We start from the raw sequence: 65,443 nt of genomic DNA on the forward strand, positions 1-65,443 counted from the left end.
GGTAGCCAAGCTCAGAGGTTGACATACTTCTGCCCACACACATCTGCACCAAGAAAGGCAGCAGTAGAGGACACTCAGCGGTTGTCCAGGGCACTGTTGGCCTACGGGCATGTTTTCATGGGCATTTAGAGCACAGCCACAGACTTAGAGAAAGATAAGTGGGCTGGATAATAGCTCTCATAAGAGCTGATGTGTCCCAGGCCTTCATCCCGGAGTCCTTGGTGAACTGATATTACTCTTCCTTAATCCTTATTCACATCAGTCTGAAAGGAAGTTATTCTCCACATTTTATGGATGAGCTGAGAAATGTTGAGAAACTTGCCAGTGTCACATACTGACTAGTTAATCTTGATGACAAGGGCACATAGGACAACTGCAAGTACTCATCTGCCCTGGAGAACATTGTCTGCCCTACTAATCTCATGACTCCAACTAGGTTACTTCTGAAGGGTGCTAATCTGTCTCTGCTTGGTAGGTCTCCAGAAGGCCAGAGTGCAGTCTTCAGACTCATCTTCTCCTCACCCAGGGCTAAGCTTCCAACCCTCCATGGAGCATGAAATGATATAAGTTGGGCTGAACCAAGGTGACCCCTGAAGTTTTGGGTCTGAGTGTAGACGAGGCTGGTGTCCACAACATCTCATCATAAATTGTGGCATGCGTGAACCCAACCCCATGCCTCTTTCTGGGGTCAGGTCATGATTTATGCTAAACAGCTGTTGGCTACTCACCAGCTCCTCAGTGGTTCTTGGCATTACTGAGAGAGGAGCTGGGAATGGCCCCCTCCAGCTCCCAGGGCTCTTGCTGTGACCGCTGGAGCCACCCTCATCACTCACAGAGATTCCTGGGTGGGGAGAAGTCTCTTGCCCCCAGGCCCTCAGGCCATGCTTCCTCATCCTATGTTTCTGTCCCTCTCCTGACTGTCCCTGAGGCACCCACTACCACAAGGCTCTGGCCCAACTCTACCCGTCCTCTCCAGAAGCTCATTCTCTACAATGGCTTGGGTTGTTTGGGCTGTGTAATAGCTAGACCCCTTCCAAACTGCCCCTGCCATCCTTTTGTAGTCCCACCTCGAGCACAGCGTTTGGTCTGGGATGACAGAGAACAAAGGACAGCCTAGCCCAGGCAAGGGGGAGTTCTTCCTCTAGGATTGATCTGAAAGCGACTATCCTGCTCGGACTCCATTTAGGTTTGTTTACTTCCCAGCACCCAGAGCCACCTCCATGGCAGATTTCCACTTATCCCTGCCAGATGCCCAGCTCTCCCATCAATTCTCTGAGTCTGCTTGCAGCCAGGCACAAGTCCCTTGTGACGGGACCTCTGCCATCATGACCACTCCCAAGTAGGTATCTCCAGCCCAGACCTCTGACTGGCTGTACATGTCTACCCCGACATCCCAAGGACACCTCAAACTCAAAACATCCCAAACCCATCTCACCATCTTCTCTCAAACCTACTTTGACTCCTATGCTTCCATTTTAGACAGAGACAACACCCCAGATCAGGCATGTTCCCTTCCTCCTCTCCCTCCTTATACCCACATCCAGCGGGCCGTCAAGACCTGTCCTGCCACCACCTTCAGAGTTCCAGAATCCATCTCTCCCTTGGCCACCACCCCCATCACCCTCTCCAACCCCTGAAACAGTCTCCCTGGGGTTTTCTGCTTACATCCTAGCTCCCTTCCCTGCATTCTCAATTTGGCCACCAGAGGGAACTTTCTAAAACACAAATCTCATTAGGTTTTCCTTGGACTCTCCTTGGCCTCAGAATTAAATCTAACACCAAGTAACAAGAATGTTTAAGGTCAAGCACAGTGTAGCCTTTGCCAACCTTTCCAAACTCATTCCCCTGCCTTCCTTCACTCCTGGTGAGTGCTCACAGGGGAAGGGTCTGAGCTGGATCGGATTGTTCCGGTGCCCAGAGGTAACCCATGAAGCCACATTTGTCCACTGCAGACCCTCTTGGCCAGAAGGAGCAGAAGCAGGAGTTCATCTTATCAGCGAGGCTGCCGGGGGCCTGCCTCCCTCACACTCCCAAGCAGCACCCAGTGAAGGGCAGCACAGGCTGTGTCCTCCCGGCTCATACACAACTTGGATGAAGGAATATGACACCTCCCCCTCGCTGCTTCAGTCTGTCCGGGCCTAACGGCAGCCGCAGATGTCCAGACTGGCCTAGTCTCAATGTGCTGCTCACTTCCCACTTGCTGCTCCTGGGCGTCTCGGAGGCTGAGTCATGGAATACATTCAGAAACCTGCTCAACACTCAAACGTGTGCCATCTGAAAGTGTGGGGAAGTTAACACCCAAAGCAGCACCCCTGAGCCCAGGAGGGATCGAAACCTATGGATAAATGTTGCCTACTTCTGAGGCTGAGATGGATATTTCTGAGACACTGTCCTTCAGTCTCCCACAACTGGGACAATGCTATGCTGCACCCTGTAGCTTTTCTTCTCTGTTTCACTCTCTTCAGTCCCTTACTCTTGTTCCCGTATGTCCATTCCCAGATGGAAGACTGATTTTGAAGGGAGGGATTCTACAGCTGGAACACTCTCCTTTCAAACAGGGTTAAGGAGCCCATTACCGTTAGTAAGTAGGCTGGTAGTGATCCCTGGTACTACTGGGTGGCAAAACTCCCATTCATGGAAGATAAGAATGAGAGATAAGTGGAAAGTGAATCATTGACTGGCATCAGTGTTTTTGAACCAGGGGTAATATAACCCTCCCCCCCTCCAGTGGACTTTTCTGATGCCTAGAGATAATTTTTTTTTTAAAGATTTTATTTATTTATTTGAGAGACAGAGAAAGAACACAAGCAGAGGGACAGAGGGAAAAGGAGAAGCAGACTCCTCGCTAAGCAGGGAACCCGACAAAGGGCTCCAACCACAGAGATCATGACCTGAGCAGAGGGCAGACATTTAGGGTGCCTGAGTGGCTCAGTTGATTAAGCAACTGCTTTCAGCTCAGGGTCATGATCCTGGAGTCCCAGGATCAAGTCCTACATCAGGCTCCCTGCTCAGCAGGGAGTCTGCTTCTCCCACTGACCTTTCTCCTCTCATGCTCTCTCTCTCTCTCAAATAAATAAATAAAATCTTAAAAAAAAAAAAAAGAAGGCAGACACTTAGCCAACTGAGCCACCCAGTTGCCCCCAAATATCTGCTTTTCAAAAGAAAAATAGCTCTCTGCTACAGAAGACATGACCTTGCTCTGGAACTCTAGAGATCTATACTAAAATTCTTTTATTACAGCTTATCAGAGACCACCCAGCATTCTTATCACCAGGCACGACTGATTTTGCTGGATCATGTGAACCAAATGGCAGGGAACCTTGTACTATAGTTGAACACAGTGTAAAGCTCTCTTTTGCTCCGGACTTCACCCACAACTGGGAGCCTTCCAAGGCACCCAATAAATGTGTCAGAGTAGTATTCTCATCAAGCCCTATGACTTTATTACTAGTGGAGAGGACAGAGTAAAACGACTTGACTTTCTCTTACGGGGAATCGCGTGGCATACTCCACACTACTGGTCCTCTGGTAACTTGCCATATTATTTAGAAACAAATTGCTAAAGCTATTAGCATGTGTATGTCTTACTAGGACATCTAGAGCACTTGTTTCTTCTTGCTTGTTAAGTCATATTAGCATTATGTCATCAATACAGTGGCTATCATGATGTTTTAGGGAATATCAAGGTAGCCAGTCACTAAGTACTATATTGTGACAGAGAATAGGAGAATTGACATAGCCCAGGGGCAAGAAAGTGAATATGGGAGTGCCTGGGTAGCTCAGTTGGTTAAGCCTCTGCCTTTGGCTCAGGTCATGATCCCAGGGTCCTAAGATTGAGCTCTACATCAGGCTCCCTGCTCAGTGGGGTATCGGCTTCTCCCTCTGCCTCTGCTGCTCCCCCTACTTGTACTCTCTCTCTTTCTCTCTCAAATAAATAAATAAATAGGAAAAGTGAATATGTACTGTTATCCATCCCACAGAAAAGCAAATCACTTTTGATTCTCCTTACTAAAGGATTTTGAAGAGAAAATCCATGATGTTGGTGCTACTCTCACAATTCCTCCCAGGATATGGTATTACTTCTCACTTAATAAAATGGTAAAAAATGTGGGCATGTTAGAGGCTTCTATTTGTCCCTACCTACCATAATGGCTCTTATTTAATAGGGCAGAGAGTAAATATTAAGTTCTTGATAGAACCTAGCTATCCCAGCTATTATGGACCAGGTATACACTTAGGGACTGCTACAATATGGATCTTTACATCCATTAGACCTGTTTGAATGAGAACTCCATTAACTACCTGGCTTTCATGAGCCTCCAGTCTAACTGGGGGACCATGATGGGGTTTCCCAAACCCTGGGAGCAAGGCTGGCTCATACTCTGAATCCAACAGCTCCAGAAAGGTCTAGGATTTTCCCTTTTCCCAGGCCAGAGTTGTTCTGGTAAAGGATCACCACTATTTGTGTCTCCCCCAAATTCATATGTGGAAGCCCTAACCCTCAATCATATTTGGAGATGAGGTTTTGGGGGACTAATTATGTTTAGATGAGATCATGAGAGTGGGGCCCTTATGATAAGATTAGTGCCTTTAGAAGAAGACACATGAGGGAGCCTATTAGAAGGTAGCTGTCTACAAACCAGGAAGAAGACTCATGAGAAACTGAATCTGTCAGCCCCTTGATCTCGGACTTTCCAGCCTCCAGACACGAGAAATGAATTTCTGTTGTTTAAGCCTACCAGTCTGTGGTATGTTGTTATGGCAGCTTGAGCAGACTATGATAGCCACAGATCCCTTGTGGGAAGAGATTAGAGAAATAATTGTCGTATATACTTTTGGCAGTATAGGAAACTTGGCCTCCTTTTCAATCAATAGGCTCTGAGCCTATGAACTGGCCTACATCTGGGAAATTAATGAGAAAATACTCTTTCCCATTGTGGTAGTATCCATCAGCCTTCTGCTTCTTAGTTTTCTGCTTTTGGAGGTGAGTTTGTTATACAAGTCAAGTAACACTTGGTCATCTGCCCATTCACTTAACTCCTAGGAACACTGTGGTCGATTAGCCCTCACCATCACATGGCTATAGGACCAAGCATGCTGGTTGCTACTTTGGTCTTGTAACAACCTCCACCCTGCCTCTGATGATTGTGTCACCATCTAGCCTCTGCTATTCTAGAATCTTATCCTCACTGACACTAGGAATCCTCACCTGTGTATTTTGTATTGCCTTAGAGAAGGGAGTATCTTCAGGACGTGCCTTAGGAATGCAATATGGTGATATGCTCTCTGGTCTGGCATAATAAATACAATCTAACACTCTCACTCCCCTGAGCCTTCCTACTCCTTTCATAATCGGTCAAGAAAGTTCTGGCATCTCCAGCTTCTTTCAGTAGGCTATAATTGTGTCGAAAGAGCCATCTCGGAAGCAAATGGATATGTTTTTCTGTATTCTTGCTTCAATGTTAAACCAGCATTATGACAGAGTGTTCCTATGTTAATAAAGTCTCATGTTCCTACCAAAACATAGGGCTTGTTTTTTTTTTTTCTTTTCTTTCCTTTCCTTTTTTCTTTCCTTTCCTTTTCTTTCTTTTCCTTTCTTTTTCTTTTCTTTTTCCCCAATAAGTATGCCACTTCCCTGTGGATCAGGGTCTATATTTCCCCACCTGAGCTGTGCTGAGACTTCACCATAGTTGTTGGTCTGGAGGCAGTGGTGGGAGGTGGGCAGGGGAGGATCTTAAAGAAGATAAGCATCATCTTTGGAGCCCCTTGCCTCTAGAGGAGTCTTAGCAGGGATTCCCATCAAGGAGAGGTTACTCTTATATAGGAAGGAGAAGAGAGCTGCTGCTGATGAACTTGAAGGTTTAAGAGAATCCAGGAATTCAAAATGCCCACATTAATTGACCAAGTGTTTCTGTTCCATGTTTCAGGATTCTATGCATTTCCTATTAGGGGTATGACTTCGTCAGAGAACACCTATCAGGCCTGTGCATGCAGAGGTGTATGGGTGGACTCAGTTGGTTAAGCAACCAACTCCCCCTTTTTTAAAGATTTTATTTACTTATTTGACACAGAGAGAGACAGCGAGAGAGGGAACACAGGCGGGGGTAGTGGGAGAGGGAGAAGCAGGTTTCCCACTGAGCAAGGAGTCCCACGCAGGGCTTGATCCCCATGACCCTGAGATCATGACCTGAGGCAAAGGCAGGTGTCCAATGACTGAGCCACCCAGGTGCCCCAGCAACCAACTGAGCAATTTCTGTTCAGATTATGATCTCAGGGTCATGAGATCCAGCAAACCCCCGTGTTGGGCTCCTTGCCAGGTGTGGAGCCTGCTTAAGATTCTCCCTCTCCCTTTCCCTCAGCCTCTCCCACCACCCCCCCAACTCATGCTATCATGCTCTCAAGCTCTCTCTCTTAAAAAAAAAAAAAAAAAAAAAAAGCTGTGCATGCAGTCTTTTTATGTAGCTGTCTTACTCTTACAGTTAAATCAGTTAAATCCTGGATTTGATTTCCAGTACAATCTTCCCTGAGGCCGCAGGGAATTAGGGCCTTGTTAAGAGCAGTCATGGAGGTTTCCAGGCTTAACACAGTGTGCCTTCAGTTTATAGATGGCTGACCTGGGCCCATCATTTTCTGTGTCTGTGTGTGTGCTATCATTTTCTGTGTGTGTGTTTTAAGCTTTTATTTATTTATTTGAGGGAGAGAGAGAACACATATCTGAGAGAGAAAGAGAGCAGGAGGAGGGGCAGAGAAAGAGAGAGAATCCTGAGATTACAACCTGAGTTGAAGCCAAGAGTGGGTCACTTAGCCAAATGAGCTCCCCAGGCACCCTGGGACTATCATTTTCTTTCTTCAAGGCTCTAAAACACTTAACAAAAGCCATTCAACTGCATGATCCTTATAATCACCATACATTCTATGTGCCATCATTGGGGTTTCTTAACTTTGGCACTTTTGAAGTTTTGGGCCAGATCATTTTTGTTTGTTGTGGGGGGCTGTCCTGTGCATTTTAGGATGTTTCATAAATTTCTGGCCTCTGCCTACTGAATGCAAGTAACACTTTTCCTTCATTGTTGTAAAAAAAAAAAAAGTATCTCTAGGGGCACCTGGGTGGCTCAGTCAGTTAAAGGTCTGCCTTTGGCTCAGGTCATGATTTCAGGGTCCTAAAAATATATGAGTCTATATAAAAATCCATGATCAATAATATCAAAATTTGAAGTAAAGATAGGATCAATATTATTAATTTTTTCCTTTGGCTTTAGGATCTAATATATTTCAGCATAATATAATTACTGACCCAGGTTCCAATAACCTGCTCAGTTACACAGTCTTTGCTGGCCTTATCTTCTTCCCTGTTCACTCTTCCTAGCCCCTCACTTCCTTTTCCTGGGATCACTACTCGAAATTAGCTATCTCCGCATAACTTTTTATCTCAGACTTAGCTTTTCTTTTGGGGGAAAAGGGAAGGATGAAATTCAAGGTAAGTAAGACAATTATGACATAGATTATTGTTTAAAGGAAAATTTTTTTAAAAGATTTTTAATTTATTTATTTGACAGAGATCACAAGTAGGCAGAGAGGCAGGAAGAGAGAGAGGAGGAAGCAGGCTCCCTGCAGAGCAGAGAGCCCGATGCGAGATGCGGGACTCGATCCCCAGGACCCTGGGACCATGACCCGAACCGAAGGCAGAGGCGTTAACCCACTGAGCCACCCAGGCGCCCCTTAAAGGAAATTTTTAAAAAGATTTCTTTATTTATTTCTGCAGGGGAGTGGGGAGGGCAGGAGGAGAGAGAATCCCAAAACAAACTCCCCACTGAGTGTGAAGCTCTTGGGGGGTGGGGGAGTGTCTCATGCAATCCCAACACCCTGAGATCATTACCTGAGCTAAAATCAAGGGTTGTGTACCCAACCAACTGTGGCACCCAGGTGCCCCAAAAATACTTTTTAAAGTAAAGAGATGTGCTATTAATAATTTCACACAACTAACAGGCATAAATCAGACCTGTCCTGGCGCAGAACAACATATGGTCTTTTTCCTTTTTTTAAAAGATTTTATTTATTTATTTGACAGAGAGAGACAGGGCAAGAGAGGGAGCACAGGCGGGGGAGTGGAAGAGGGAGAAGCAGGCATCCCCTTCCCTTCCCACCCTCCAGGAAGCCTGATGGGGTCTGGATCACAGGACCCAGGGATCATGACCCCAAACGCTTAAGGACTGAGCCACCCAGGCACCCCAGACATATGGTCTTATCACAGAAAAGAAAACAGGTTCCAAGGGAGTGAGAAGCCAGCTTAAGTGGAGGGGTCAGACTGCAAGCTATGAAAACCGAGGCAGAAATGTCCCTCAGTCTCCTAACCGGGGCCTGGAGAAGCAAACACCCTTGTACACAATCTCGAAACACCTGCCAATCTCATCTGATTGCCTCATGAACTCCAGGACCCACAGAGTACAGTCTCTGGCTAGCTCACGCAATAGCAGAGGGCCCTAAGCCTGGGCACCGAGCAATATGTGGTCCCTGCTTTGGTTTCCCTGCCAGATCTAGCCAAACTGGACCTTCTCCTCCCCGCCACCCCCCTTCCCAGAGAGGGGGTAGTGCCTTTTGCAACCCAGAGGCCTTCCAGTCCAAGAAAACTCTGGCAGTCAGCCCCAGTAAAGAACCCCGGGGCATGGGGACAATGAAGAGATCCAAATCAGACCCCAGACGTGGTGAGAGGAGAGCCACCTGACTGTGCTCTAACAGCCAGGCTCCGTGTGCAAGTCCTCTGTAGAGGCCCCGGCGGGAATCACGGGACGACCGGGTGGCCCCTGCACCCCCCCTCCCTCCGTCAGAGCCTGTCACCGACGCCGCGTGACCTTGCTCATCCCTTCCGGGCTCTGGGCTTGTTTCCCCCTTTTCTAAAGGTGAGGCTCCTGGCTACCCCGAAGACGTTTTCCCGAGAGGCGCCGCTTGGGTGACTGAGCCCAGCCCTCCTCCAACTGTGCGGAGTGAGCGCCCTGGCGCCTGGAGCCTGGCGCCGGCCACCTGAGCCGCGTGCGTGCCAGCGCAGAGGTCGTACTCGCGTCACCCCTGCGCCTGCAGAGGCTTCCCAGGAGCACCGACTCCACGGACCCGCCCGCCCGCGCTCCGCCGGAGGCCCCCTGAACTCAAACTTCAGATTGGAAGGGCCAGGGAGAGAACCCTGTCCCAGGCGAGGCCTGGGGCGACGCTCTCTCCTGTGGGACCCAAAAGCGCGGCTTGGGTCTGAAAGCTCAGCATTTGGGGTCGCGGGTGACGCGGGGTGCGCGGGAGCCGAGTTTCCATTGCCTCAGGCAGGCTACACCCCCGGCTGGGTCAGGCTCGGCAAAGGGGTCGCGGGGGCAGAGGGGCGGAGCACGAGGCGAAGCCCGCGGGGAGCCCCACCCCGGCCTCGTTGGCTCCCTCCCCTCCCCTCCCTTATCTTCCCCGCCCCTGCGGGGATGGGGGTGTGGTCCCGAGAGCCTGCTGTGGCTTCCAGCTTTGCGCCTCGCTCCCGGGAGCGTTCGAACGCCCGCAGCCTGTTTCCCCGGGACACTTACCTGGCTGTGCGCCCCAGTCTCCTGCAGGCAGTCTGGCCGCCGGGAACGCTCCGAGCAAGCCCTCGACTGCGCGACTCTGTCCGGGGGCCGCTCTCAGCACCCCTTGTTGCAGCCGCGGACCCGCGGTGGGCAGCATGCGGGACTACGACGAGGTGACCACCTTCCTGGGCGAGTGGGGGCCCTTCCAGCGCCTCATCTTCTTTCTGCTCAGCGCCAGCATCATCCCCAACGGCTTCAATGGAATGTCTGTCGTGTTCCTGGCCGCCGCCCCGGAGCACCGCTGCCGGGTGCCGGACACCGCGAACCTGAGCCGCGCGTGGCGCAACCACAGTATCCCGCTGCGGCTGCTGGACGGCCGCGAGGTGCCTCACAGCTGCCGGCGCTACCGGCTGGCGGTGATCGCCAACTTCTCGGCGCTCGGGCTGGAGCCGGGGCGCGATGTGGACCTGGAGCAGCTGGAGCAGGAGAGCTGCGTGGATGGCTGGGAGTTCAGCCAGGACATCTACCTGTCCACCATCGTGACCGAGGTGAGTATGTGAACGACTCTCCATCTGCTTCAGACCCCTGGAGACGCCCTGGCAGTCTCTGGGTGAGCGTTCCCCGCTTTCCCTCAAACCTGAGTGGCTGGGGAGCAACCTGGGTGACCCGTCTAACATGTGTGGGCCACCCACAAGAGCAGGACTTCTGTGAGGCTTATTCATGATCGGTTGAAGGGGATGGCGCAGGGACTGTTGTCACCAACTGTCTTTTCCTTTACGAGTTTCACAACGGAGGAAATTGTTTCCCAAGAGGCCTGTCCCAACTGCTCAGATGGACAGTCCCTGTCAAGTTCCTGCTCCCCACGTGAGGAGGGGTCTAGGGATCTCTGCTGAGCCCAAGTGCAGACACAAAGAGCCTTGCTGCCCGGTGTGCGATAGGCAGGTCTGACCTGTTCCCTGGCCACAGACTTCTCCAAGCAGCAGGGGGTCTACTGTTCTGTCATCTTTTGGTGAGGCTTGAGGTCCTGTCTTGGGGCTCCAATTTCTTTGAAAAGGAGCAGAGACCCTCCTGATGGTGACTGGGTTCAGGGGACCATAGGAGCCATAAACCCAGCCCCAATGTACTGATAAGCAGACCGACTCACTCAGACCCCTTTGAGCACAGGATCCAGTGGTGGACAGGGGTTTCAGGTTATGCCATTAGCCCCTTGGGATCCTAAGTGGTTTGGTGGGAAGTTTTCAGGAGTCAGGCTACACACACACTTCCTCCCCTGTACTTCTTGCTTTGCATCTATCTGGTAAGGGCCATGAGATGCTGGGTCCATTTGAGGAGGGTATACCTTATCTAGTTTCCTGCTTTTCCTTATCAGGAAGGTGGAATTTCCCAGTTTCTTTTCCCCCACTCTATGTTCCTCCCAAGAAAAACTTGAGTGTGGTCCTCTTAGCCCTTACTTCTTTTCCCAATGTGGCAATTGTCAGACACCACAACTGGCCTTGTGTGGGCACCAGGCTGTAGACATCTGGGGTTTGGTGCCTGCTCTCAAAGCTCAGATGCCCATGGGGCACACTGCCACGTTATAGAGGGGGGCTAACTTCCACCCTGCTTGCTAATCAAATTCTGGAGCCTGAATTCAAATTCTGGCTGACTTGCTGTGTGACCTGGGACAATACATACAATTAATCCTCTCCGTAGGGATAAAAGGGTGAGGAAATACTCCAAGAAGAAGAGATAAAATTTGATCTGAATCTGGAAATACGAGTAGACCTTGTCTAAGCAAAGAACATGGCAGATTCTGTGGATGGAATTCCATAGATCCAGGTAGCTGGTGTTCAGGGAATGGCAGATGTGGCTAGAAATGCCTACAGAAATCATTTCACAGTGGGCATTGCAGGAATGTTGAGGAATTGATTTTACTCTGAGGAGAGTGAGGAAATAAGGAAATAATAAGGGTTCTAAGCAAGGGGTAACATGGCCGGAGTTGGCAGAGGCTTACTCTAGTTGCTATGAAAAACAACAAGACCAGTGAGGAATCTGCAGGAGTTTCCTTGGCAAGAGCCTGGTGGCCAGCTAGGAGTGATGACTACAGAGTCTATAGGACCTGTGAAAAGTGGGCTCAGCCTGTGGACCACCTCTGGATCCCCCCAGCATTGGCACCACAGCTACCTTGGGCTGTGAATTGACCCTGATTCTCTGGTGTTGATCCCCTAGCAGGGGCTTCTAGTGTGTGCCCATCCTTTGCCCACAGCCTGTTCCTCAGGCATCTAAGATTGGGGGCAACTCCCTCCAACTCAATTCCTGGAAGTCTCACCAGAGCTTGAACTGGAGCTAGCCCTAGTAGCCTCACCAACCCCCGACAACTGGTTTGACCTGTCTCTTTTCCCTTCTTTGCTGGTGAAGGGAAGGGTGAAGATTGGGGTAGCTGTTGGTCTCCAAGGCCATAGCTCTCCCTGTTGTGCTTTGCTCATAGTATCCTGTGAGTACCTCTGGGGCCGCGTATCATCACATGTTCACACTAATGCAAAATGGTTTGCTTTTTTCAGCAGCCTTTCCCTTCTTTGCTTCCTTTTTGGGTTGTGGGGTAAAATAAGAGACAAATGGGTGCTGCTGTTTGGGAGGAAGAAGGGGAGAAGCACCAGGGTAAGTAGGGGGAGGTGGCTCTCCCCAGAGAGAATGTGACCCAGGGAGAAGTTCTGGAGTCAGACTGGAGGGCCAGTTGTGACCCCATGCCTAGCCTCTTGGCTCACCACAGCAGGTTACATCACTGCTAAAAGCCTCTTTGTTTCCTTAACTGTAAGAGGAGATCCAAGTGTATGAAAATGGGCTCAACATGACTAATCATGAAGGAAATATAAATAAAAAACACAATGAGATGTCCCCTCACATCCATTAGGATGGCTCCTATCCAAAAAAAAAAAAAAAAAAAAAAAAAATACAGAGAATAACAAGTGTTGGCAAGGATGTAGAGAAATGGGACCCCCTGTGCACTACTGGTAGGAGTAAAAAGGTGTAGCCACTGTGAAAAACAGTATGGCAGTTCCTCAAGAATTTAGAAGAAAAATTACATTGAATCCAGCAATATCACTTCTAGGCATAGATACACAAGAATTGAAAGCAAAGTCTCAAATAAATATTTGTACATTTATGTTCATAGCAACATTATACACAACAACCGAAAGGTAAAATCATCCCAGATGTCCATCAATGGATTAATAGATAAAGAAAATGTGGCATATATTGGAATATTATTCAGCCTTACAAAGGAGGGAAATTCTGACATGTGCTAAAATACAGATGAACTTTGAGGACATTATGCTAAGTGAAATAAGCCAGTAACAAAAAGACAAAAACTGTGTGATTTCATTTACATGAAATTTCACTTACATGAAATAATGAGAGTAGTCAAACTCATAGAAACAGAAAGAAGTAGTTACTAGGGGCAGGGGGGAATGGGAGTTACATAGGTCAATGATAGAGAGTTTAGATTTGCAAGATGAAAAGAGTTCTGGAGATTGAATAACAATATGGATATATTTAACTCTACTGAACTGTATACTTAAAAACCATTAATATAGTAAATACTGTGTCATGTTGTTTGGGTGGGTTTTTTGTTTTGTTTACTGTGTTATGTTGTTTGGGTGGGCTTTTTGTTTTGTTTTTTTACCATTTTAAAAATGAGGATCATAAGCGTGCACAGCTTCTTTGAGTTATTGGGAGGACTCGGTGAGGCCATGCTATAGTCCCCAGCACCAGCAAATGGGCAGCATCAGCCAGTGGGTGAGGAGAGGTAGGGCAGGACCCCATTACCTCTGGCTGTACACATGGGCATCATGGGAGCTGTGCTAAGGTCAAGTTGCAGCCAGTATCATGGGTGATGAGACTTGCTGCAGGCTGAGCCCCTTTCCCCCTGAGGAAGTTCCAGGGCCCACAGAATAAGACATAGTTCCAACCCCACACTGACCGGCCAGTGCCCATGGGAGAAGTGGCCCTAGTTCAACCATAGGTTCAAGCCCAGGGGCCCTGAACAGGTGTCCCACCTGGCAAGACACAGGTAAAGGAACTGTTATCAAATTGTTTCTGCTTTACACCTCTGTGCAGGATCTCCCAGAGGACATACTCTCTGGGACAGCTGAACCAACACCTGACCCCCACAGGGATGGTTGTTTGTGAAGTCCAATTTACTATTCTTGTGTGGTCACTAAGAATTACATTTTTTTTTGTTGTTTTTGTTTTGTTTTGTTTTTTGTTTTTTTAAGAATTACATTTTTTAAAACTTCATTTTGATTTAATTTTTGACAGAGAAATTTGTAAAAATAGTATAGAGAATTCATATATACCTTTCAACCAGCTTCCCTTAATGTTAATAATTACATAACCATAATTCATGTATAAAAATCAGGAAATCAATGTTGGTTGAAGTACAATTAACCAAACTACAGACAGTATTTGAATTTCACTGGTTTTTCTAGTAATGTTCTTTTCCTGTGTTTGGATCCAAGCCAGAAGCCCATGTTGTATTTAGTTGACATGTCTCCTTAGTCTCCCCCAGTCTGTGACAGTGCCCCAGTCTTGCCTTATCTTTCATGACGTTAACAACTTCTGTAAGTCTATCGGTTATTTTGGTGAATGTCCCCTGGCGTGGATTTGCATGATTTCTCTCATGGTAAGAGTGAGCTCATATACTGCTTGGTCAGAATATCATAGAAGCCATATGTCCTCAGGGACATATACCGGTGTATATATGGTGTCAATACAGCTTGTTTGTCTGTTTCTAAGATTTTATTTATTTGTTTGTCAGAGAGCACAAGCAGGGGAAGTGGCACACAGAGGGAGAAGCAGTTTCCCTGCTGAACAAGGAGCCTGTTATGGGACTCGATCCCAGCACCCTGGGATCATGACCTAAGCTGAAGACAGCCGCTTAGCCAACTGACGCACCTAGGTATCCCTCGGTACAGTACAGTTTGTTAATGGCAATGTCAACCTTGGTCACTTGGTTAAGATGGTGTCTGCTGGGTTTCTCCACCCTAAAGTCACTATTTTCCCTCTTCATAATTGATAAATATCTTAGGGGAGAGACTTTGAGACTCTTCAGGTATCCTGTTTATCCTCAAACATTTACCCACTGGTGTTAGCATCCATCTGAGAACCTTCACAGAAACAAGTAGCAGGTGGTGTTTGCCTAGTGGTGATTTTGCATCTCCCACGTTCCTTCTACATTCCTTCCAATTTATTAATTGGAATTCTTCTCTGCATAAGAGATTCCCTCTCACTCCCACTTATTTATTCACAAAATTATTACTTTATATAAGTACAGACTCATGCACACTTATTTGATTCCATGAGTCACCATCTTATACCATCTTTATTTATCTTGTTGCTCCAGCTGGTCTATCTTGACCCAAATTATTTTTTACTTCAAGGATAGAGACAGTAAGAATCCAAGCAAAGGTCCTTCTTCTGTCTCTGGAGTCAGAGCTGGAGGAACCTGTATTTTCCCTTGCTGGGTGGAGTGCCAGGCACCTCTTAGCTACGTTGTCTGCAGGCTGGCAGCACAGGAATGGGAGCAGGGACTGGTGAGATCTGGCTCCATGGATTGGGACTGAAACTTCTGGTGAGGAAGGAAGGGACCCCAAGCATCCCCAGTCTGTCTGATATGGAGTCCTTGTTGCTGAGACCTACTGCAGTGGCAAGACCAGTGTGGCTCTCCATATAGCCCTTCAGTGCCACAGACCCCAAAGAGAAAGGGACTTCATGTGAGAAAACTCAAAGGCCTCCTGCCCTAAGGCTGAAGAAATAGAGAGGGCAGCACATGTCCTGCTCTCTAGGGGACCCAGATTTATCAAAAGGGTCACAGGGCAAGCAGTAGGGGTGAGCCTGGCTGGTGGCATGGGCTCTCCTTCCCCTCAAACATGCCCACTTTTCTCTTGGAACATCATTAGGTAGACCTGACCCCCTTCAGTCCATAGGTGGGGAAAATGAGGCACTCACTTTTGAGCTGAGTACTGCTTCCCCTCAGCCCCATGAAAGCCTTTTTGTTAAGGACCAGCTTTCTGTGACAGGTTCCTAGTGGCGTGAGACAGGCATATTGCTTCATCACATGGATTTCTGTCCTCTCCAACAGGTGGCTGCCTCCTTTAGGAACCCATGGGTGGAGCTCCTGGTGGGTACACCCTTGAGCTTGATAGAGCCTTCAGCAAAGGGGCTGGACCTCTAGAGGCCTTGTACCATCTTTCCTGGGACCTGGGGTCAGGGCATGGACAGAGCAGGACACAATGATTCTCCACCCATAGCCCAAAGGTATGAGGTAGGAAAAAGGGGTTCTCCTCTGTTATCAGGGCACTTATGGGAGGCATTGGGAGTATCAAAGGAGGGATGATGAGACAGACCAAGGCCGGTATCTAGTTGGCCACTACATGGGACTGCATAAGGAAGCTTCCAGGGATGTGAATCCTCTGAGGCCTGGGTGGGCTCTGGCAAAGGTAAAAACTTTGAGTAGTAGGCAGGCTTAGACTGTATTCTTTCTGTCAGGCTTACAAGCTACCAGGAAATACTGCTGGCTGGCATGGGGACTGGCCGCTCAGCTGTCAGGACAGCCTGAATATTAACCACATTCATTCTCAGACTTAGCTCTCTGTCCGATTCCAAAGGGGAGAAGGTGTCGGGCCTCCACTCAGCCAAGAGAAGCAAGATTTTCAGAAAGGTCTTTCTAGAAAACAAGTAAAGGACACTCAAGGGTTTTCTCTAGCTCTGGTATGAATGCACTTCCCTGTTTGTTTATCATCTGCATCACCCCGAACCGTTTGCTTGTTGCCTCCCAGCTGTGTTCCTCTGACAAAGGCCACCAGGATCTGGGTGTGCTTTTGTCTGGAGGCTACTTCACCCACATCTCCTGCCAAGTTCCTGGGTAAACAGACTTTGTCCACCCCTCCTGATGGGCAGCAGAAGCCTCACCCAGAGTGCAAGAGGTAGGATGGTGTACTGACCAAAACAAAACTTTGGCAGTGTCGGTCAGAGGAGCTGAGGGTGCCTCAGGCCTCTGCATGGACAGGAATTTGTGGCAGGCTAAATTCAGTTCATGTTCAAGGCTAGCGCAGGGTTGCTGTCTTATCCAAAAGCTCGGTCTAGTTTTAAGCATGCCTGGGGAGCCCAAAAGAAAAGCAAGGATCCCCATTTGGAGTATAGTGACAGTGGAGAGAGAATGGAAAGGCTTGAGCCCCATGCCCCAGCAATGGGCACAGACAGCCAGAGGCTTTTGCCACGTATTTGCCAGAGGCTTTTGCCGCGTATTTGCAGGACTGGAGGGTGGATTCACAGCTGCACCTTCCGGAATTTCCTCTCCATGCCCTTTATTTATGTTCCCAGAGCGGAGCTCGGAGACCTGTGGCAGATCCAGCACCAAGATGCAAGTGGGAGAGCCCCATCTCTGCCTGCCCCTTCTCCTTCCCTCAGGTCCCTTTGCTCCCATCCTCACCATCCCACTCAAACCCTCTGGGTCTTTTGCTTTGGTTCCGCCTCCAGTGACCACAGAGCTCTCCACCGAGGCCTCCCCACCTAGGCTGCTTTTTCTTTATCTCTAATCTGAGAAGAAAGGATATGAAAACATTTTAAGGATTTACCCACCTCGATCCCGTGAGCTCTGAGCAGTAGAGACTGGATTCCTGGCGAGTATAACCAATAGAATCTCTTTGTTCAGCTTGTCCCAGATTGTTTGTAAGGGAGATGTTCCACCCAGGAGAGACGATCCGAAAAGACAGAGGGTATCCACCCTCGTCCAGGATCCAAGCCATAAAGCAGGGTGTCTCTCCAAGGGCTACTTTGCCTACCACCAGCTCTGGGGCAATGGTTCAGAGATTTTGTCCAGGGGGACATGTAGTCCCTAAGAACAGAGAGTTCTGAAGCTGTCCCCACAGGAAATAATTTCCTTGGAAAGAGGTTGAAGAAGAAAAAAACTAATCTGTACAGCTCAGAAACTCAATGAATTTCAAGTAAAAGAAACAAAAAGAGTTCCACACACAGACACTTTATGGTACAACTGCTGAGAGCCAAAGACAAAGGGAGAGTTTCGAAAGCAGCAAGAAAAATATGACTTGTCACATACAAGGGAACCCTAATAAGTTTTACATTTGATTTCTCATTGGAAACAATGGAGGCCAAAAGGCAGTGGAATAATGTATTCAAAGTGCTGAAAGATAAAAAGATGTCAACCAAGAATCTTATTTCTAGCAAAATTATCTTTCACAAATGAAGTAAAGACCTTCCCAGATACAAAAACAAACAAAAAATATGGGGAGAAATTTTGATAGTTGTGCTGTCTTATAAGAAATACTTAAAGAAATTCTTCAGGAGTTAAGTTTTTTTGTTTTTTAAAGATTTTATTTATTTATTTGACAGAGAGAGAGATCACAAGTAGGGACAGAGGCAGGCAGAGAGAGACAGGGAAGCAAGCTCCCCGCTGAGCAGAGAGCCCAATGTGGGGCTCGATCCCAGGAACTGAGACCATGACCTGAGCCAAAGGCAGAGGCTTTAACTCACTGAGCCACCCAGGCACCCTAGGAGTTAAGTATTTTTTTTAATGCACAACTTAAGCTCTGAAAACTAAAAAACATCTTTGAAAGAAATTAAAGGAGGGACGCCTGGGTGGCTCAGTCAGTTCAGCATTTGCCTTCCGCTCAGGTCATGATCTCAGGGTCCTGGGATTGAGTTCCACCTTGGGCTCCTTGCTCAGAGGGGAGCCTGCCTCTCTCTCTGCCTGCTGTTCTCTCTACTTGTGCTCTTCCTCTCTCTCTCTCTGACAAATAAATAAATAAAATCTTTTTAAAAAATTAATTAAAGGAGACCTAAATAAATGGAAAGACATGTCATGTTCTGTTCATGAAGCAGAAGGCATAATATTGGTAAGATGGCAGCATTCCTCAATTTGACCTGTAAGTTCAACAAAAAGGTGTTCAGCATCATTAGTTGTTAGGTAAATGAAAATTGAAACCACAATGAGATACTTCTTAACACCCGCGGGGTTGGTTAAAATTAAAATGACATACAATAACAAGTATCGGTAGGAATATGGAGAATTGAAACCCTCACTCAGTGCTGTTGGGATTATAAAACAGTGCAGCCACTTAACTGTTTAGAAAATAGTTAGGGAGGGCGCCTGGGTGGCTCAGTGGGTTAAGCCGCTGCCTTCGGCTCAGGTCATGATCTCAGAGTCCTGGGATCGAGTCCCGCATCGGGCTCTCTGCTCAGCGGAGAGCCTGCTTCTCTCTCTCTCTCTCTGCCTGCCTCTCCATCTACTTGTGATTTCTCTCTGTCAAATAAATAAATAAAATCTTTAAAAAAAAAAATAAAAAAAAATAAAAATAAAAAAAAAAAAAAAGAAAATAGTTAGGGAGTTTCTCCAAACTTAGCAGTTCCACTCCTACAGATATACCCCAAGAAAAATGAAAACATATATCCATGCAAAATCTTGTACGCAAAAGTTCATAAGATCATTATGCATAAGAGCTGAAAAGTAGAAACAACCCCATTGTCTAGCAACTGATGACCAGTTAAGTAAGATGTGGTCTACCCATACAATGGTATATTGTTCAACCATAAAAACTGCAAAGAAGCAGTGATATGTGCTAAAACAAGATGAATGAACCTTGAAAATATTATGCCAAATGAAAGAAATCAGTTACAAAAATACTACATATTGTATATGTTCCGCTTCTATTAAATGTCCAAAATAGGCAAATCCTTAGAGAGGGCCTGAAAGCACAGCTCCATGCTAGTGGTTGCCAGGGACTGGGGGAAGAGAGTAGGGAGGGACTGCTAATGGGTGTGGGGTTTCTTTCAGAGGTACTGAAAATGTTCTAAAATTAGATAGCGCTGATGGTTGCACAACTCCTTGAATATACCAAAAACCACTGAATTGTACACATTACAAGAATGAATTTTATGGCATGTAAACTGTATTTCAATGAAGCTATTATAAACAAAAAGAATAAAAATGCCAGGTTCCCTTCCCCATTTGCCCCCTTGCCCGCCCTACCACCACAGTGGCCAGGAAATGTCTTGTTTGGTCACAACAAAGTTATGGAAAAGAGTGGACATGTGTTCTCTTATTAACTACTCCCTAGTGTTGCCCTGGAAAGAGAAAAACAGTGTAAGATGACACCATAGAAACTTACTTTTCATTCTTAAGTGGACTATTGCTAGCTTTTCCTTCACAGTCATCTTTGAGTTTGGTATCCATTTATAAAAGGAGTTTACACTTTGTGTCAAAAGTTTTTTCAGTTTTCAGTCATTGACCGGGAAGTTGTTATTTCTAAGAATTACTGTTTCTTAGTCAGGTTTAAGTGTAACAGGCTTCACTTACTTATTCATGCTGTTTATTCTAAGTCATGGTTTTGCTGTGAGGACAAAGGCAATAGCTCCGTGGAAAGGGAACTACCATTTCATGATGACTGAAATGTGTCAGACGCTGTGTTAAACACTCCTCTTATATTTCCTGTGCTGTGCTCACAACCCCAGAAGGGAATATTTTTTTCTAAGATTTTTTTTAAAAGATTTTATTTATTCATTTGTCAGAGAGAGAGAGAGCGAGCGAGCACAGGCAGACAGAGTGGCAGGCAGAGTCAGAGGGAGAAGCAGGCTCCCCGCCGAGCAAGGAGCCCAATGCAGGACTTGATTCCACGATGCTGGGATCATGACCTGAACTGAAGGCAGCTGCTCAACCAACTGAGCCACCCAGGCATCCCTTTTTTTAAGATTTTATTTATGTATTTATTTGACAGAGAGAGAGCATAAGCAGGGGGAGTGGCAGGCAGAGAGAGAGAGTGAGGGAGAAGCAGGCTCCCCACGGAGCAGGGATTCTGATGTGGGGGCTCAATCCCAGGACCCTAGGATCATGACCTGAGCCACTGAGCCACCAAGGTGCCCCACCCAGGAGGGAGTATTACTGTCCTGTCTCTGAAGATGAAAAAGGAGGCTGATCCAGGTGAATGAGTGCCTAAATTCACACAGCCAGAAAGAAAATGCCAGCGCCCAAAAGAACCTGTGCTCTTCGTTCAGCATCAGACTGCCTTCTGGAGTTCTCAGTTCTACAGAGATCACAGGGATGATTTATCATTATGGTCCTTCAATGTCTTTGGTAAAGGCTAAAACCGCAGGACTAGCTAGTTGGAGAGTTCAAGGTTGAGGGTGGTTTCCAAAGGACAGTGTGTGATACCTCGCATTTCCCAAACTCATTTTCCATTACCCCAATCGTTCAGCATTCAGCACTCTTGCATCAACAATTTATGAAGAATCCACCACCTGCCTAGCCTTGTGTAAGCATTAGTTATTGAAAATGAGTTCAGGTTTTAGAATTCTGTCCATGTAGAGGAGAACGAGGAGGGGGTGCCTCTTTTCCTGTCTAGCCAGAGAGCAAGGGCACAGTGGCCCAGAACAGAGCCTGCCCGCCCAGGACAGCCGGGCTCATGCATGCACATATGCACACCTGATCCGTCCTGTAAAGTATGCTTGACCTTGAGCTTTGTGGAGGTAGCAACCATGTCTGTTTTGTGCCCCACACAGAGTGGCCCAGAGCACATGCTCAATGACAGGTGAATAAATAAGCAATTCATTTTACCATCCACTAGAACTTGGGCTAGTTGTTTCATTGCTCTCGGCCTTCATTTCCTCATTTGCAAAATAGGGATAAAGAGAGTACCCATTTCACATGGTGGCCTTGAGACCCCAAGAAATAATACAAGGCACACAGTAAGCACCCAACATACTATAGTTATCATTTCTGTTATTACTGCTAAGCAGCATGAGAGGCATACTCTTCAATGCTGAGAGTGACCTCCTGTCTTCTAGTACCTTGTGACCTGGGTTTTTGTTTCTTAAAGCAAGGCTGAAGGCCAGATGGCCCTTGTGCAATTTTGGTTGCACAAAGAGCTTTCTCTGCTGTGTTAAGGAATTGTTGGTCTAATACCCTGAGGATAAAACAGATACAGTAACCCTAGGAAGGCATATTCAGTGCGCTACCCTGCATAGCTTGGGGCAAGTGAGTTCCCACAATCCACTCTCTGTCCAGTGTGTGTGTGTGTGTGTGTTGGGGAGGTATTATGTTTTAGAAATGTTGGCACTTGGCCTGAAAGCACAGCTCCAGAGCCATGCCAGCCAGCTCCTCCCTAGACTGTCCACCATGAGTCTCTGAGCAGACCACATGTATGTGTTTGTGTGCACATGTGTGTATGAATATATGCAGAGACCCAAGGGACAGCTCTGTCTTATTTAGGAAAAGACTGTCTTCCACTGAGTCTAACACTGTCATTGTTAGCCCCAGGGACTTCTCGGGGCTCTGGCTAGTGGGGCCCCCAAGACACACCCCTCAAATCCCAAGGGACTGGTCACAAGTAGCGCCTGGCCTTCACTAGAATAACCCCATGGAGAAAAGAGCCCCTTTTCAGGCTGGCAGCTGATTTGCCAGACTCCAGTCCCATGAGTTACAGCTGGAATTTGTATGCCACGCCTGTGTCCTATTCCTGTCCTTCGCAGCTTTCCAACAAGATTCTTGGGCATAGTAAGTCCTCAAGAGATGGCCCAACCTTGGAACCAACCATTAGTAGCCATGACATCAGCTGCCTTCCTCTGTTGGGTATGAGCAGGATTTCCAAAATCCAACAGCACCCACCTGGGACAGGTGGCTGCACATGGCTATCTCCTGTGCCACGTGATGCTGATGGGGGCCTTCTGGGACCCTTTCTAGGGAGGAAGAGGGACCTAGGGCCATGGTTGCATAGGATCCAGTAGGAGAGTGAGGGGGCTGCCTGGAGCTGGCCCATATCTCATTCTTCCCAGCACCCCACTTCAGAATTTGCCCTACTCCATTCCCACTCTATTCTCCATACGGGGGCATCTTTATGGGCGTGCAAACCATGCAGTCACAAGGACCTCACACTTGGTTGTAATGCCCTGCTACTGATGTCTTGAAATTCTTCATGATTTTTGAGCAAAGGGTCTTGCACTTTCACATGGCAGTGGGCCTGCAAATTAAGTAACCAGCCCCGCTCACTACCCAGGCCATGTAATCCCTGCTTCCCCATCTGACAGTTTTCTTTCCTTTCTGTCTTCAAGTCTTATTTATCCTACCCTAAGGCAAAATCCTGACAGAATAAATATTCAAAAAGCCTACAAAGGAAAACACATTCTCTTTGGAAGAGCTTTTCTGCTTGACTGCAGATGGAATGGTGACAGTGGATAATAGACGCATGGATACCCCTACCACATGTGAGATTTTCTCAGCTCTGCCCAGCGCTAAAGGCTGTGATAAAGGTTTTTCACCCCAGTCCTAGCATCTCCCTTGTAGTAGATAGTATTTAATAAGCTCATTTGTCTGTCCTTTGGAGTTCTCACTCAAAGCATAACATGGATAAAGATTGAGTTCTGAGGGCTGATTTGGTACTTAGCAAGCCTATGTACTTGCTACGACATCAGAGCAACACTAGTCTCAGAGCCTGAGTTTACTCTTTTTTTTTTTTTTTTAAGTTATTTACTTATTTGAGAGAGAGAGAGCGCGTGAGCGCGGGGGGGGGGGGGGAAAAAAGAGGGGGGGAGAGAGAGAGAGAGAATCCCCAAGCAGGCTCCATGCCCAGCGCAGAGCCTGATGCAGGGCTCGATCCCACAACCCTGAGATCATGACCTGAGCCGAAACCAAGAGTCCAGTGCTCAACCAACTGGGCCACCCAGGTGCCCAAGCCTGTTTGCTCCAATATAAAACAGACAAAACAACATATTATGAGGCTTTGGAGTCTCAGTCCCTAATCTCTCTATCTGTTGGGGCAGATTCCAAGCTCTTTTCTGACACTTCGGCCCGTGATTTTTTGGAAGGGTGTGGCCATTACTTTAGGTGCATGTCCTGCCTATACCTTCTGACCCATGGTGCAGCAGGGTACCTGAATCCGGGCATACAGTTTTGGAGGGTTTGTGCCCTTTCCCCCGAAGCCCATTCAGGAACCTCAATTGAAGCAACCATACACCGGGCATGGTCTCAGGTGCGTCCTCCGGTTGTGCCTGTGGATTAGAGAGTCAAGCGCCTGGCCCGCTGTGTTTTTCCCCTGCAGAGCCCTTCTGCCTGGAGCCAGCATTGTGGGTGCCAGGAGAGGCGGCCTCATGAATCTTGTTATTGTATTTAGGACGGGGGTGTTCTCAAGGACATTATCCTCAATGTCATGACATGACCTCTTAGTGGAAGGAAGTATACAGGGGGAGACTTCTTTCAGGTCTGAGTACTTAGAAAAACTAGCTTTTGCAGAATGAGTTTAACACTTTGCATAAAATGGGGATCATGTGAGCTGAATGACTAGAGACTTCGGAGCCCGGCAAGCAGGCAGGCCCCTGGGCAGGACAACTGATTGTCAGTCTCACCCTTGGCTTGCTTATTTTACAGTCCCTCCTCCCCTGTGCTGCTTGCCCTCATTTCTTAACGTTTTGTTTTACACTTTTCTCTGGTCTGTGTCCTTCTAAACACCTCTCTCTGCTACAGAGTGAAGTGTGATATAAACATGCGAATTCATTTTTGAATCTATTATTTCAGGGGAGCTGTGAGGATTAAGAACTGAATTGCTTCACGAATGTCAGGGAAGCTGCACCACCACCGAGGGCAGGTGGGACTGGGCAGGAGGAAGGGGCTTTTTCCACTAGAGGGAATCATCTTGCAACATACAGCAATCTCCTGATCCACAGCCCCAAGAATATTTCTTGGTACCTGTATGTATGTATGTATGTTTGTATGTGTATGTCTATGTATGTATGTATGTATGGACATATGGATATATGTATAATATAATGAAATATATATATATATAGAGAGAGAGAGAGAGAGAGTTCACTGAACACACTTGGAAATGTTTGCAGCCTCCCTTGAGATTCTGCTGACTTGGCTTAACTGAAGAGCTGAGAACTGAAGTTTGTGTTGAAGCCCTCATTTTACAGATCCACCAGCAGGGACTTATTAGGGCTACAACAGCCCACAGGCCCTGGGGAACGGAAGGAACCACCCTTCTAGGAAGGCTGGGTGGGAAGGAGTGTGGAGGAGTGTCGGGGGAGATAAAGAGCGCTGGAGAGGTGTAGCTACCCACCCTGACCCCCGCCACCCAGTGGGCCCTGAAGTCAGGTCCCAGGCTTGGCGTGTGGTGTGAATGGAGCAGGGAGGAGCGGGTTTTCTACAGGAGTCAGCTCAGAAGATATCATCACAGACCACTTGCCCTTTTCACCAAGGCAGAGGAAATTCTATGCCTGCACCAAGCGACCAGGCCTTCTGCCCTGCCCCTGGGGAGTTTCCAAGACCTTCCGTCCAGGTTCAGATGCCTTCTGAGGCAGAAATACTACCTTGCTTCACACTGCTTCACAACTCAGGGGTCACCAGTCACAGCCATGGCCTCGCTAGCTTCTCGATATGGGAAGCAAGCAGAGATCTGAGGTATCACTCTCCCTTACCCTCAGAAGAGGAAGGTAGGTCCAAGAGAGGACAGTGACTTGCCCCAGTAAGTGGCAGAGTGAGGCGTCAAGGCCAGAGCCGTGAGGTCTCTGCTCTCAGCACAAAGTCAACAGCCTGTCTCAGGGAGGAGAGAGCCCGTTCCAGCGGGCCATGCGAATACTCCCTCGGTTCTGGGCTGGGGCTGGACCGGCTGGATGGCTGGGCTCACACTTCATGTTGTCTTCCCTGGCAGTGGAGTCTAGTGTGTGAGGATGATTGGAAGACACCCCTCACCTCCTCCCTGTTCTTCGTGGGCGTGCTCCTTGGCTCCTTCGTGTCCGGGCAGCTATCTGACAGGTAAGGAGCCTGGGAGGGAGGAAAGGTGCAATAGGGCCCCTTGTCAATTCACTGCCTATCTTGGGGTTGGAATGAATTGATGGTATTTCTCCCCAGAGAAAGAGAGGACCCCAACAAGTCAGTAAAAGGAAGAGCCATGACGTCTCATGGTTTCCTGTCTCCGCATCCCTTGCTTGAACCTCTTTTGTTTCTTTTTCCCAGGCTCGCCCTGCCAGGGCTTTGGCCAACGGTCAGGAGAAGGCAACGGCTCCACTGCAAGCCAGTCCTTTTTGCACCAAACCTCTCAAATAAATACAGTGCTGCCATCACCACTGCCTCCCCATCCCACCCCTAACTTTTTTAGATCACAAGGGATCTGTTCATTACAGAGTAAGGGCCAGATAGTGAGTACCCACATTGCTGCTGGGGGTCAGGCCCCTTCCAGGGCCCCAAGGCCGCAGAGCTGACCCAAGCTGGTTGTGGGCCTCCTGGAATGCGGAGTCTAGAGGAGACAGTACCACAGCTCCAAGAGAAGTACCCTGCTGGCCCCTGAATGTTCTAAGGGGACCAGAGCAGGAAGGTGGGAGTGCTAAATAGCCATGTTGGGAAGGCTTCCCAGAGGACTGCCTGTCCCTTCTCCTGTTACAAAGTCCCAAGGGAACGCAAACCCAGCAGTCCAAGACCTGATTTTGGAAAATGAGGTAGGAGACTGTTTTGCTCACACCTGTGCTCCATTCTACCCACTGGTCACTATCTGAAAGTGAAATGAAGACTCAGGCCAACTCCCATATCATGGGTATAGTGTAGAGCTATACTCCCTGTAGAGTGTACATCTGGTTGTACATTAGACTCCCCTGGGTAAACTGTTAAATCCCAATACCCAAATGGCATCCCAGAAAATGAGAATCTCAGGGGAGGGGTGCTGGCCCCAGCATTTTTTGGCACCAGGGAATTTTAAGTGCAGCTAAGATTGAATCCTACTGCCATAGAGGGGATCTTCATTCTGGATGGGCGGAATTCCCATATTGCTGATATTAGATGTCTCTGCAATCTGTACTTAGCCATTTTCTAGAATGGGTTGGCAGCTTCTACCTGTGGTTTGCTCTGAGGACCAGATTTCTATGGGGACTTTGCATGAGCTGCTTTGTGCTTTTGAGATACGGGGCATCTACAGAAGTTTTAGAATCTCTAAAGGCACCTCCTGGGCAGATGGATGCCTGAGACATCACCAGGGAAGAGCTCAGGAGGATGAGACAAGGAGAAAAGTCTGTCACAGCCCTGAAAACAAAACAGAATAAAAGGAACAAAGTCTGCTGCAATGTGTGACTCGGGGCTTGCCACGTGCGCAGAGTTACAGCTGCTGTGGGCTACGTGTGCCATGTGCTGTACTATGTTCTACAGGTTTGGCAGGAAGAGCATCCTCTTCGCAACCATGGCTGTGCAGACTGGCTTCAGCTTCCTGCAGATTTTCTCCATCAACTGGGAGATGTTCACTGTGTTATTTGTCATCGTCGGCATGGGCCAGATCTCCAACTATGTGGTGGCCTTCATTCTAGGTAGGAATGTTCTCTGACCCCCAGAGCTTCTCCTTCCAACCCTCTGAGAGGCCCAGAAAGAGGGGGGGCCCTGAAGAGGGCCTAGGGAGCACCTTAACTCGTGGGCTGTGTTTCTACAACAGGATCGGCCTTGGATATACATGTGTTGGGCAGGGGGCTGTGGTCTCAGGATCTTTGATCTGGTCACAGGCATGGCAGGCGCTCACAGGGAGCCTGCTCTGTGCTGCCCCTGAAATGTGGTGGTGAAGAGAAGCTGGAGCTGACCGGAACCACCCACACAATAACGGAGACACATTTCAGGAGCACAGGGCTTGGGAAAGACACAAAGTTGGGGTGCTGGGGGAGGAACCACCTAAAGAGGTCTTTGATCTGAGTTGTGAAAGCCTGGAACTTCTGCCTGGGCCAGGGCAAAAGTGTTTCTGACAGCTGTGCACAGCCCATGGAGGGACTTAGAGCAGCTGGTATGGCTGGTACACAGGTGGAGGAGGCAGGTGTGGACAGAAGTTCAGAGCCAGGTCCGCCATCACCGGGCAGGGCTAGTCTCCCCCTGAGTCACTGTGCACCCCAGAGCCCATCAGCTGTGTGCAGGATGACATGTTCTGTGGATAGGAGTCCTGTCTCCTCACTAAAGCTTTGGTTCTGGAGTGTAAGGCAGCATGAAGGGGATGCACAAGCTCAAGGACATGAGGAGGCCCCCAGGGCCCTCACCAGAGCTTCCTGAGAGAAAGTGAGGTGAGCTCCAAGCAGCCTGACCAGGATCAGTCATAGGAGCAGGTGTCCCCAAACATGCTGTCTGTGCCGACCTGCTCTCTGTCCAGCTGAGGGTGGGGGAAATGAGGGCCACCTCTGGGACAGCAGACACCCGTTCCCATAATCTCTTGTGTGATGGTATACCCCTGTTGGCTCAATGATGGCCCAGTTTGTCCTTACTGTCACAGTGTAATTATTAATAATGTCCTTTTATTGTCAGTCTAACAATTCTTCCTGTCTCAAAAGTCTAAATCTGTTAAGATGGATTCTGATTGCTTTTAGGATTCTGAAGGACTCATTAGCTTTGGAGATGCTGTGTCCTCTTAGTTGAGGAGGTGTACACTCTCCACGAGGTTGCCAATACGGGATTGCTCACATTCCGCTCCTGTAATCATTTGTGAAGAGCTCGTTGCCACAGCCAAGGTGTCTGAACAGGGGGAGGGGGAGGGGAGAACATGCTGAAACCACATGGGCCCAGCAGCTAACACCCTCTCTAGCAAGCCCCAGCAGGAAGAGGGCCTCTCTCTTCCCTGCGGGGAAGGAGGGGAACCAGATGTTCTTAAAGAAGGTCCTTTGTGTAGATGACACAGAACTTCAGGCCAGTGGCACTAGAAATTAGGGACTAGAGGAATTTGGGATGGAAACTCTAAGTTCCTCATGCCTGATGGCCCCAAGGACACAGGGCTCTTGAGTAAAGCCTATTTGTTCTCATTGGCAAAATCTCCAGGACTCCATCTTCCTAAATAAATCCAAATTTATTTTGCACAGTTAACTGCCTTCCTGTCTTGACCGATCCACTAATTCAGTATTTTCCTAATAATCCTCCCTAAACCCAAAAAGTCCGATTTGTGGCTCTGCCTCTGGACAGAGATATACCAACATACAGACATAGACACATAGGGGACTGTGCAGGCCTCCTCAAAACAGGATTCTGCCTGAGGCCAGCGGACCCCTTTAAGGAGGACCTGAAGGACTGTCTGAAATCCAAGGGCAGAAAAACATAGAGAAGCCTCATCATTAGGACTGGGATACAGAAAGGGTTTGTGCCAGGTATGACATCCCCCAGGTTCTACTGAATGGCCAAGATTGAGTTCTACCTTTGCAGGGGCAGGGGATGCTTGTGGGGGCCTTGGAACCTCCCCTCTGGTAATGGCTGAGGCTGGGAAAGCCCACCCAGGGTCTCCTGCAGGGAAGTCCTGCCCCCGCTGGCACTGGCAACCTGCTCCCCTCCCTGCTCCCTATGCCAAGGGGAAAGTAAGATCTTGTAAGACCCATCGGAGCCCAGATTTACAAGCCAGCCATCAGTGAACTGGATGCTGGGTGGAAGGGGCTCCCCATTAGTCTGCGTCCCGCCCTGGAGGTCGATTTACTCCACTGTGCACTAGGAAAATTGCTCACTTTTTTGTTCTTGCATGAGACTCTTTGTGTTGGGTTCTCGGGTTTGGGCATTTAAGAATGTCACTGAAAACCTACCCGCTCCCCCGTGCCGCCCCCGCTCCCACAGCAGCAGACTCTGGAGTCAGGGCCTGGGGCGGAGCGGGGCGGGGCTGGGCGGGGCGGGGCGGGGCGAGGTTGGGGTGCGAAGTGCCAGCGCTGGGCGGTGCCCGGCTTCTCCGCAGCGCAGCAGTGCCCTCTGGCGTCCCAGGGCTAAAATAGTGAATTCTGGCTTCTGAGTAAAATAAGCGAAACGCTTGGGGTCTGGGCCTTCTCTTTTGTCTTCTGACTCTAGCGCAGGGTGGGCAAGATTCAATGATAATAATCTCAATTTAAGGGACTTCCCATTAAATTGGGAAACTGAATTACTTCCATTCTCAAAACGATGTAGGAATGGATCCTTTCTTCCCTTGTTCTACTTTTTAAAAATTATAAAGCTTGCCAGAGTCATAGGAGACAAGAAAAGGGAGGGAAGAAACAGTACTAGCCAATGAAATATAAAGGGGATTCACCTGGTAGTAAGCACTCTGGCAAAAAGATGCTGATCTAGGAGGAAATGATCCCTCAGGACCAATGACACTGACCTTGCCTGCACTCCAGCTCCCCCTCACCATCTCCTACCGTTTCCCAGAAATAGTGCCTGGAAGCTGTCCACTGCCTTCTGGGTAAAATGCCAGGGGCTCCTCCTTTGGCCCTCGTAACTAGTTGCTCAAATTTATTTTGTGCAGTTAACTGCCTTCCGGTCTTGACCGATCCACTAATTCCATTTTTCTAGTACTCCTAACATCAACCTCCTGTGCACTATTTGTGCCAGCATGCCGACCTGTTTCGAACTCTGCTTCCTCTGGTGACTAGATGCGTGCTTTCTTTCCAAAAGGATGTAACTGGTGGCATCCTCCTTTACAACTCTCCCCACCAGAAGACTGAGGCAAGATTGAAATTTAACTGTCACTTGTGCAGTTTTTCTCAGTCACATATATATTTTTAAAGTACTTTTAAATTGAGATATAATTTGCATACCATACTATTCACTCTTTTAAAATGTGTAGTTTAGTGGTTATTAGTATATTCCAAAGTTGTACAACCATCAACTCTTTTTTTTTTTTAAAGATTTTATTTATTTATTTGACAGAGAGAACTCACAAGTAGATGGAGAGGCAGGCAGAGAGAGAGAGGGAAGCAGGCTCCCCGCCGAGCAGAGAGAGAGCCTGATGCGGGACTCTCTCCCAGGACCCTGAGATCATGACCTGAGCATGGTCAGCGGCCCAACCCACTGAGCCACCCAGGCGCCCCCCATCAACTCTTTCTAACTCCAGAATATTTTCATCACCTCCCCATAAGCCCTGTATCCATTAGCAATGACTGTGCATTCTCCTCTTTTCTTAACCCCTGGCAACCACTAATCTACTTTTTGTCTGTATGGTTTTATCTATTCTGGAAATTTCAGATAAGTGGAAATATACAACCTGTGGCCTTTGTGACTGACTTCCTTCACTTGATGTTCCATGCTGTACTGTAGTGTGAACCACTATTCAATTGAATGTATTTACTTCATCTTCTTCATCCATACATCAGTTGATGGACATCTGGGGTGTCCCTACTTTTTAGCTATCAAAAATAATGTTACTCTCAACTATTGAGGACAGGTGTTTTTTGGATAAGTGTTTTCAGGTCTCTTGGACATGTACCTAGGAGTGGAGTTGCCGGGTCATATGTTAATTTTGTTTAACCATTTAAGGAACTGCCATACTGTTTTTCAAGGGGATCAGTTGCATAATTTTTTCTTTCCTCCAAGGCAGAACTTTTGCCTTTCTTTGCATTTTACTTTGATGCTACTGTTACCTTATTGTGTTTGAATTATAAGGTGCGTCAAAGATGTCAAGGGAATGAGATGGGATATAAATACATTAAGAGGATGTAGAAATTTGCTGGCACCCCTTGTTTGCACTGTACTATATGAAGAAAGGCATTTTGGGATATATGCAAAGACAGCAAAGGTCACTTTTAACTAGAATGACCTCTAAGTTCATGAGAGGAGAGAGGAACGCCTGAGGAGAGGAGTGTCTGTTAATTTGGAGAGAGTTCTGAGTATTTCCAGGGAGCAAAGAGAGGTTCTACTGTCTTCCATTGGGTGTTTTGATCAAAAGCACTGTACTTTCTTCATTCCTCTGACATTCAGCACATTTCAGCTGTTGGACCAGGGAGAGAGAATTGGCTATTCCTGAACACCTGCCACATGCCAGATCCTCTACTAGGCTCGTTACACATGGTATCTCAGTCCTCGTAATAAAGACCTCCATGAAGTAGGACTTATCAAAGTCACTCTAGTAGCAAAGGACTGTCGAAGAGGCTCTCAACAGATGCCTCTCTGCACATGGCCTTTCTACTCACAACCCATGGGTCCCTGGGTCCTGACAACTGTACCATCTTCTTATTTCTTGAGCTGGGGTCTGGTGGGGTCTGCTGCAGGACTCTGTTGGTCATTCATGGCGATGCACGTCCTGCCTTGCTGTGGAATGGAACCAGTGGTTCCTGGGATGACCACCAGAGAAGGGTCTCGATCAATGTTGATGTTTTCTACAACATCTCTGTGTAGAGTGACCCTAGCCGTCTCTGAGTCACTCCATCTCAGAGAAAGTACTTGGATTGGGATGGTAGTGACAGGCAATAGACAAACACTCCTAATCAGGACATGCCTGTCAGGCTTAGATGACAGAGTTCATTCCCAGCCAAACCAAGACCTACTAGGAACAAAACCCTACCCTACAAAACCCTACCCATACCTGTCCTGGGGGCAAACAAACCCTGGACAGGTATCCCCATCCAGCAGAACCAGAAGTCACTGCTTTCATCTGTTGGACAGCTGCAGGCCATGGAAGGTTTGCAGGAATCTGGGCTCCTCTCCTAGCGGTCCTCACAGGGAGCTGGTTGGCTCTCAGTTGGTTCAAAGACTAGCCCAGGAAATCCTCATTTCTTGAAAGGAGTGCCTGTTGTGCCCCATTTCCCATCAATATCCCCTTTAGGCATCTCAGCTGAAGGACTGCTTGGTAAGGCCCAGTCTTTGCCTCCCAGTGATTTTTTTTTTCTCTAGATGGTATCCATAGTTCAAACAGATCAGGCTTAAATCCTTACTGCCCCCACCTACTCCCTCTATGGAGTTGAGGCAATTTGCTTCAACTCTTTAAGTCTCAGCTGATGATATGTAAAACAGGAGTAATATTCTTTTTTTTTCTTTTAAGATTTATTTATTTATTTTGCAGAGAGCTAAAGAGCGAGTAAAGGGGAGGAGCAGAGGGAGAGCGCCCCCAAGTGGGGCTCCATCTCACGACCCTGAGATCATGACCCGAGATGAAAACCAAGAGTAAGACACTTAGATGACTGTCCCACCCAGGTGCCCCAGAAGCAATCTTAATTCTTGCATAATTATTGTGAAGTTTCAAAGAGACGATGTAGGTCAACAGTCTAGGACCGGCTCAAACACAAATGTTAGCTAGGAGGATGATGCCGGTGACAACGACCACGATCATGTGGCAGGAGGGGTAGTTGTCTAAAGGTCAGAGGGCAGGAAGTCGTGTTGACAAGGTGTTCTTCGGGCTCGTGCCATCTGTGTTGCTCCCTGGAATGGCAGAAGGGTAGATTTAAAAGGTTCTGTCCCCCATGGGTACTGTACAAAGTCAGAACAACTCTTCTGGCCCGAGACTCGAGCTTAGAGACAGAGGTTATCCAGGAATCCAGTGGTGTCTCTTCTCTCTTCTCTTACCAGGGTCATGGAAGCAGGGGGGAGCTCCCCTGCCCTCACGATTCTACCAGATTCTCACTTGGTCCCGTGCACTTGCTCTTTTCTGCAATCAGATCCTCTGCTGCTTCACTTCTGAAACTCTGCTTAGGAACAAAGTGCCCCCTATTCATTCCCACGTCATGATAATGACAGCCAAAGTGTTTAGAAACGGCATGGTGAGTCTGCCTCTGGAGTGGTAGGAGGGTCATTACTGAGGTAAGAAAAGATCTGGAAATAACTCATGATCCTCAAAGAAGTCAGGCCCCGTCTTTGGAAATTAGCAGAGAGGCTGAAAAGTGCCCTAAGGGTTTAGGCCTATTGCCTCCAGTCCAGAATGGGAGAAGCACACATTGTTGGCCATTTCCGTCAGTCTGGGTTTTAAAGAAATGGGCTGTTCAAGAGGGAATCACTGAGGCACACCTCTCAATTATGATGAGTGAAGAAGAAATGGGCTGGGGATAAGGAACAAGTAGGCGGTGAAAGTGGGAAACTAGCCGGGTATAATTGATCTGTGAACAATGGGGGGTTGGGGCAATGACCTTCACCCACATAGTCGTAAATCCACATATAACTTTTGACTCCCTCTGAACTTAACTACTAATGTAGCCTACTGTTGATCAGAATTAATCAGAATTATCAAAATTACTGATGATGATGTGGAAACAAAGGCAGAAGGAAAATTATTAAATTTCCTTACAGCCTGCAACCCATGGACAAGTCCCTGAAACAGGCAGAGGGACATTCCTCTAGACTCAGCTGACTCGATGTTAATACTTTGCTGAGGGCTAAAGACAATCCCAGCTTGACCGCTTCCTTCCACGCCCAGGATCCCATAAGTCTACTTTAACATATAAAAACTCCTTTAGAAATTTCCTTTATCTCTAAACCCCCCAAGATGCGTGCTGGCAATCACCCCCTTTTCTGACCACTGATATACATCTGAAGGGTCTCATGACTAAGGTTTTATTAGATGATAATAAATGACCTTTTCCCAACAATAGCTAGCCCCTCAATGTCCTAGAAACCTTGTTTCCAAATTCCTTAGAGACTTACACTATCCCCAACCCCCTCACAACTTAAAAGTATACAATGGGCCACTCCTCATGACCCCGGTGCAGCTCTTTCTGCCCTCGGGTCCTGTCCCATGCTTTAATAAAATCACCTTTTTGCACCAAAGACACCTCAAGAACTTTTTCTTGGCTGTCGGCTTCGAACCCTAATGTTATTTCCTACATCAATAACATAGAGTCAGTGAACACATATTTTATACATTATATATATTATATACTGTATTCTCAAAATAAAATGAGCTAGAGAAAAGAACATGTTATTATAAAAATCATAAGGAAGAGAATCACATTTATAATATTGTGCTGTATTTATTGAAAAAAAAAAAAAGTCTTGCATAAGTGGACCCAGGGACTATAGTAATCAAACAGCTCCTCTGGAATTAGCCCTTTGTTCCTTAGCCTGTGCGTAGGGAATATAAACACAACTGAGAAAATACCTCCTGAAAGACAAGACTGAATGGTCTTTTGAATGGTCTGTTCTGTGTTTCCTGGGCTACTTTTCTGTACTGGTGGGCTGATCTCAAACAAAACACAGAGCTGTTGCCATTGGCCAGATCTCTCCGGCAGGGGATGGGGGGAGGTGGAAGACCAAGAGTAGGTTCTGGAAAGGGCCTGGAGCTCTGTGCCAACAAAGCAGCTTATTCTTGGGCTCCCCCATTGTAACCAGGAGCTCCAAGACGTGGGCACTATCTTTGGAAGACCCGTGGCACTGAGCAGAGCCAGAGCCAACAGCTACCTGTGTGTCCTGTGCCCAAACAGGACCCAACACTTCCAAGAGTCTTGGGCTTCTGTGGTGTTCTGGGAAAGCTCTGTGAGGTTCTCTGGGTGTGTGGCCAACTCTAGGGCTGCCTGCCACCTGCTGGGCCTGCAAAATAGCTCCTTCTTTCTTTACTTGTTCTGAATAGACTGTGTCTGCCTGGGCCTGATCTCTGGGTACATGTGGCTGCAGGGAATTCAGCTCTGGGTGCGTGCGGAGGGGTTGGGTCGGGGCAGCTGCTCTGTGTACCTCCCAGGTCAGCTGGATCACAGTCATCATTTCTCAGGGCTCAAGGGTTGCTAGTGGTATCCTAACACGATTCTGTTAACTATGAACTGTCCACTGTTTCCCAAGACCCCGTGGCTGTCTGTTTATAGTGGGGAAACCTGGGAAAGGCTACATGCATTGTGACCTCACAAAGCCCTTCAGAAGAGCCCTCACCATCTCCCGGGACACCCTGTCTGCTCCTCACCCTGGGCATTTATTTTGGAAACAGGGCCTCCTCAGAAAAGATGACCTCTTGGGGCTGGGCACGAGACAGCCTGCAAAAGATAATTCTGTGGCCCCTTTAAAATCTCATGAAAACTCATCCTTCTCTGTAGGAGCAAGTCTTGGGTCACCTCCCACTTTCCTTCACCCTGATCTCACCTCCTCTGGGCCCAAAGGCAAACGCCTTTTCCCTTTTCCCAGCAACTGTAGTTTGAACTTTTAACTGCCAGGTAATGATATAAAACGGCAAATATTAAAGTGAGCTAAAATGCTAATACTCCTCCCTTGTTTTGAACAGGAACTGAAATTCTTGGCAAGTCAGTTCGTATTATATTCTCTACGTTAGGAGTGTGCACATTTTTTGCAGTTGGCTACATGCTGCTACCCCTGTTTGCTTACTTCATCAGAGACTGGCGGATGCTGCTGCTGGCGCTGACGGTGCCGGGGGTGCTGTGCCTCCCGCTGTGGTGGTGAGTGTGGCTCTGTCCCAGACAGCCCCCTACCGCGGGCCAGCATGCCCGGAGCCAGCACCTGGTGCTGATGCTCTTGCGGGCTCCGTCATCTCCTTCATCTCCGTGGAGCTGGCCAGGGCCCAGGCTTCCAAGGCCAGGGCGTGTTTGCCTCTCTGCAGGCGGGCCTGCATGCTGCCGTCCTCGGATTCTCCACGGTCCCACCCAGCACCGTTCTCGGGAAGCCCATCCCTGCCGGGGCCTACCCCACTCTTGTCGGCTGTTGGTTGTTGATGTTGTTTGTGGAGATGGTACTGGTGGGTTTTGTTTGTTGTTTCTAACTCTGCCCCATGCTGCTCTTTGGACACTTTTCTCTCTCTAGGAAATTCCTTTCTCCTTATGGATTCAATTAATGTAATTTCCTCAAGCTTTCCTATCACGGGGTGATTCACATCTAGGATCTGCCTGTTTATCTACTTTGTCTTTTTATAAAATATTTAATTTATTTATTTGTCAGAGAGAGAGAGAGCACTCACAGGCAGGGGGAGTGGCAGACAGAGGGAGAAGCAGGCTCCTGGCTGAGCAAAGAGCCCCATTTGGGACTCTATCCCAGGATCCTGGGATGATGACCTGAGCCCAAAGCACTCAATCAACTGAGCCACCCAGGTGTCCCTCTGCTTGTCCTGAAGGGCGAGAGAATTACTTTCATTTAATGAGAGAAATGTTCTCTCCTTCCTCAATCCAGCCACCCAATTTTGACACATCAGTGTGGGATTAACCAAGTTTGGAGATACTGGCCCCAGTTTCACCCAACAGGATTATGTGGGAATTTTCAGGTGAGAGAAGAGATTAGAGTAATGGAATAAGGTCCCAGCTGCACCTTCTTTGGGGGATTCCCCATTTCTTTGTTTTTGTTTTTGTTTTTTTGTTTTGGGGTTTTTTTTCCTCCCATATTTAAACAAGAGGAAAGGGGATTTCTTCTATTGGTGGGACTCTCTCTCTCTTGCTCTCTCTCATTAATTCTTCTTGCTTTGGTTTCATCATATCAATATCAAATCTCCCAACAGTGATAAGTTTTACCAAACTGCTTGATCTCCACCTACTTACACACAATGCAAGTTTCTTTGACCATTTTTAAAAAACTCATGGTTTAGATTCGCCCTCACGGTCCTGTCCTTTGTACACAGCCTAGGAATTTGTCAGAAGGTCCTTTATCTTGCCACAACTGTTAGGCAACCTTAGAGGCTGACAGGTGGCACATTTTGGCCCTGTTGGACCAGTTAGCTCAGGCTGGACCACTCCCAGTTACGGTCTTTTTATCGTATCTAGGACTGCTATCATTATTCAGTGTAAACTCTTGGCATGGATGTGCCTGGGAGGAGAAAGCACTTTTTCCCTCAGTTGCCTGGAATTTGAGAGACAGTGTGTTAAAGGTTAGATACTGCTCTGGTTTGGAGGTGTCCTCTGCAATCCAGTCTGAGGGGCAGGAAACCTTATGGTAAATAAGGACAGGCCATAACTCCACAGCTCTGTCTCCAAGGAAGCACCCCCGATTTATAAGAGCAGGGCAATTTTCTGGAATGAAAGTCATCATGATCATCATCATAATCACCAACATCAGCTTCGTCACATCTTCTGACCCTCCTTCCACAATTTTCCTGCTGACTGAATTTGTGGTAAACAAAGTTCGTGAACAGAGGTTCTCTCAAGACACAAGACAAGACTATTCAAAAGTTATTTTCTGCCTCCACAGATGAATGAAGTTAAAAATCTGTGATCCCTGGCTCTAGCTGTCCTTTTGGCCCAAGAGACCAGTACTTCTATAATATGTTGTAACCAACCTTATCACTGTGTAATTCTATCAGAGAGAGAGAGAATAAAAATAAAAGGGCCCTGACTAACTATAAGAGGTTAGTAAAGATTTTAATTTCTAGGGCCTGGACCTTTGCTTTGGGTCCCAATATTGCCACAAGGAACAACTCTGATAGGTCAGCCCCTGTGGTTTACAGCAAAGACAGTCCATCCCATGAGGAGCTGACTTACCCTTGCCCTAAGGAAAGTTCTTCCTTCTGGGCTGGCTAGTGAATCCTCTGGGCTGTGGGCACACTGTACAAGGGACAGAACCACCCCAGACAGAGGGCAGCCTGGGGACAGCACTACAAAGCCGTGTGCTTGTCCTAAAAGTTTAACAGTCTTAGCATTTTCCTATAAAAACAAAATAGCTTTCTTATGAACACCTTGTTCTTGAGGGTGGGACTTCCTGAAGCTATGCTCATCAGTCTAGGTGGGTTGGGGTCATGAGGGGTTGGCTTTGGGCTGCCGTGCTCCCTGCTGCCCACTCAATGTAAGAGACTTTCCAGCAATGCCCTGCCCCTGCTCTATCTGAATTCAGTCTACAGAGAGCCTATAGTGTAAACCTTGTTTGGCGCTCCACTAACTTCTACAATGATCAACTAGACTTGATTCTCCATCCAGCACAAAAGCCATGGCCAAAGTAGAAATCACGGCACCCTGAGCACCATGGGCTGGAAATGGGAGTAAGCCCTGCTGGTGGTTTGGGGATTTTTATATCTCAAGTTCCCTTTAAAAGGTTTGGCAAGAACAGACCATAATCGTGAATGGAGTATATGTATAGGGGTGGGGAAGGAGCCCATAGATGCAGCATGGGGGAGGCTTTGCAATATCTAGCCAACTAAACATTAGGAACTTGAGGTCCATGAGGGCCCTTAGAGCCGGTGGGCAGAAAGTAGGGTATTTCTAAGAACAACCCAGTGGAGGAAAGACATGGCTCAGAATTAGAAGTGTGGTATACATGGATATAGGCGTGAAGTACACAGTGGCTGGAAAGCAAGATCTCTAATTCTGCACTGAAACAGTAGCCACTACCCACATGGTAAATAAAATTAAAAAATTCCTTTGCTCATTCACACCAGTTACACCAGCTCAATAGCCACACAAGTTTATTGGCTACGATATAAGGCAATGCAGCTACAGAGCCCTGCAGAAAGCTTTCCTGGATAGAGCAGCTCTAATTACAGAAGGCCAGTGACGTACCATCAACAGAGTTACTACAGGGACCAACTAAGGGCATGTTCCAAAGTGACATAAACTGGGTTCCTTTTTTAACCCATGTGCTAGTAGGCTGGGGAAGGGAGCTGAGGCTTGGCCTTTTGACAAGTTGTGCTTTACTCTGAGGTTAATTCCTGGTGAGGCTTTGGAGAAGCCCCTTTATTTATTTATTTATTTATTTATTTATTTATTTATTTATTTTAAAAAGATTTTATTTATTTATTTGACAGATAGATCACAAGTAGGCAGAGAGGCAGGCAGAGAGAGGAAGGGAAGCAGGCTCCCTGCTGAGCAGAGAGCCGGAGCCAGGACTCCGGGATCTGACCTGAGCTGAAGGCAGAGGCTTTAACCCACTGAGCCACCCAGGCACCCCTGGAGGAGCCCCTTTAATGAGAGGAGGTCTCTGTGTCTGCTACATGTGATGTATTTTCTCAGATCACTGAGTATTGACCTATAGGTAAGAAAAACAAGAGCTGGCAGAGGAATGGCTAAGAGATACTGAGAAGCAAAAAGTAAGAATAGAAAATATATAAATAAATATACGTATGAGAAAAAGAAATACTAATAGAAAAATAGAAAAATTAGGAAAAAATAGAAGCAAACTCTGTGTAATAAAAAGTTCCTAGACATAAAAAAAAAAAGAAGAAGAAAGAAAGAAAATTGTCTCCCAAAACCTCGTTTGGTGACTCATTGCCCTGGGGATCTGAGAGTCACAGGGACAGCCCATGGCGGGGCTGTCCACATTTCCACCTTTTCCTGTGACTACAAGAAAAGCCCAAAGAGCACAGATTCCTTGGCCACCTTTACTTGGTAAATTTCTGACCATTATCAGCTGGGCACCAGGAGTTCTCCAAGGGATGGACGCGCTGAAAAGACACTCAAGTGTCTTTTGTTATTACGTGTCATTGGTTATTACGTTTGAAATGACTTTCTCCCCCTGCCCTGGCTTACAGCACCTATAGTTAATGTTACCCTTTATTGTCTGATCCAGCCCTCCAGTCCAACTGATGATTAGCCTTGTGATTTGATCAGAACTTTGAAACTTGGAGGTGCTTTTATTTATTCCTATTATCAATGGAAATCTTATGAGGCCTCCTTCCTGGTTTTTTTTTGTTTGTTTGTTTTAATAGACAAACTAAAATCTGACAAAATAAAAATTGTTTGGGGGCAACTTACGGTGACTAGTATTATTAGTACTACTATTACTGCTATTGTGAAAAATAAACAATTACAAATTTATTCCAGGTTTATTCCCGAATCTCCCCGGTGGTTGATATCCCAGAGAAGATTTTCAGAGGCTGAAAGTATCATCCAAAAAGCTGCAAAAATGAACAACATAGCTGCCCCAAGGGTGATTTTTGATCCTATGGAGGTAAGCATTTGCAGATGTGTCCTCTTAAAGTCAGCAATGCATTCTTGATTTAATTGAATCTGACGTGTGCCCAGTGTGCACCAGGCTCTCTGTGAATCCTTGAGACCCTATGATGACGAAGTGCTGATGTGAAACCTACCTCAGAGGGCTGTGAGGGAATGAGATGCAATCATATATGCAAACTGCTTAGTTTACAACATGTGTTGATTAAATACTAGTCCCCCTTCCCTTTGGCAAGTTTTATCTCCAACTTTATGTTGGTATTGCTCCATACCACTGGTGCAGTTACATACCAGTGATTTCTCAATGTCCAGATAAAGTGGAAAAAATGTGGTTGAAGGGTATGCCATCCATGATGTCCCCACCGTACTCTGAATCATGCTGCAGCTGCTGAGGAAGCCGTGTTTGCCTTTGGTTTGCTGCGTTGTGTCTACACCCTAAAGGCGTGAAGGCATAGGCTCAAGGGGTCACCCCTGAAAACAGGAGGCCACAAGGGAAAGATTATATTCTGTGGTAGCAGCCATATTCACTGACAGTCAGTGGGGAATTGCAGTGTTCCTGTCCACGCCCTCTGCTGGGTCCTAGAGAAAATAAGAAAAGTTAGATACAGTTACTATGCTTAGCATGTAGCTAAGGTGGTCAAGAGGATTAGATGTAAACATAAAACAGGAGGAAGTGCTAAGTATCCAAGGTAGGGATGCTGTGTAGCAGCAGAGAAAGGCAGCAGATGGACTCCAGGCTGAAGAGGCAGGTCCAAACCAGGGTCTGGAGGCTTAGATGAGTGGAGAGGAGGGGGGCAGGGCATTCCTCGCTACGAGAAGGGCAGGGGACTATTCAGAATACCCCAAGAAGATGGGGACAGCTACAGCGACAGTATGCCTGCTCCACACTCAAGTCTATAGACTCAAGTCTGGCCTCCCCGGAAAGCAGGACTCTGTAGAGGTTGGGAGGCACGTGGAGCCTGAACTGGACGAGCCCGCTGAAGGAAAGGGAGGTTGTGCTCCTCTCCGCTGCTCACCTCTTGGCAAAGGTGTATATGCCAGCACATACAGCCTGCTCAGAATGACAATGGAGAGTCTACCAGATGTCAGGCATGGTGTTAGTTTCTTTGATGTTCATGCAAGCCAGAGCTAGTGGGTACTACTCCAGGCCCTTTTTCCAGGAGTGGACACTGAGGTACAGGCAAGCTAAGGAATTTGCCCACAACCACAGAGCTAGGTCTCTTGGTACCAGAGTACATGTACTAAACAGCATGTCATTTCCTAACTCATGTTAGAGGCAGTGGATAGAAAAAAATACAGAATAGTGTTGTGTTGGAAAGCTATCTTGGGCTTCCCTGGCTTTCTTTCTGAAGTACCTTCAGCCTGCTCGTGGTATCTGGTCCAAAGATATTTTGGTGACTCCATATAGGCACAAGCCCTGGATATAAGACTATTCTTGTCCCAAAATACAGAGTTGTAGGCTTCAGGGCCCCAGGGAGGATTCAGAGTCAGCATGTCCTGGGTGGAACCTGGCAAGCTGCATTTTCATAAAGGTCCTGTGGAAGCAGCAAGTGTGAGCACAGGCCTGATGCACAGGTCCTATCCATGCATGGCACCACTTCCAGAACCCTCCATGAAGATTTCTAGTTCCTACTAGTTTATGCAGGGGCTTTACTTTGGTTGTGATAATAGGGTTTTGCTGCCAGGGGCATGTTCTAGGGATGTTCACTCCAAACTGTGTAGAAGAAAAAAAGTAAAATGTCTGAGAGCAGCAGGTGGGAGTGTCTGGTTATTCTTGGAAAGAAGGATGCTCATATCTGGGGAGCACCTGCTACAAAGGCAGGTCTGGCAGTCTTACTCCTTCACAGCATACACTCCTTCCTAAGCCTCTTACTGCATATACCTCATGTCCTAAAGAGATTCCACACCTCAGAGCCCTGTAACTTTTTTTTACAAGCTCCAATAAACTTAGTTATCTAGATTTCTACAACATGGCAAGTTAACTTTAGTAAATTAAAAGTAGAGGAAGGAAGCCCATTGACAGCAATTAGAAACTATCACCAACCAGATTTTTAGCATCTTTTTCTCAATGGTGCAGTCATAGTAATAATTATAGTTAAAAAAAAAAGTTGGGCATCTATCATGGTTCAAGTACTATGCTAAGCTTCATATGTGTGTGTGTGTGTGTGTGTGTGTGTGTATGATCTCATTTAATCTTCTCAACTCCCAATTATTATATCCTTTTTTAAAAAGATTTTATTTATTTATTTGACAGACAGAGATCACAAGTAGGCAGAGCAGTAGGCAGAGAGAGAGGAGGAAGCAGGCTCTCCACTGAGCAGAGAGCCCAATGCGGGTCTCGATCCCAGGATCCTGGATCATGACCCGAGCCGAAGGCAGAGGCTTTAACCCACTGAGCCACCCAGGCACCCCTATTATATCTTTTTTTAAAAAAAGATCTTATTTATTAACTTGACAGAGAGAGACACAGCGAGTGAGGGAACACAAGCTAGGGGAGTGGGAGAGGGAGAAGCATGCTTCCCGTGGAGCAGGGAGCCTGACGGGGGGCTCGATTTCAGGACCCTGGGATCATGACCCGAGCCAAAGGCAGATGCTTAACAACTGAGTCCAGGTGCCCCTATTTATACCCTTTTAAAGGAGAAGTGAACTGATGCTCAGACCTTTTGTCCAAGGCCCTCCGTGAATCCAAATCTCTTCTGACCCTGAGACAACAACAAGAAAAATACAAAAAGCAGACATGGACCTCAAGGGAGTTGGGGCTGTTTGGCCCTATCCACTCAACAGGTCCTAAGGATCACAGCTCAGTGTGATTCGAGTCACCACAGTGGTGACCATGAGTCAAGAAAAGGCTTATTAGCAGTCAGGGTTTATATAAAGAGGCAGTGAAGCCAATGTTACATATTTCAAAGACTCTGTCTAAAATGGGCCACGAGTATTTTGAAGAGTTAGGATAAGCATTTTATAGTAGATGCCCTTATTCCCCTCAAATTCCAGACTTCTGAGCATATTCAAGGTGAAGGAGCGTTATAGGCATAACAGGTCTTTCCCACAATGCCAATGGTTGAAGATACCTCCTCATTACCTCGTAATCTTACAGTTTATTTACATTATTTTAGCTACAGGAACTAAAACTCCCTGGTCAGCAGAAAGTTCTCATTCTGGACCTGTTCAGGACTCGGAATATTGCCACAATAACCATTATGTCCTTGCTCCTGTGGTAAGTAATAAGTGAACTATGGATATGACACACAACACCTAAGGATACAACTGATTTTCTCTAATTCACAGCAATGTCAGGGCAAGGGTTGAGTCTTCCTGAGACAACAGAAATTCTAGAATTCTAAGTTATTTGGAAATGGCTCCATTCAACTCATGGAACTGGATGCTGAAAAAAAGTCACAGGGAACGTAAAAAAGTAACATGACATTTAAGCCTGCTTACTGTGGGCCACAGGGAAAGGGTCTCTCCCCTCCTAAAGTCATTGGGATTCATACTAATTACATTGCTGGCTCCTGAAAGTGAGAGGCTAATTCAGCTCCTGCTTCCTGAAGCTATACTGTCAACAGAACAGTAACATCAGAGTAACAATGTTCCTGAAAACATTTTTCAGATATCCTCTGCTTTTCAGTCATGTTAGTAGTAAGCAAACTTCTGCACAGAGGAGTCTGCAAGGTGCAGTTGTTTTTGCACAGAAGAGCTTTACAGTTCTGCGGAAGTCAACTATAATGACAGGGTGTGCGGTGTGTACTATGTTCAATGGGACTTTCATTCTCTTCCCTAAAGTGAGTTTTTTTTTTTTTTTTTAAGATTTTATTTATTTATTTATTTGACACAGAGAGAGATCACAAGCCAGCAGAGAGGCAGGCAGAGAGAGAGGAGGAAGTAGGCTCCCTGCTGAGCAGAGAGCCCAGTGAGGGGCTCGATCCCAGGACCCGGGGATCATGACCTGAGCCAAAGGCAAGTGGCTTTAACCCACTGAGCCACCCAGGCGCCCCATCCTAAAGTGAGTTTTAATAAATCGATTGGAATTCACCGAAAGAGAATCCCACAGCATTACCTATGTGTCCTCATTTTTCTTTAGGGTAAAAATAAATCTGGATTTTGTGTTCACTGACGTGACTGACAGTCTTTCTTCAGATAATAGTTGTAAGGGAACAAGGATGTACGAACTGTTCAGGAAATACTGAAATCTGAAATTAACTAGACCAGGGTAGGTGTTGTTAAATGTTGGCAGATCTAGACTAGTGCTGTCCAAGAGAACTTGCCACAACAATGAAAATGTTTTATGTCTGAGTTGTCCATTGTTGTAACCACTAGGCACAGGTGGCTCTGAAGCAGGTGAAGTGTGGCCAGTGTGATTAAAGAACTGAATTTTTAATTTATTTTAATTTTAATTGACATAGTTTTTAAATAGCCATATGTGGCTAGTGGCTACTTGTAGGACAGAAAGACCAGGACAATTTCTTGAGTGGTTCAGGCTATCCTCTTGGCATCTTTGCCTTTTTTCTTTTGTCTTTCAGGATGCTAACCTCAGTGGGTTACTTTGCTCTGTCTCTCAACGCTCCTAATTTACATGGAGATGCCTACCTGAACTGTTTCCTTTCTGCCTTGATTGAGGTTCCAGCTTACATTACAGCCTGGCTGCTGCTTCGAAAGCTGCCTCGGCGTTACATCATCGCCGGCGTACTGTTCTTGGGAGGAGGTGTGCTTCTCTTAATTCAGTTCGTACCCGCAGGTAAGAAGTTAACCAATATTAACCGCTTACTGGAAAAGAGCTGCACCTTCACTAGACTAATCATTAGTCACTGTGCCCTGTTTGTGTCGCCTTTACATCATAAGCTCCTCTTAAGTCAACCGGACAAGCAATAGCTAACTACAGCACTTCCTGTATTCACAACTCCCCTGACATAGGAGTCAGCCTTAAGGGATCAGACATCACTGCCTGAGAGGAAGCCTGATGCCGTCCATCATTCCCTTGGTACTTTCAGACCTCTTCTCTGATGAGCATTTTCCAGCGTTGCAGTGCATAGGACTGCCAGTTCCCATACAAGGCAGTGATTTTTGGGGCCTGTAATCCTTAAGCAGTTGAAGAGCACACGAAGACATTTGCTTCTTTCTTCTCCTTATGCCTAACTTTCTCATATTAAAATGTTGTCAATAGATCATTGATAACCTAGTATTATACATAAAACATATATCTCTTTGATAATTATAAACAGGTTAGAAAGGATAGGTCTTTCTCTTTGAAGATTAAACTTAATGATATTAACATGCTAACAACTTACCATGAAACTGCTGTAACAAATAAAAGTGGGCAAAGGTCACTGAATGCATAAATGATCTAGAAAAACAGTAGAGCAGAATAGAAAGCAACCCGTCGCTCTCCATCTTTGTTTGTGTCCAATTATTAAGATATTTGAAGACAAAGTGTTACTTGGGGAATATCTCCTTTTTTTTTTAAGAGAGAGACGTGGGGAAAGAGAGGGGCAGAGAGAGAGAGAGAGAGAATCTTAATCTTAAGCACACTCGCTACAGAGCCCAGGATAGGGCTGGATCTCATGATCTTGAGAATATGAGTTGAGCTGAAATCAAAGTTGGAAGCTTACCTGACTGAGTCACCTAGGTGCTCTGGCAACATCTTTACATTATAAAAACATTGCTGTACAAGCAAAGAGGACAATGAACGCAACTCAGTTAACAAAGTCTTACTTCTAGAAGCACCTCTTTTTACACGGGGTCTCTTTTCCAGATTACAACTTCTTGTCCATTGGTCTGGTGATGTTAGGGAAGTTCGGGATCACCTCTGCTTTCTCCATGCTGTATGTCTTCACCGCAGAGCTTTACCCCACCCCGGTCAGGAACATGGCCGTGGGGGTCACATCCATGGCCTCCAGAGTGGGCAGCATCATTGCTCCCTACTTTGTTTACCTCGGTGAGATGCATCTTGTCAATTTGTTCTTTTTTTTTAAATATAAAGGAATAGATTTTTCATTGTGAAAAAATGCAAACAGCACAGAAAGTACTGGAAAAAGTACAACTTCACTTCTTCTCTCTGGGCTCCCCAGACTACAGCCCTAGAAGTAGCTAATATTAACACTTTGGTGAGTAACCCTTCAGACATTTTGTTTTGCAAAACATATATATATATATACACAATAAAATTAAACACACAAACAAAATTATATATATTGTTTCACAACTTTTTAAATACAACATTGTATCACAATATCTTTCCTTACTAGTGGTTTTTAAGCTTTTACCTTCTTTTTAGTTAGTATATATTCTTCCAATGTATGTATATACATATTTGTTTAACTAGGCTCAATGGATAGACATTTATGCTATTTCCTGGTTTTTGTTATTACACATAACACTACAATAAACATTCCTCTATCCCCCTAAGATCCTTTGTTCACTTAATTACATACACTTGGATTCGTGGATTGTTGGAGCAAATTAAAATTTTCATAGATATTGCCAAACTGGCCTCTAAATATTGTACTAATTTACAATCCAACTATCAATATATGAGAGGGCCTATTTCTCCATATCCTCACTAACAAAGGGGATGACCCAATTTTTTAATCATTGGTAATCTGTTACCTGAAAAATGGATATCATTATTGCTTTCATTTCTAATTCAATTATAAATAAGGTTGAATTTTTTTTAAAGATTTCTTTATTTATTTTGAGAGACAGAGCACAGTAGAACATGCTCACATGTGTTGAGGGGAAGGGGCAGAGGGAGAGAATCTTCAAGCAGAAGCCCCACTGAGCACAAAGTTCGATGCAGGGCTCTATCTCAAAACCCATGAGATCGTGACCTGAGACGAAATCAAGAGTCAGACATTTAACCGAGGACTGAGCCACCCAGGTGCCCCTGATTTGTGAGAGCTCTTTGTAATTGAAAGAAACTAGCCCTTTGCATATATGTGGTAAATATTTTTCTTAGTTCATCGTATACTTTGACTTTATGATATTTTAGGGAATTTTAGTTTTTATACGGTCAGATTTTGCAAGCTGGAGTAACACCACAGGGGGGCTTTGGTGGGTTGTTCAATGAATGTAGGATCTTGTACTCCAAGCCTAAACCTCATTAAGGACTCTGACGGTGAGAGATGCTGATACACCTCCTATTCTTCCTAGTCATCCATTGGTTACCTACTGGTTCAAACACTCATGCAAACAAATACTAGATCTGAATTCTCATGAAAGGTACACCCTAATTTTTGCAGAGAAAGTGAAACATTTTCTTATCTTAAACATACTCTGCATTGCTGCCCTGAACAAGCCCTAAGAAAGCACATTATAATATTGAATGGTGTCAGGGCATCTGGGTGGCTCAGTGGGTTAAAGCCTCTGCCTTTGGCTCGGGTCAGATCTCAGGGTTCTGGGATTGAGCCCCTACATCAGGCTCTCTCCTCAGCAGGGAGCCTGCTTCCTCCTCTCTCCCTGCTGCCTCTCTGCCTACTTGTGATCTCTGTCTGTCAAATGAATAAATAAAATCTTTTTTAAAAATATTGAATGGTGTCATTTTCCCTTCGTTCCTTCTTCTTTCAGGCCATGCTCACTTGGTCTAAGGGCAGACCACTGGTACAGATGAAAGGGAGGAGTCTGAAACAGCTTTCTGTTCTGCAACGACTACTCCCGTTAGTGACACAGACACCTCAGAGGAGCTTCCAGATTAAGATCTGTCTAATAAAATTCTTGGGTGTGTTGTTCCTCTATAATCTCTGTTTGCAGAAAAGAGGCAAGATGAGGATCTGTTATTCTCCTGTCCAAGTAATGCCACATAAGGAAGAGGTGGAACGGTTCTTATAAAACCAAGACACATAGATGTTGCAAAATGAAACCAAATCCAGGTATATAGTGCATTCACTATGCCTGACATTGAGTGATTGAAATTGGATTAAACATATTACTTAGGTTTGTTTTTTTTTTTTTTTTTTAAGAGATTCATGGCTCTTTGGACCTTGCTGTCCACTGCAGCCTACTTCATAGTTCAGGCAAAAGCAAAGTTCACACCAGTCATCATGGCCTGTCCCTGCCCCTGTGATGTCCTTTCTCCTCCTTGATGTCCTCTCATCCCCATCTCCAATGACTTCCACCTTGAGAGGGAAAACTTGGTTGGCAAAGACTTTCATCAATGGAACATCTGTCACTCATGGTTCAATAGTGGCTTAGAGAATGCCAAATGGCATGAAAGACTTTACGATATTGCAAAAGCACATAGGGAAATGATTATGGAAATCACAGAGGCAGTGGCTTCTGCCAAAAAGAAACTGTGATCTTTTGCATACCTTTTTCCTTCTGAAAATATTCAGATTTGCATACTTTCAAATACTGTTTGCCACCATGACAAAGCAATTCCCAGGAGTATCTGGAGAATCCCTGTATCCAATTGATGTTCTTGTGCCTTCCAGGTGCTTACAACAGAGTTCTGCCCTACATTGTTATGGGTAGCCTGACTGTCTTCATTGGAATCATCACCCTTTTCTTCCCTGAAAGTTTTGGAATGACTCTACCTGAGACCTTAGAGCAGATGGAGAAAGTGAAAGGGTAAGTGGAACTTTAAAAACTGGTAGCAATGGGGTGCCTGGGTGGCTCAGTGGGTTAAAGCATCTGCCTTCAGCTCAGGACATGATCTCAGGGTCCTGGGATCAAGCCCTGAGTCGGGCTCTCTGCTCAGCAGGGAGCCTGCTTCCTCTTCTCTCTCTGCCTGCTTCTCTGCCTGTTTGTGATCTCTGCCTGTCAAATAAATAAATAAAAGTAAAATAAAAATAAAAACTGGTAGCAAAATCCCTCAGAAGGAATAAACATTCAATAATAGCCAGGAAATTTCTGAAAAAGCAGAGTAGAAAGTAGAGAGTAGCTCTATCAGATAATAAAGCATATTACTAAGCAAAGATAATTAAAACGATATGATAAGGGTATAGGAATAGAACTCACTGGAATAATATAGAGTTCAGAATTAAATCCAAGAAACTATGTGAACTCAGTCTGTGCTAAAAAGTAGCAATTTGAAATCAGTAAGGAAAATTAGATTATTCAGTAAAGGGTGTTGGAGAATTCAGCTAGCCATGCTGGATAAATTAAAAAATTACATTCTACTCCAGAATAATACATCAATAAATTGCAGAGTGTTTAAAAATTGAGGCCTAAAAACGTAAAATCATAAGTGTATCAGAAGAAAACATATTTTTGTTATGTTTTGTTCAGAGAAGGCCTTTCTGAACATGGTATGAAAAGCAAAGAGACGTAAAGGAAAAGATTGCTACAACTGATTATGAAACTTTAGAAATTGTTGGCACAGCAAGAAAGGAAACTGTGAATAAAAACAAAGGTCAAAAAAGCCAAGCGGGGGGGGGGGGGGAAATATTTGCAACACACAGTATACACATGGGGCTTATACAGCTAATATACACGAAACTCTCAGCAGTCAGTGGGAAAAAGACAGACAACGCAGCAGGAAAACTGGCAAAGGTCACCAACAATCATTTGACAGAAACACAATCTCATTGGCAGATATATACATGGAAAACAATACTTGTCCAGATTAATAAAGAAATACGAAATGAAACAATTTAATATCTTTTGGGGGGGCCTATGAGATTTAGGAGAGTTTTCCCTCCTGATATCCACCATTTCTGACACCAACTAGGTGTCCTACAGTATCATTCAATTCCAACACTAACCACCAGTTTGCATCAGAATCCACAGGTTTTAGAGCTTAGTCCCACAAGACTGCCCTCCCTTCAGATGCCAGTGATAAATATCAGGTCCCCAGGTTATTCACACTTCTATCCAACTTGGTTGCAATGTCTGGTGTTTCCACAACCTCCCCTCTCTCCACTCAAGTTCAGTAATTTGCCGGAATGACTCACAGAACCCAGCTAACAGTTTCCTTACCATTTCAGGTTTATTATAAAGAATGCACATGAACAGCCAAATGAAGAGTTACAAAGGGTGAAGTCCAGAAGGGTCCAGAGTGCAAGAGCTTCTGTCCCCATGCATTTGGGGAACACCACCGTCCTCACACATGGATGTGTTCACCAATTCAGAAGCTCTCTGAACCTCAATGTTCGGGGGTTTTATGGAGGTTTTATCATCTTGGCATGATCCATAACTAATCCAACCTCTAGCCCCTCACCCCTCCTTGGAGGTTGGAAGGTGGAGCTGAAAGTTCCAGGCTTCTAATCAAGGCCTGATCTTTCTGGCAACCAGCCTCCATCCTGAAGCTATCAAGGGGCCCTCCAAGAGTTGCCTAATTAGAACAAAACACAAGATGCTCCTATGCCCCCTATCAACCAGGAAATGACAAGGGATTTAGGAGCTTTGTGTCAGGAACAGGGGACAAAAATCAAATATCTTTCTACAGTATCATAGATTGGCAAACAATTAAAGATGAGTGGATTTATAGAAGTTGAGATTCTAGAGTGAAACTGCCTGGCTTCAAATCCCAAATCTAGAGCGTGAATTTGGGGAAATTACTTAATTTTCACTAAACCTTGGGATTCACATCTATTATATGGAAATAGTTCATATGACTATCTTGAAGTTCTATAAGATAACACGTCTTTAGTGCCTGGCCATGAAGAACATAAATCTATGTATGAGTGGATGTTTCTGATCTCTGACAGAATATGTATAACAAAGTGTGCCCCCAAAATTGTTTTCTTCTAATGATATAACTATTTCAACATTAACTTTAAAATGCTGAGAAGTCATGTTTACCATTCCATCCTTTCCTTGGGGAAACTGTAGAATTAGAGAATACAAGCTCTAGACTCCTGAGCTATTATTAGAGTTATATTCATTGACTGGATAAATGTTTTTCTTTTTTCTTTATTTCTTTTTTTTTTTTTCAGTGTTGGACAAAAGTTTTTCAATGTCAGTCTGTCATTATGAAGAGGGGAATCTTGAATATTAAATTTTCTTTAACCCTTATTTTATTTTCAGGTTCAGGTTTAGGAAAAAACCAAGAGATTCGGTGCAGAAGGAAGAAAATCCCAAAGTTCTAATAACTTCGTTCTGATATGATCTCCACCACCATTTGGTGACCTGAAAACTAAATGCATCAAACTCTGTGAGAAAACCAAAGCCTTTCCTAAGGAACTGGACCAAGCCTAAAGATGAACACTAAGATGACTCTGATTTTCAAATACTTGTCATAGAGCACACGCTGGGCCACTCTTCAGATGATCTTCTTGTTTTAAAAACCATTTCCAGAGAGTCTACCATCCTAATGAATTCGATGAAATGGGTTCATAAGATTTTTTGAAAATCTTATGGTCAAGGACTGGTAAATCCATACAAATATTGACACTCATTTTCAAACATACAAATACTATTCAAATAAAAAGAATGTCATTGTATTAACGCAACTATCAGGTGACAACAGTATGTGTGTGTTTATATGTATCACTGAAACAGCACATTCAAAATTATAGTCGTGTTTGAGGCAAACAAACTCCTATACTGCTGTAACTAAATGATTAGATGTGGTATTCCCAACCAGAAAATTTTGTACCATCCTTTGAAGGGAATTGATGACAGATAACAGTAGTGTTTTGCAAGTGAAATGCCACAGGAGATCGAGTAGCTTGGGTTGTATCACCCACTGGCCTTTAGGAAGGGAACCCAGACAGTTCCCTGCTACAGTTTCATCGGCTATAACTCACCGGTCTGCGTTCACTGTGATCTTTTTGAGCATGTGTTTAAACCATCTGTTTCTTTAGAGCAGCTGAAGAGGTATTTTGCTAAACAGAATCAGGAGAGCCACAAACCAGTTAGGTCGGTAAAGACTGCTCGTATGCCCTGCAGCCAAGAGCTGTTTCAAGCCAACTATCTGGAGAGACTTTTAAAACAGTTCTTTCCATTAATAGATTCCTTCCTAAGTGTCGTCTACAGCTGCTAGTCTCTCCAGCCGGGGCTGCATCTGGTTTCAGTTCCACAAGTGAGTGGGGGAGAAGAAAGCTGGGGTCCTGTATTATGATAAGCTCAGGAGAGACACGTCCAGTGGCTGTCTTAGCATGTTTTAGGGACACTGAGATGACAACACAGCAGGACATTACTCCTGGACACCTGGGCGGCATGCTTTCATTGAAAGTGGCCTCTGTGACCGCAGCACAGTGGTAAGCTCCCCTTTCCTATACCCAGCACTATGCTGTGTGCGTAGAAACAGGTAGCCACTGCTTTTAAGATGATGCTTGATGGCATCAGCTCTGAAAAACAATTATCCTCAAAAGTAAATTTTCACGAACTATTTTTTAGAGGAAACTTGGATGTAATATTTTTGATAAATAGTCCTTATTATTTCAGGTTCCTTATCTTGAACTTTTCTGATTAACCCCTAATTCTTTTTCTCTCTATTGCCATATTTCTAACACATATTTTATATTCTACTGATACACTAATCCTACCTTTTGGCTGTTTCTTTAAAATCCACCAGAATATCCTAGAATAATTTATGTTTCTCATTGGAGACAGAAGCATAGCCTCATCCACCCAGTGCTTTCATCTCCCTCATGGATGCAGCCTATCTAGATCAGCTTGCCGCCTACCTTGCTGAGCACTGGGCAGCCTGTCCCACAGAGAGCAGGCCATGCTGCCTCCCAAGAAGCTCTTCTCGAACTTTCTTCCCACCCCACCGGCAGAGGCTGTTCCCTCCTCTGAGCTCTTCAGGTACTTGTTAACCCTCACTGAGCTGAACACAGCCTCTTATCCTCTGGCGGGCTAGAAACCGTACCTTGTTTCTCTTTTCATCCTCTATATATCTGTTTAACACAGTGCTTTCCTGCATTTAACAAGCACTGATAAATATTTTTTAGTTAAGAAACTCTGTAACTCCAGTTTGGTGGAAGTGTTTGTTTGATATATAGACATTAAAATTTTTAAATGCCTATTTACAAAATGCTCTTAAAGCTTTTTCTAAATATAAGACGTAAGGATGTGATAATTAACTTTTACTGTTGTTTGTAAATTAAAATAGTAAGAGATGACTTTTTTAAATGTTTGTTTAAAGGCAACAAGTACATAGATGACTATCTCTTTGATAGCTTAAAGACCAAGTAGATCAACAGATGTCAAAAGATCGTTTGATTAAATTCAAGATACATTCCTGATTTTTAAAAACTGCCTTTAAAGTTAGATCTACAAGGTAACATCCCACACTGGCTTATGAATAGCAGTCAGACTGGCAGCCAATCTCATATTGCATGTTCTAGAATCTAGTGTCCTGCCTAGGTTCTGTTAGCTTCTGTACCAGACCTTCCTCCTCTATTCTGCTCCTGCCCGCCCTGAGTCTGTCCTCAGTGCAGCAGCCTGAGTTATCTAAATGAGACCATGTCAATTTTCCACTCAAAACCTTCCAAGAGCTTCCCATCTCAGGTACTTTTCTTCCCCACTTTATGGTCTCATGGCACATGCTTTTATTTACGTAAGTTTCGTCCTACTTCCGTCAGGTTTTTGAAAAGTTAAAGTCTTTTTGATAGTCTATACATAGGAGGTTCATATGTCCCAATATGAGCATGAGCAGGGCACAGCAGGCAGAGGGAGAGAGAATGGGAGAAGCAGACTCCTTGCTGAGCAGGGAGCCTGATGCGGGACTGGATCCCAGGACCCTGAAATCATGACCTGAGTTGAAGGCAGATGCTTAGTGACTAAGCCCCCCAGGTATGCCTATTTATTCATTTTTAAACAAATATTTATCAAGTATCAAATATGTATATGTACCAAACACACTTCTAACTGCTGGGGATGGAATGTTAAGCTCCATGAGGAAGAAGGACATTAAAAAAAAAAATGAAGAGGTAAATTAGGATGTTAGAGGGTAATAAAAACTATGGTGAAAAATGAACCAGGTACAGGTGAGTTTGGGACAGAAAGAACAAGATACAATTTAAAATTGGGTAGTCAGGTAAGTATTTATCAAGCAGGTGACATTTGAGCAAAGACATAGGTTAGGGACACACAGAGCAGGACCCTGTAATTGGTGAGCATATATAACTGGTCATCCAAACTGGGACATTTTTAGAGTGAAAGGTTTTGGGGGGTATTAATAATCACCCTGGGCCCATAGATAGATACTATCACAGACGCAGGCAGAGAGAGAGGGAGAAGAAGACTCCCCGCTGAGCAGAGAGCCCGATGTGGGGCTCGATTCCAGAACCCCGGGATCATGACCTGAGCCGAAGCAGAGGCTTTAACCCACTGAACCACCCAGGCGCCCCGAGAGAGAGAGATTCTTTATACCAAGTCTTTTTTTTTTTTTTTTAAGACTTTATTTATTTATTTGACAGAGAGAAATCACAAGTAGGTAGAGAGGCAGGCAGAGAGAGAGAAGGAAGCAGGCTCTCTGTGCGGGACTCGATCCCAGGACCCTGAGATCATGACCTGAGCCGAAGGCAGCGGCTTAACCACTGAGCCACCCAGGCGCCCGAGAGAGATTCTTAAGTAGGGTCCATGCCCAGCACAGAACCTGATGCGGGGCTCAGTCTCACAATTCTGAGAACATGACCTGATCTGAAATCAAGAGTTAGACGCTTAACCGACTGAGTCACCCAGGCACTCCACAAATAGTCTGATTTAAAAATGGACAAAAGATTTTAATAAGAAGTTCTCCAAAGAAGATACACAAATGGCCAGCAAGCATATGAAATGATGCTAAACATCACTAATCATGAGAATCTCAAACCAAAAGCACAAGACACCACCTCATACCCATTAGGATGGCTGCTATAAGAAAAGCAGAAAACAAGTGTTGACAAGGATGTGGAGAAATTGGAATACTTATGCACTCTTGGTGGGTATGTGAAATGGTGTAGAAACTCTGGAAAACAGCATGGAGTTCCCTCAAAAAAATTAAAAATAGAACTACAGTATGATTCAGCAGTTCCACTTCTGGGTGTATTTCCAAAATAGTTCAAAGCAGTATCTCAAAGAGCTGTTTGCACACTCATGTTCATCACAGCATTACTAACAATAACTAAGAGCTGCAAGCAACCCAAATGTTCATCAACAGATGAATGGATAAAGAAAACGCGGTGTCCATGTACAATGCAACATTATGGAGCCTTAAAAAAGAAGGAAATCCTGTGGCATGCTCTAACATGGATGTCTCAAGAATGCTGTGCTGAGTTCAATAAGCCAGTCACAGAAGGACAAATACTATATGATTCCACCTACATGAACTATTTAAAATTAGTGTGGTTCATGGGTTTCAGTTTTACAAGATGAAGAAGTTCTAGAGATCTGTGCATAGCAATGTGAATACTACCAAATGAGATGTCATCCTGTTGAACTGTACGCTTACAAGTGAGTAAGATGGCAGAATTGAATGTTATGTATTTTTTTTTACCACAATAAAAACAAAGCTGTGTGGAAATAGTTAAATAAGTAAATAATAGTGTGCTTTTCTGAAAGAATACAATTCAGCCTTTAAAAACGGTATGTAAGAATTTCTTTTTAAGTTTTGTTTTTTTAAGTAATCTCTAAATGCACTGTGGGGCTTGAACTCATGACGCCGAGATCAAGAGTCACATGTTCTCCCAACTGAGCTAGCCAGGTGCTCCTAAGAATTATTTTTCATAACATGATAAAATATTTATGATATAATACAAGTATTAAAAACAGTATATAATGGCATTAACTGAATAAGGAGCATATGCTTGAATAAACTATGTTTAAAACATCTGAAAAAGGGGCACCTGGGTGGCTCAGTGGGTTAAGTCTCTGCCTTCAGCTCGGGTCATGATCCCGGGGTCCTGGGATCAAGCCCTGCATTGGGCTCTCTGCTCAGTGGGGAGCCTGCTTCCTCCTCTCTCTGCCTGCCTCTCTGCCTACTTGTGATTTCTGTCAAATAAATAAAATCTTTAAAAAAAAATAAAACATCTGAAAAAACAACTAGAAGAAAATATCTCAAGGTATTAACAGTAGGTATGTTTGGATGGGGGATGATGGATAACTTCTGTTCCAGGTTCCTTTTTGTAGTTTTCCATACTTCACAAATGTTCCACAAAATGCATTACTTTTATAATCATAAAGAAGCTAAAACATAAAAACTTTTATTAAGTGTCAACTAAGCATGAGGGCTCGGGAAGCAAAGATGAAGAACATGAAGAACGCAAAACTCTTGCTCGCAGTGGGCTTGGTGTAGCCAGACAATAAATTCCTGTCTGTGTGGCCTCGGCAACTAGCCCAGTGCCCCGGCTTGGGGCTGAGCTCTGTGGAGCGGAAACCCTGGTCAAAGTCATTTTTTCCCATCCAGACCTGGGCATTTTTAGATCTCTCCTCTCTGCTTGAACAGTAGTCACATCTCCCGTGATTGGGTTTTACCAAGCCACACTCATTCTTTGGAAGCTAATCACCTTATCACGGGGGTTATATTTAACAAATTATAAAAATGGATCATAAAAAATTATGAGGCTTTGCCAAAAAAAAGATTATGAGGATTTGAACTACCGATGCCTCTATGTTGGCACAGAAAAGTCTTAAACCTGAATGTGAGAAACTTGAGAACTCCTTTCTCAAACACTGCAAATTTGACTCTCCTTGTCACTCTGATTCTAACTTCCTTCTGTGCTCCCTGTCCCTGCAAAGCCTACCACCTCACCCTCCCACTGTTGCCTTCCCCACTGCTGTGTTCCACTGTGGACAAACGCCTGTGGCCCTTCACGTAGATCCCTGGGTGCTTTTTACCACATCTCTCCTGACAGAGATCTGGCTGCCCCCTGAGTTCCCCCACTTCCCTCCTGGTCCTGTCCCAAAGGGAGGCTGTTTATTTTCCCCTTCCTGAGAACTTCAGAGCCACTAAATACCAGCATTGTCCTAGTTGCTCACTGCAGTTCCAAACCACAACTCCTTCATCTTTATATATTAGAAATACTTCCCTCAAGGTTTGGGCTGTACCCTTCCTGTTGCTGTTTTCAACAATCATCTATCTGCCTGGTTGCCTATCTACATTCTATGAGCCCTCTGGAATCCAGCCACAGGTACTGATGACTTTTGTGCTCAGGAGCATGAGTAATCCTATACCTCAGTCTCAGAGTACTTGACCTTTACCTGTACTTCAGTTCCTCCCTGCCAACGACACACCCTGGACCCTGTCAACCTCATTCCAGTCCTTTTGTGTTCCTCACAACCCTTCAGCTCTGACATAGACCAGTTGGTTCATTTTTCTTCTAGTTTCTACTTTGTGATCCCCTCAATTCACTCACCCATGACCCTGGTCCATTTGTTTATTTTTCTTGCAATATCTAAACCAAAAGTAAGTCAAACTATGTTCCTCTTAACTCTCAATCCAAGCTGCTGAATTAAGATATAGGAGAGAGGAGGTCATTCATGGGCTGGAGGAACATGTGGATTGAGAAAGGGACGAGTGGGTTGAGGGTCCCGCTGTGACTGGAAATGTCAGTATGCAGAAATACCAATTCACATGGTTGTATGATTTTTTTTCCAGAGTCCCAGGGTAGGAATAAAATGCACACGTGGTTGGATTTGGGGGTGGCAGTGCCGGGGAACAGAATGACAAGACAGAGGAGGAACTGAGATTGATGAAAGCAAAGGACCACAGCATTTAGATTGAAGAGGAAAGGGAATGAAATATGACAACCTCTGTTATCCTAGTATGCTGTGCCAATCTACTTTTTTTTCCTTTATTTGGGGTATATGAGAACCTGGCACATTAAGATCCAGAGTGTTCAAAGGAAGAACTTGCAGATCAGCCCAAGGTGGTAGAATCTGTCCCATCTCTCTTGGACTATTCACCAAGGATATGACTGTGTTGATATGAAACCTGAGGAGACTGAAGGCAATTACTCAGTAGGAGCCAAGGGCTAGATTTTATTTTTTAGCATAATGAGATGTAGCATTAATAATTAAGAGTGTAGGTTTGGAGGCAGACAAAGCAGAGTTCTACTTTGGACCTGCCACATAAACAACTGTAGCAACTGGGCAAAGTAACTTCTCCTTGGTTTCTTTGTCTATAAAGTGAGGTCAATAAGACTATATATCTCATGGAGCCGTTGTGAGGACTACATGATGTCCTGGGCTATTGTTAGTATTATTGTTGTAATAATACGATAGCAGAGAGGACGGATGCTGGATCAGGACTAATTTCCACCCTAATCTGGCATCTAGCTCAGAAGATTAAGATCATCAGTAACTTTAGATTATCTAAATCTAACTCAGCCTCCTGATATTTTCCTATGGACTCTTAATCTAATTTGTCACATAGCCCATCTTATCTCATAATGAGACCTACATGTTCCTATGTATCTTTTCTCTTGGGTTGATCTTATCCAGACCTGTGGCTTTATACCAACCATATGCAGATAACTCTCCAATTTATATCTCATTCTGACCTCTCCTATGGACTTCAAATACTTACATGTACAACTGTCTCCAAATTTATACAGAAATATAAGTTTAAAATATTAATATACTTAATTTCATTTTTATATTCAAAATAAAACTCTTCTACAAGCAACGAAAGAAAAAATAGATAAATTGGACTACCCCAAAATTTAAAATTCTTGCACATAAATGGACATGAGCAACAGAGTGAAAAGACAACCATGGAATGGGAGAAAAGATTTGGAAGTCACGTATCTGATAAGCACTTAACATCCAGTATATAGAAAGAACTCCTACAACTCAACAACAAAAACAAACAGCACAATATAAAAATGGGCAAAGGACTTCATAGACATTTCTCCAAAGACAAGTTGCAAATGGCCAATAAGCATATAATATGATGCCCAACAACACTAAACATCAAGTAAATACAAATCATAACCACCATAAGATATCATCTCATATGGCTACTATTTTAGGAAAAATAGAAAATAACAAGTGTTGGTGAGGATGTGTCATAACTGGAACTCTTGTGTGCCATTGGTGGGAATGTAAAACGCTGTAGTCCCCATCAAAAACAGCACAGCAGCTCCTCAAACAATTAAAAATCGCACTGCCATATGACCCATGCAATCCCGCTTCTTGGTGTAGACATAATGGAATTGAAAGCAGGGACTCGAAGAAATATTTATGTACTTGTGTTCATACAGCAACATAATTCATGAGAGCCGGAAGATGGAAGTGACCCACATGTCTATTGACAGATGAATGAAAGAACAAACTGTGGTATATACTTAAAGTGGAATATTATTCATCCCTCAAAAGAAGGAAAATTCTGACACATGCTCTGGCAACACACGTGAACCTTGAGGACACTGTGCTTAATGAAACAAGCTGGTCACAAAAGGACAAATTCTGTAGGATTTCAGTTATATGAGGTACCTAGAGTGAACCAATTCATAGAGACAGACAGTAAAAGCATGGTTGCTGGGGGCTGGGGGTAGGAGGGAAGTGGGGAGTTATTGGTTAACAGGGACAGGGATTCAGTCTTGCAACATCAAAAGAGATAGATGGAAAAAGATGGATGGCGGTGGTGATTGTACAATGGTATGAATGTACTTAAATGCCATCCATCTGTGCTCTTAAAAATGGTTAGGATGGGGGCGCCTGGTTAGCTCAGTGGGTTAAAGCCTCTGCCTTCGGCTCTGGTCATGATCCCAGGGTCCTGAGATCGAGCCCTGCATCAGGCTCTCTGCTCTGTGGGGAGCCTGCTTCCACCTCTTTCTCTGCCTGCCTCTCTGCCTACTTGTGATCTCTGTCTGCAAATAAATAAATAAAATCTTCAAAAAAAAAATGGTTAGGATGATAAATTTTAGGTTAGGATGATAAATTTTATTAGGATAAAATTTTAAAATAATAAATAATTTCAAATTATTTTTAATTTAAAATAAAAAATTTTAGGGGCGCCTGGGTGGCTCAGTGGGTCAGGCCGCTGCCTTCGGCTCAGGTCATGATCTCAGGGTCCTGGGATCGAGTCCCACATCGGGCTCTCTGCTCAGCAGGGAGCCTGCTTCCTCCTCTCTCTCTCTGCCTGCCTCCCTGCCTACTTGTAATCTCTGTCTGTCAAATAAAATAAATAAAATCTTTTAAAAAAATAAAATAAAATAAAATAAAAAATTTTAAATTAAAATGAAGTAGAACTCTTAATTTTCTATGCCCGCCACCCCACCCAATTTCTTCATTCTAAAAACTGGCACCAAGTTGGTTAGGCCAAAAACCTAGGATTCATCCTTCATTTCCTTCCCTGTCGCCTATATCCAATAATAAGTTATGTCACCTTTTGCTTCTGAAATATATTCTGAATTCATCCATTCATCTCTTCTACAGATACTGCTGTCCTTCAGGCCATCACATGCTCTGGTCCGTGATGTTGTAATGGCTTGCTAACCAATTGGCTTGTTTTCATTCTTGTCCTCTCCAGTCAATTCACAGAGCACTGTTTAGGGTAGAAATCACACCTTAATCTTTCTCTTTTTAAAAATACTCTGATAGGGGCTCCTGGGTGGCTCAGTGGGTTAAGCCGCTGCCTTCGGCTCAGGTCATGATCTCAGGATCCTGGGATCGAGTCCCGCATCGGGCTCTCTGCTCAGCAGGAAGCCTGCTTCCCTCTCTCTCTGCCTGCCTCTCCATCTACTTGTGATTTCTCTCTGTCAAATAAATAAATAAAATCTTAAAAAAAATATACTCTGATAGCTTCTCACCACACCTAGAATAAAATTCAGACTCCTCACCAATGTTTACAGAGCGCTAGATGATCTGGTGCCCATACACACTGGTCTCCTGCCAACATCTCCGACCTTATGTCTGTCACCATTGACTTTGATCACTATGTTCCAGTCACGCTGGTCTTTCCTCTGTTCTTCCAACACCCCAAGCATATGCCCTTTCCTTGAAGCCTTTGCATTTGCTGCTCCTCTGTTTGGTACACTCTCTTCTCACATCTTCACATGATAGGTTCCTTCTGATTCCTTGTGTCTCAGCTGAGTTATTGCCTTCTCAGAAAAGTACTCATTTACCATCCGATTGAAGGTAGCCACCCACTGGCGATCACACTTGACACCGTCATCCTCTTTTCTCTCTTCTTGGCACTTACCATTATTAGAAATTCGTATTTGTTGTCACAAGTTTATCAACAGCTTCACCATCCCCCAACTGCAGTGTGAGCTCTGTGAGAAGAGATATCTTGTTTGTTTCTTCAATTCCCAGAACCTGTTGGGCACATAACTTCCTAGTCAAATATTTGCTGACTGAAAGAAGAAGTGAATAATATTAATGATCCAATTTTCCTTCTGTGTCATATATATATGAATATGTATGTATATGTGAATATCTATAGTGTATACGTGTGTATATATATACACACAATATATGTATGTATGTATTTACATATATATGTATGTATGTACATGTGTGTGTGTGTGTGTGTATCCCTTTTGAGAAGGGGTATCTGGATAGTTTAGTCAGTTAAGCTTCCTCTTGATTTTGGCTCAGATCATAATCTCAGGGTTGTGCGATCAAGCCCCAGGTAGGCTCCATGATGGGTTAAGATTCTCTGACTCCCTCTGCCTTTCCCCACCACTTGTGGGCCCTCTCTCTCAAAAAACAAAACAAAACAAAACAAAACAAACAAACAAAAAAAAACCACCTTTTGTGTAGACATCACTAATGTCTTTTCTATCTAGTCTAGAATGTGGTAACCGGTCTTTAAAATGTAAGCAGCATGTCTGACATTTCATTTTATGTAGGTATACCCTGAAGAGAACAAGTTTACATTCCTACTCTGGCCCAAAGTGTAGCAAAGTCTAATTACTTATATGGAATTTCAAAATTGTCCTGTATTTTTAAAACCAAATTGTAAGCTTTCATATTGGAAATTAAACTCATTCAAAGTAGAAGTCTAGACATTGAAGTCTTTAAAAGATTGTTGAAAGTATTTCATCGTATACTTTTTCTAGTCTAAAGAATGCTTCAAGGTTAATTCTCTTTATGGTTAGTTATCTAACTTCCCAGGCCAAAATAGACTGGGCTTAAAGGGCAGGACCATATAGCAGCACAAAGGTGACTTCTCTGGTCCTTCGACTATGCAACACCAAATCTCCTTCAAAGTCAAACTTCTAACCACAGCTGGACTCGTGAATATAGACCATTCTGTCATTATTTTTTTTTTTTACTTTTCATAAATAAAGTAAGAGTTTATTAAGAGATTTAAAAAGATAAAGGAATATTTTAATATAACAGTTCACTTATGGATTAGCTTTCCATAAACTGAATGTTCAATCTGACGCTTAAAAGGATCATTCCTATAGGAAAGTGATTTAGCTTCTCTGCTCCATTTATACACTAATAAAAGAAAAGATGAAAAAGTATCACTTAGATAATAATATTAATAATAAAATGGTCTTAATGAGACAATGTTAAGGATTTCATTGCGACCTCCTCATAACAAACACATAGTTCATCGTAAAAATCTCTAAAATTGCAATATTTAATCAGAAATAGATACACAAGTTTACGCTGTAAACAATTATACTGAATTGAAAAATTAAGGGAAAGGGGAAAGGATTGAGTCTAAATTTTATAATAACTATCCAATATTATTAGGAAATATTCTATCTGGACTCTGTCATTAATATTATAAATCTAGGGGCAGCACAACAATTTTGTGTAGGTTCCATGTTAAAATGATAATATTTTAGACATACAGGGTTAAATAAGACATTATCTGTCACTATTTTGAAGTGTGTTTACAGTGGACAGCAGGAAAATGCCTGCATTTTCCCACTGACAACTGAAGTCCTGTTATGCCAAGTTCAACTACAGTGGCTCTAGTGGCCCCAAACGCTGATATGCATGGGTCATGACATGCCACTTGGGATGTCTGATGAGGTGGACAGACTCCTGTTCTTCTTCCACCCTTGAGTCACACTCTGGTGTTCTGAGGCCAAGGCAAATAAAGTCTCACAGACATCTTGGCAAAAATAGCTATTTCAGATTTTACTCAAAGTGCCCATTCCATAAAAACTGTACATGATCTGTAAAATCAACAGCAGAACATGGGCAGACCCTCCGAATCATCCTTTACTCTGACACTGAAGCCTAGACCTCTTCTCTCTTTTCCCAAAGGAAGAGTCCTTTCTTGGGAGGCTTTCCCTTCTCCGGGCAAGTAAGGGCTGACATCAGCTCACATAACTATAAAATGTCCAAATCTATAGAGAACACATAGTTCCTAAGATGCTTCTTTAGAATTAATAATCAAAATTAAAATAATAACTATAGCTAATATTTCTTTCACACTTAACATGTGCTAGGCACAGAGCTAACCACTACCATCTAGAAAATTGAGGTTTGCAAAGTCTAAAAACTTGCCCAACTTTACAAGGTAGGACTTGAAGGAGTCAGAAACTGAATGTTGACAGCTATGCCCAGAGGCTATGCTCTTAACCAATACACTATATTGTCTCTTATCCTAGAGGTAATTACAAGGTTTGTAAAATTTTATCCTGTTGAATATATGTTAAAACAAATCAAGGAGTATAGATGTTTATTATTTCTTATTTTATTTTTTTATATTTTATTTTTTAAAGATTTTATTCATCTGCCAGAGAGAGAGAGAGAGAGAGAGAGAACAAGCAGGGGGAGCAGCAGGCAGAGGAAAAAGGGCCTGATGCAGGACTCCATCCCAAGACCCTGGGATCATGACCTGAGCCAAAAGCAGACACCTAACAACTGAGCCACCCAGTCTTCCTTATTTTAATTCAACATATTGTTTAATAATCTGTGTATTAGTTATTTATTGCTTCATAACAAATCACTCCAAAATGTAGCCACTTAAAACAATAAACATTTATTACCTCTCTCAGTTTCAGAGGGTCAGGAATCTGAGAGCCACTTAGCTGAGTGGTTCCAGTTCAGGTCTCTCATAAGGTTGTGGTCAAGCTGTTGGCTAGGGATGCAATCATCTGAAGGCTCAATTGCGGCCTGGCTGGCTTTGTAGTAGAACATATGACTCTTGATCTCAGGGTTGTGAGTTAGAAGACCCATGGAGGATGTATAAATTACTTAAAAATAAAATCTTAAAAGAGAGAAAAAAACTCAACAGATGCTGATCTCACACAGGTACAGAGGGCAGCAGTTCTGCATTGGTTGTTGACGTTAGCCTCATTCCTAGGCCCCACCTGGGCCTCTTTTTTTTAATTTATTTTTTTTTTAAGATCTTACTTATTTATTTGACAGAGAGAAATCACAAGTAGATGGAGAGGCAGGCAAGAGAGAAAGAGAGGGAAGCAGGCTCCCTGCCGAGCAGAGAGCCCGATGCGGGACTCGATCCCAGGAGCCTGAGATCATGACCTGTGTCGATCCCAGGAGCCTGAGATCATGACCTGAGCCAAAGGCAGCGGCTTAACCCACTGAGCCACCCAGGCGCCCCCGCCTGGGCCTCTTAAAGGGCTACTTACTACATTACAGCTTGATTGTCCAAAAAAGAAATAGAAAGGGGGGAGGGGAGAGTAAAGAAACAAAGAGGAAACACTCAAATCTTGTAAAACATATTCACTTAAGTGATGAAACATCATTTCTGCTCTTTGCTATTGGTCACAGAGACCAATCCTGGTACAAAGTGGGTGGGGCCTAAGCAGGATATGAATATCATAGACCGGGATCACTGGGTGTCACCTTGGAGACCAGCTGCTGTGTCTGCTAGCACTTTAATCCATTTATTATTTTTTTTAAGATTTTATTTATTTATTTGACAGAGAGAAATCACAAGTAGATGGAGAGGCAGGCAGAGAGAGAAAGAGAGGGAAGCAGGCTCCCTGCCGAGCAGAGAGCCCGATGCGGGACTCGATTCCAGGAGCCTGAGATCATGACCTGAGCCGAAGGCAGCGGCTTAACCCACTGAGCCACCCAGGCGCCCACTTTAATCCATTTAAACTAGAGTTCTCACCTTGAATCTACTATCTGCCATGTAAATCAGTTTTACTTTATATTATTTATAAAATGGGAACATCCTAAACTCAGAATCTCGAATGTTAGAAGGCCTTAAGTAGCTGATTCTCTCAGAGTCTAAGTTCAAACTCTCTTTTAAAAGAATCAATTTCAATAATAATAACATTCAGATGGTAATCATGGCCCCACCTAGAACTGGAAGATGCTCCTTCGCTTTTTGCAGTGACAAGCAGTTTTTGGCAAAACGTTTCTTTTCTTAATATCTGCAACTTCTCCCATAGCCTATTGAATTGTTTTCAGACCCCTTCAGGAGTTTTTTCTGATGTCCAACTGATGTTTCTTTTTTCTTTTTTTTCAACTGATGTTTCTTAAAGTAAGACTTTTTCACATTGTTTGATCTGGACACAGGTCAGCATTCTTCTCATAGAAGCTTTCATTTATTTTGAAATATTGAAACAATTTTGAGAATTGATACAAGAAACAAGTTTATTTTCAAGACGCTTGGTTTTCCTTTTCAGTTAGTTCCAGAAAAGGACTGTTACTTGAGATAAGAT

The 65,443-nt window shown here is 44.8% G+C and overlaps 1 protein-coding gene across 3 annotated transcripts; it reads left to right on the forward strand.

Moving 5' to 3' along the window:
* Positions 1-8,919: 8,919 nt before the first annotated feature.
* Positions 8,920-51,415, forward strand: SLC22A4 (solute carrier family 22 member 4). Of its 3 annotated transcripts, none has more exons than XR_009407456.1 (10): positions 8,920-10,078; positions 25,223-25,326; positions 26,707-26,861; positions 35,438-35,609; positions 39,903-40,029; positions 43,148-43,248; positions 44,552-44,766; positions 45,781-45,963; positions 47,775-47,893; positions 48,455-48,538. XR_009407456.1 is itself a non-coding variant. In XM_059417534.1 (10 exons), exons 1-10 carry the CDS (start codon positions 9,686-9,688, stop codon positions 51,064-51,066), a joined length of 1,662 nt encoding a protein of 553 aa, XP_059273517.1. In that variant the 5' UTR covers positions 8,920-9,685; the 3' UTR covers positions 51,067-51,415. The 3 variants fall into 3 exon arrangements, 2 of the variants coding, with proteins under 2 accessions (XP_059273517.1, XP_059273518.1); XM_059417534.1 differs by lacking the exon at positions 47,775-47,893 and adding an exon at positions 50,991-51,415 and having other exon boundaries at positions 48,455-48,590; XM_059417535.1 differs by lacking the exons at positions 45,781-45,963; positions 47,775-47,893 and adding an exon at positions 50,991-51,415 and having other exon boundaries at positions 48,455-48,590.
* Positions 51,416-65,443: the final 14,028 nt, after the last annotated feature.

This window comes from Mustela nigripes, chromosome 12, assembly GCF_022355385.1.
Source record: "Mustela nigripes isolate SB6536 chromosome 12, MUSNIG.SB6536, whole genome shotgun sequence".
NCBI lineage: Eukaryota > Metazoa > Chordata > Mammalia > Carnivora > Mustelidae > Mustela > Mustela nigripes.

Bases quoted from the DNA above. Each gene is read 5' to 3' on its own strand.
- SLC22A4 (XM_059417534.1), top strand. From the start codon at position 9,686: ATGCGGGACTACGACGAGGTGACCACCTTCCTGGGCGAGTGGGGGCCC. The intron at 26,862-35,437 runs GTAGGAATGTTC...TGTTTTGAACAG, and splicing joins TGTGGTGGCCTTCATTCTAG to GAACTGAAATTCTTGGCAAG. The intron at 45,964-48,454 runs GTGAGATGCATC...TGTGCCTTCCAG, and splicing joins TCCCTACTTTGTTTACCTCG to GTGCTTACAACAGAGTTCTG.